This window comes from Lycium barbarum, chromosome 12 (genome assembly GCF_019175385.1).
Source record: "Lycium barbarum isolate Lr01 chromosome 12, ASM1917538v2, whole genome shotgun sequence".
In the NCBI taxonomy this organism is placed as follows: Eukaryota; Viridiplantae; Streptophyta; class Magnoliopsida; order Solanales; family Solanaceae; genus Lycium; species Lycium barbarum.
Genome location: NC_083348.1, coordinates 64621820 through 64691126, shown reverse-complemented (window position 1 = coordinate 64691126; position 69307 = coordinate 64621820). Strand labels below are relative to the sequence as shown.

General features: G+C 34.4%; 3 protein-coding genes and 1 long non-coding RNA gene across 7 annotated transcripts; 1 reads left to right on the top strand and 3 right to left on the bottom strand.

The window, feature by feature from the left end:
• Nucleotides 1-48366: 48366 nt before the first annotated feature.
• On the bottom strand, nucleotides 48367-48987 carry LOC132622151 (uncharacterized). The gene is made up of 2 exons (XR_009575830.1): nucleotides 48842-48987; nucleotides 48367-48761 (listed from the first exon to the last, which is right to left on the bottom strand). It is a non-coding gene; the product is annotated as an uncharacterized LOC132622151 (long non-coding RNA).
• A 3780-nt stretch (nucleotides 48988-52767) lies between these two features.
• On the bottom strand, nucleotides 52768-59989 carry LOC132622150 (stress-induced protein KIN2-like). Of its 4 annotated transcripts, XM_060336694.1 has the most exons (10): nucleotides 59851-59989; nucleotides 59175-59401; nucleotides 58014-58812; nucleotides 57432-57677; nucleotides 57108-57163; nucleotides 56870-57028; nucleotides 56436-56789; nucleotides 54002-54292; nucleotides 53258-53326; nucleotides 52768-53105 (listed from the first exon to the last, which is right to left on the bottom strand). In XM_060336694.1, exons 8-10 carry the CDS (start codon nucleotides 54056-54058, stop codon nucleotides 53031-53033), a joined length of 201 nt encoding a protein of 66 aa, XP_060192677.1. In that variant the 5' UTR covers nucleotides 54059-54292; nucleotides 56436-56789; nucleotides 56870-57028; nucleotides 57108-57163; nucleotides 57432-57677; nucleotides 58014-58812; nucleotides 59175-59401; nucleotides 59851-59989; the 3' UTR covers nucleotides 52768-53030. The 4 variants fall into 4 exon arrangements, 1 of the variants encoding a protein (XP_060192677.1); XR_009575827.1 differs by lacking the exon at nucleotides 54002-54292 and having other exon boundaries at nucleotides 53038-53105; XR_009575829.1 differs by lacking the exons at nucleotides 52768-53105; nucleotides 53258-53326; nucleotides 54002-54292 and having other exon boundaries at nucleotides 56394-56789; nucleotides 58014-58787.
• Nucleotides 59990-61409: 1420 nt separating this feature from the next.
• LOC132623283 (stress-induced protein KIN2-like) lies at nucleotides 61410-62864 on the bottom strand. The gene is made up of 3 exons (XM_060338018.1): nucleotides 62727-62864; nucleotides 61983-62051; nucleotides 61410-61830 (listed from the first exon to the last, which is right to left on the bottom strand). The coding sequence occupies exons 1-3, from the start codon at nucleotides 62781-62783 to the stop codon at nucleotides 61756-61758; spliced, it is 201 nt and encodes a 66-aa protein (XP_060194001.1). The 5' UTR covers nucleotides 62784-62864; the 3' UTR covers nucleotides 61410-61755.
• A 2241-nt stretch (nucleotides 62865-65105) lies between these two features.
• Nucleotides 65106-67465, top strand: LOC132624349 (uncharacterized). The gene is made up of 2 exons (XM_060339142.1): nucleotides 65106-65114; nucleotides 67025-67465. The coding sequence occupies exons 1-2, from the start codon at nucleotides 65106-65108 to the stop codon at nucleotides 67463-67465; spliced, it is 450 nt and encodes a 149-aa protein (XP_060195125.1).
• Nucleotides 67466-69307: the final 1842 nt, after the last annotated feature.

Here is a 69307-nt window from a genome sequence, read left to right as displayed (position 1 = left end):
AAGTCCTAAAGGCTTGAAATTGATAGTTGGTAATTGTGACCAAATGCAGATTTTGGAGAAAATTGAGATTGAGTTTGGAGAGGCGTAAGACGTGGAAAAGGTATGTAAAGCCGTCCTTTTCCTTCTCTTGGCATGTTCTAGGTGTACTAGGGTTGGAATTGAGCCTCGGAAAGCATTCTATTCATAGAAACTCGAGATTTAAAATGTCCTCTTTCCATTCAATAGAATTGAATCCTAATTGTATGTTTTGTTGAAAGAATTGTGTAAGCTTTTACAAATTGCCTAGAAAGTTAGGGAATGTCCCTAGGACCTCCATGGATGACCCTATAGACCTAAGATACGTAATTTGCACCCATCACTTCCTTTGACCCGAGGTGGGCCCACGATTCCCGACTTGTCCCTTATTGTACTAATGTCTTATTTTCAAGCCATGTAAAATGAAACATTTTATCTATCCTTCTAGATACTAAAGGACAATTGTTTTAATAGCTCCCGTGAGTCTTGTAAACTATTTTGGAATATGGAAGCGACCTCAGAAAGATTCTTTCTCCGTACTTATTATGACATCCGAAACACACTTACTATGATTCTGTCCGATTTCATTTTCCGATTTGTCATTCGTTATGTCTTATTGAGTCTTTGGAAATATATGGTATTTTATATTGCATTTAGTTTCTCACTACTCCACTCGTGGGTGCCTCAATGTCTCCTTCACTGAGCCCGGGCCAGGATATGTTGTCAAGCGTATTCCACTGCATTGTTCGTCGTGCCTCGATGTGAGGGGGCAGGTTTACTTGTACATGGTTTGTGGAGTATGCTGTGCCATGTACACACTTTCTGATATGATATGATATGATTTGATATGGCCATCTGATATGATATGTGATGTTACGGGGTTACTCCCTATTCCGGAGCATAATGTGTTGTGGCGCCAGTGTCGGGGTGGCGACCACGTTTCGTTCACCGTGTCCCTTGACGGGGGCCGGGTATGATATGACATATGTTTTTGCATACGTTCTTTATGGTTTGAAAATATGCATTTGATAATCTGGATACTACACTCATTTTCTGCAAGTTCTGTTTCGACTATGATTTTGTTTCTGTACTACAGGCTTTACATATTCAGTACATATTCCGTACTGACCCCCTTTTCTTCGGGGGCTGCGTTTTCATGCCGCGCAGGTACAGACGACAGATTTGCTGATCCGCCTGCTTAGGACTATATTCTGCTATCTGGGAGTGCTCTATTGTTCGGAGCCTACGTTTTGGTACAGTCTTTTGCTATTGTACATATGTATGCTATTCAGGGGTACGACGGGGCCCTGTCCCGTCTTATGATTCTGATGTGTCCTGTAGAGGTCTGTAGACATACATGTGGGTCCTGTATATGCTTTGGGTTGATATGATCCGTGATAGCCTCATCGGCTTCTACGTGCTATATTTGTTCATCTGTGATAGTTAGTGACGCCATTTGACTTTTATATGTATATATTCTGCTAATATGCCGGTTTGGGTTATGGGGCACGTCCGGGTGTCCAGCATGGACACTAGTCGCGGCCTACGGGGTTGGGTCGTGACAGACATGGTCCTTAATATATGGAAAAAATAATCACCTTCACTTGAATCATAATTACAAGAATCTAGATTTTAGTATCGTTTTAGTCCTCATATATACCACGTAACTGAAATAGTCCTTAATGTAAGAAAAAGTGATCATTATAGTCCTTCATGTATATCACGTAACTGGAGTATTCCTTAATGTATGAAAAATTGATCATTTTAGTCCTTCATATATACCGTGTAATCGAAATATTCCATAATATATGAAAAATGTGATCACTCTAGTCCTAAACCTTAAAAGTAACGGCGCAAGTCAAAAAATCTGTCAAGTTTAACATGCCACTTACGTGAGGGAAGCAAAACTATCCTTTTCCTCCTGTCATCACCGTGCGCACTTGCAACAATGAAGTGCACATTTTTCTTCTTTTCCTTATTATATAGTTTTCGTTCTTGCAACAAGAGACAACGTTGGATTATGATTTCAGTTAAAGGCAAAAACATACGTTGATTGTTGGTACAAGAATTTTCATTAAAGGTAGCAAAAGTTGACCTTTCTTCTCATCATATGAGATTTGGTTATGGCTGAAAGATTTCACTCCCATTAATTATTTTTTTTTTCATGTAAAGAAGCTAAATAATATAATAGTCCTTAATATATGAAAAGAGTGATCTATTATCTTAATTCTTTACATAAATCTGTCAATGAAACACAATCACCTGAAATACCAATTATGCAAGAATTTTCCAACTTATAATCCGTTATTACCCTTATATTGTGGTAGCTATAGTTTTCTTGGACTATGGAGAAAATGGCTTACGATTTATAAGCTTTAATCAAGTGAATAAAGTTTATACGAAATACAATTTTTTAGATAAATTTCATAGTTGTTTCTTTGAATAAATGAGTTTGGATTCATGGCTTTTTATTAAAAAATGAGCATCAGGAGTAAAGTTCATTAGTCTATTAGAGATAAGTAAGATTTTGATGAAAAAGTATACAAAGTATTTAAAATTATTTGTAAAAATTAATATATTATATATATACAATTATAAAAATTGTGTATATATGTCAGATTTGTTTGATTTTTTCTTCGATTTGTTTTAAATAAAATAAAATCAAACCAATATAATTTTTTAAAAAAAATATTTAATATCAAATTCAAATAAATATCAATTTTTTTAATCAATTTGGTTCGATTTAGATTTAAATCGATTTTTAACCAAACCGAGCATCCCTACGCATGAGAGAGGAAATAATGTATGCCCATTTCAAATTAAAATTGAAGAAAATGATACTATAAACATGTGAGATTTTATTTTTTGTAGTTTATTAAATATTAGTTTAATTAATTAATATTTTTATAACATTAATAAAAAATAATATAGTAGTTCTGTACAGCTAATAAAAGAAATCTTTACAAGAATATTTGTTCTATTCAAATTGTAACTAAGAACATATCATTTTTCCTACAAAGATCTGTTGTTTATACTATACTAATTTTACTATTTTTTTCAACATTTGTTTTTTTGCTGATTTCCTATTCATCATAAATTTGAAGTAGATTACAAAATCAAATCTCTTTTTGTGAGAACACGTGCTTTTTAATTGCAATTTTGAGTTTTCCCTTTTTCATTTTCTTTTCACTTCTCAAGAAAAATATAATGAATGGAAATTATATTAATTAATTGAAATAAAGACCCACAAAATTAAAGTATTACACCCTATAATCTAAAGTTTCTGCCGTTCTAGGTCCCAAGTCCTACATTAAAAAATAACATTACTTTTATTTTGCATTTGGCGTTCGGTACCCTCATAGGAGCCCTGACTAATCTCATTTCTCGCCGCGTACATCCCATTTAAGGGGTAAGCGCTTCTTAATGGGATTTTTTCCATACTCACGGCTCGAACTCGAAACCTCTGATTAAACATAGAAGAATCATATCCATCTCATCACTATCCTTGTTGGTCTGTAACAATTCTTCCCTTAAACATGAGCTCGATTGCAAGGATTCTTTATTACTTAAGGTAAAATTGAAACTAGAGGGTAATTATCCATTAAAATAAAATGAATAATAAAGGCTAAATCATAGTTGCATGCTTTTTTCATTAATCAACAAAACAGAAAAAAATACAAAAGTATGTAATGTGATGAATGAGATACCTCTACCTCTACTCAGATGTCTTGAATACGAGCATGAGAATGAAGAAATCTCTGATAGATGGCAGTGCCTGTGCCAATAAAGGAAAGTTATTGAAATATATGAAATTGATGTGATCAAAGACAAATATATCATTAAGATGGAGTAACTGTTGAGTTCTTAGTCATTTAACGAACAAATCTAACAGTTAAAAGTCAATAGCAGTTAAAGAAAACGACACTAATTAGATTTTCTTTTGTTTTAGATTCTCAAATCATTGACATAACGACATGAGTATCGTTTGACATAATAAAAACATAAAGCGATCACTAAATTATAATTGACATAAAATGATCGTTGACATAACAACACAAATAATCGTTGACATAATAACAACATAAAATGATCGTTGACGCTATAAAGACATAAAATGATCGTTGACGCTATAACGGAAAAAAATGACCGTTGACATAATTACTGTGCGTTCTTAATCATTTAACGAACAAATCTAACAGTTAAAAGTTGTCAGTAATTAAAGGAAACAATAACCACCAAATTTTCTTCCGATCCGAATTCTCAAATTGTTGACTTAACAACAATGATCGTTTACTATCTATATTAATTTACTACGGTCGTACTAACTACATCTCCAAAGTTTGAATTTTTAATGAATTTTTTCAAATAAAAAAAATTACACCATTATAATTGTTCGTAATATTGATCATCGTTTAAATAAAGAAAAAACCTATATGTATTTGATATTTACATCAAATTAACATATAAAAAAACTATAGCGATAATCAGCATGCTTTGCCATTATCCTATTAAAAACTTGTTTTGCTTTGGAAATTTTCTAGTCTGCCGATGTTTTGAACTTGAACTCGTCCATTGTTCCTAGGTAAAAAAACAAAAAGAATCAACAAATGAGAAAAAAACGTGTGTTTCTGAGTAGCTTTTGGAAGTTTTTCCCACCCCTGAAACCAGCTAATTTTGTCTTTTCAAGTAAAACTCACTTAACGCAACGTACGTGTGACTAATTGTACAAACCATGTGAGTTTAAATAGTCGTTATCTACTAATATAAAAGCTCCTTCTCTTTTCCTCATACGAATGATCAAAGACACTTTTTGATAAGTCTTTCAGTTCAGTTTTAACAATTCATTCATTCAAGGTTTATACAACCTTGCAAGCTGCATTTCTTCAATTTAATTTCTCACTTCAAGATTGTTTGTAATAAATATTCTTGCAGTGCTCATACATGTTCCCATGGTTCTACTTTTTTGACATCCAAATCTTTTTTTCGTGTTTTACTTGGTAATTTTCGACACCTATATTGATAAAAAAAATATAAATATTTAGTGAAATAATTCAGATGAGTGCAAGGTGACCTTGATGGTCAAAGAAAATGGTGATATTGATCATATAGCATCAACGATAGGATTTGATTAGTAATGATAAAGTTGAATTGGGTCCCAATTGAATCATGGTGGTGGTCTCAGAGATTTTTTCTTTTTTTTAAAAAAAAAAAAAAAAAAGTTTTTTTTTCAATCTATTCGTGGATACTTATGCGAAAGTTGATAAATATCCAATGAACTAATTTAGACCATGTTAGCTGGCCTTGGTGGTCTTAGAAGTAAAAAGTAGTGTGATTCCTCTTCATCTGTACCTAAATCTCAAAAGTTCATTGATATTTGTGCTAGTGAAAGATGACAAGTACCTAACTAAAAGTTGGACAGAGTGGCCTTAGAAATCGCAGTCCTTTATGTACATTTCTAATTTTCTAATTGTTTTTTCTTTTTTGTAAGTACTAGGTCTACAATTAACAAATGTTATAGGTCTCATATAATGGGACTAGTTAAGTGATCAAGGATTCACGGTTTAGAAACTTAGGAATTGGCTTGCTCTTTGTGAACTAACCTTGTAGTTAAAAAGAACTAGAAAAAGAAAAAGAAAACAAACATAAAAAGTCTATTTTTTTCGAACCCTCCAAGGATGTTATCGTACCCATACTGAGTTCTTTATTAATATTTAATTTTTGAAGAATGCGGCTCATAGCCGATCATATTTTTGAAGTATTCGAATAGCCTAACTTTTAAATTACATCGGTGGGGTATTGATTAATGGGTGGGAGAACAAAGATCATTTTATAGAACATGGAAGTAATGATTTTTAATATGGAGTACCCGTTGAGTTCTTAGTCATTTAACGACAATAATTAGATTTTCAGTAGCAAATAAAGAAAACAACAATAATTAGATTTTCTTTTGTTTCAGATCCTCAAATCATTGACATGACGACATAAAGGACCGTTAACATAACGACACAAATACCGTTTGACATAATAACGACATAAAGTGATCATTGACATGATGATGATACATAAAATGATCGTTACACAAATAATTTTTGACATAATAACAACATAAAGTGATCGTTGACACTATAATGACACAAAATGATCGTTGACACTATAACGACAAAATGATCGTTGACACTATAACGAAAAAATGACCATTGACATAATTACTGTGAGTTCTTAATCACTTAACGAACAAATCTAGCCGTTAAAAGTCGTAAGTAATTAAACAACAACAACAACATGCCCAATAGAAAATTAAAGGAAACAATAACAACCAGATTTCTTCCGCTCCGAATTCTCTAATTGTTGACATAACGATATAAAATGATCTTTGACTATCTATTTTTAATTGATGATGCTCATACTAACTACATCTCCAAAGTTTGAATTTTAATCAATTTTCCCAAAGAAAAACTTACACAATTATAATTGTCCGTAATAGTGATCATCATTTTAAATAAAGAAAAAAATGTACCTGATATTTACATCAAATTAATATGTAAAAAAAACTTTAGCATTAATCGGCATGCTTTACCATTACCCATTTAAAACATTTCTCTATTTTGGCGATTTTCTATCCACCTATTGAACTCGTTGATAGTTCCCAAGTAATAAAAAACAAAAAAGAATCAACAAATGAGGAAAAAGCGTGTGTTTCTGAGTAGCTTTTGGAATCTTTCCCACCCCCTGAAATCAACTAATTTTGTCTTTCTTAAGTAAAACTCACTTAATGCAACATATGTGTGACTAATTTCACAAATGATGTGAGTTTAAAATTTGTAGTTATTTAGTCGAAGTGAGTATAAAATAATCTGCTTCACCTTAACTTTTTTATTTGTTCTACTTTCTATGAGTATAATTATAACTCATAAGCGGATTTTGAATCTCTAACTTGTTGTTGCAAGTTTCAATTGAAGAAAAAAGTACATTCTGGTAAGCAATCTTGCTTATGAACCATCTATTTTAGTGTATGATTAATTATCTGAATTCTGAACCTTTGTGCAAAAACATTCTTCTTCCTGTCTTGGATTGATTTTGAGACCTCTTATTATTAGTTTCAACATTTATACATCTAACTACTTACTTATTTATAAAATCAGCTTCAACACATAATATTGTTTTTCGATACTTGTTGATTATCAGCTGCGTTTAATCAACGCCAAAGTTTTGAAAGGAAAAAAAAAAGAGATTCCATTTTTATTTGATTGACTTGATTGAAATTTTTGTTTTTCAGAGGATGGCTTCATCAAAAGAAGTAGCAAACAATTTGGATAGCCAAAAAGACAGTGAAGTAGCGACACCCATCAACAATGAAGAATTTCAAGAAGAAGACATTTTTGATTGTAATAATAACAATAGTAATAATAATATTGTTAATGAAAAAAATCAACTCAATTCTAAGTTCATCATCACAAGTATTAAAGATACAAGAAGGCTAATTCCTTCAGTAGCCAAGATGATCCCAAAGTCAAAAAATAAGAATCCAGTACAAGATTTGAAGATTGTTTATCACTCTGCCCCAGTAAAAATACTTGATTGGTCAAATATTTATGGGAATGTGATGATGAAGAAGAAGAAGTTGAAGAGAATGTGATGCCTCCACATGAATGGCTTGCTAAAAGGCTTAGCAGAAGGCAAATCTTTGCTTTTTCAATGTGTGAAGGTGTTGGAAAAACTTTTAAAAGGAGAGATTTATGCAGGATGAGAAATACTGTTTTAACTTTAACTGGATTTCTTGAATAACATTCAAGTTATCATCAATGATAATTGGAGGTTGTTTGAAAAATTCAAATGAGTGCAAGGTGATCTTGATGGTCGATGATGATGGTAATGATCATAAAGCATCAACAATAGGATTTGATTAGTAATGAAAAAGTTGAATTGGGTCCCAAGAGAATCATGGTAGTGGTCTCAGAGATTTTTTTTAAAAGTAAAAAGGTTTTTTTTTTCCTCATCGGTTCATGGATACTGATGTGCAAGATGACAAATATCCAATGAACTAATTCAACCATGTCAGCTGGCCTTAGTGGTCTTAGAAGTAAAAAGTAGTTCAATTCCTTTTCATCTATATCTAAATCTCTAAAGTTTATTGATATTTGTGTTGGTGAAAGATGACAAGTGCCTAACTAATTAGACAGAGTGGCCTTAGACATCGCAGTTTCTTTATGTACATTTCTAGTCTTCTAATTGTTTTTTTCTATTTTGTAAGTACTAGGTCTACAATTAACAAATGTTATAGGTCTCGTAAAATGGGACTAGTTAAGTAATCATGGATTTACGGTTTAGAAACTTTGGAATTGACTTGCTCTTTCGGAACTAATCTTGTAGTTAAAAAGAACTAGAAAAAGAAAACAGACATCAAAAAAGCCTATTTCGTTCGAACCCTCAAAGGATGTTATCATATCCATATTGAGTTCTCGAATAATAGTTAATTTTTGAAGAATGCGACTCATAGCCGATCATATTCGAACAACCTAACTTTTCAATTACATTGATGGCATATTGATTAATGGAAGGGAGAACAAAGATCATTTTATAGAACATGGAAGAAATGATTTTTAATATTGGAGTAACCGTTGAGTTCTTATCCATTTAATGAACAAATCTAACCGTTAAAAGTCATTAGCAGTTAAAAAAAAACAACAATAATTAGATTTTCTTCCATTTCAGATTCTCAAATCATTGACATAACCCCATAAAGGATCGTTAGCACAACGACATGAATAGCCGTTGACATAATAACAACATAATGTGATCACTAACATTATAATGACATTAAATGATCGTTGACATAACAACACAAATAGTTGTTGACATTGTAAAAAATGAAATGATCGTTGACATTATTATGACAAAAATATGACCGTTAACATAGTTACTGTGAATTATTAATCACTTAATGAATAAATCTAACAGTTAAAAGTCATTAGTAATTAAAGGAAACAATAACAACCAGATTTTCTCCTGCTTCGAATTCATAAATTATTGACATAATGACATAAAATGATCATTGACTAACTATTTTTAATTGATTACACCTGTACTAACTACATCTCTACTCTTTCAATTTTAAGTATATAAAAAACATACACAGTTATAATTATTGGTAATATTGATCATTATTATAAATAAATAAATAAATAAATAAAATATCTACATGTACTTGATATTTGCAACAAATTAATATATAAAATTACTGTAGCATTAATCAACATGCTTTACCATCACCCTTTTAGAAAACTGTTGTACTTTGGCGATTTTGTAGTCAGCCTATGTTTTGAACTTGAACTTTTTGATAGTTCCTAGTTAATGAAAAAAACAAAAAGGATCAACAAATGAGGAAAAAATATGTGTGTTGCTGAGTAACTTTTGGAAGCTTTCCCACCCCTGAAACTAACATATTTTGTCTTTTTAAGTAAAACTCACTTAATGCAACGTTCGTGTGGCTAATTGCACAAATCATGTTTACTTTAAAAAGTTATTTACATTTCCCCATTTCCCCAATTTTAACATATAGTGCATTTTGCGAATAGCTAATTAATTATATCCCAAGATGTTGTGAATGATAATTCTTGTGACTATTGCATCCTCAAACTAATTACAGTAATTAAGAGTTCATTTGGTTTGGTATTGGTTCGCTAATAAGTATTTAAGTGTTGAAACTGACTTTTTAAATGATTAAAAAAATGAGCGTGCCAAAGGGGAAAAAAAGAGAGGAAAATAATCATTTATTTTGATTCATTAATTTATATGCTTTCAAGAGTATGTCTTAGTAATTAATAACGATTACCCTCTACCCGCGGTATATAGGGTTATATGGGAAAATTTGTTGAAACATGTATTCTATAATTTTTTCCCTCTTCTTTTTCGTCTTTATTTTTGATATAGCTTCCAAAAGACAGGTGGGATTATATGAGTTTAAAATTAGTAGTTATCTGGTGTAGGTGAGTATTTTGTATTTATTAGAGGTGATATTCATGAGAGGAAAGTCACGTCGCCAAAGAACAAGAGTGCTACTCATTAAAAACTCTTTCTCTTTTCCACATATGATGATCAAAGACACTTTCTGGTACGTCTTTCAGTTCACTTCTAGCAATTCATTCATTCAAGTTTTATACAACCTTGCAAATTGCATTTCTTCAATTTGATTTCTCACTTGAAGAATATTTATAAGAAATATTTTTGCAGGGTTCATATGTACTCCCATGGTTCTACTTTTTTTACGTCCAAATCCTTTCAGGTTTACTCGGTAATTTTTAGACCCTTCTAAATCTGTAATCGTTTAATATATATATATATATATATATAATTTTTCTTTTTTTAATTTGAGTTGCATTTCATGAAACAACATTGTACTTGATAGGTGGATCAAATTTTCTTTTTAGTGCTAGCTTGATTTGCTTGATTCTCCCTCTCTCTCACACACACATGAAAACGAATGTTTTTCGTTTTATGTACCTGCACAATAAAAATTCTTTGCTAATAGTGAGGTATTATCAAAAGATTATGTTAGCTATGAGTTATTTAGCAACCAAATTCATAGCTAGTTATCATCAAATTCTTGAATATATAAAATAATGATGAAGAATAGATTCGAGAAAAAGACTTTCATTTTTATTCTTCTATTTATTTATGTATTTTTATTCATTTTTTTTATTTTCCTGCAAATGTTTGAGTAAGACCTAATTGAAAATGAAGTGAATTATTAATTGTCATACAAACCTTTATCTCCACGCCCTAATCGTCACCCGGATGAACATGTGCATCTAAAAGATCTTGCAATATAGTTGTTACACCTCGAAAAATGTCGCGTCGCTTACATCGTGAGCAAACTAACATAAGCTCAGAGAGGTCATGGAACCCTTATAAGGTTAAGGAATACTCTTAACAAGCGTTAAGCAAGTGTCTAAAGGTTTTGGGATCAACCAAATCGAAAAGATAAGTTTATCGAAAATTTGGAAGAATTTTGGACAGAAATTTTGGGTCAAATTTAGAGAAGTATATATTTTAGCATATGAAGAGTTTTGAAGTAAAGTAAAAGCGTAAAATGAAGTTCATGAAGTCTAGTTTCCAACGCAACAAACCGCTCGTCGATATGACATCGGAGTAGAGAGTTATGGACGTTACAAGTTAGGCCAGCAGAGCAGAAGCGCGCACAGCTACAGTGCGCGACACGCTGCTACAGTGCGCGAAATTTTAGGTCGGTGGTATAAAAGGACCCTTTTGGTCATTTTTTGGGTCATTTCCCAACTCTAACCCTTCCACAACATCCACATATATTCCTACAAGTCTATATGACAATTTTGGTCATGTTTATTTCATTTTTAACATAACCTCAAGTCCTAGAAAGCCCTAGAAACCTCTCCAAACATATTTCCAAGCCTAAACCAAAGTTCCAAGTGACGATTAAAGTGGTTAAGGTTTCCAAGTGAGGTCTACACTTGTCTCCTCTTCTTGAAGATGTTTGGGTGAGTATTTTTAAGGTGGAGTAACCATGGAATTGAAGTGTTCTTGAAATTTGAGGTGAGATTTCATCTTAGTTTTGATGTTTATGAGTTTGTTTGGTAATTATGTTAGGTAATTATGTTAAGATTTGAGGAGAAGAAAATTGGAGAAAAAGTTCAAATATGCATTTGATGATATTTTGAGTTGTGAATTAACTTGAGTTATAATTATTAGTATGTTTTGAGCATAATCTTGTTATGAGGGATAATAATGATGTTAAGGAATTGTCGTATACAAGTGTATAAGGGGTTGGATGAAGTTGTTACGAATTGATTATGAAAAGAAGTTTTGGGATTAAATTGAGCATAGTTTGAATGTAATCTTTTGATTATGAAAATGTGGATGTTTTATTGTACTGTGGGAGTTGTTTTGAAGATTGGAGGGAGTAGAAGATATAGCGGAGATGTTGCCCGAATTTTGGTAGATTCTAAAAAGGGCTTAATTTGAAGGCTTAAGATAAGCATGTGACGATGAGCCTAACAATAGTATGAATGGTTTTATATGTAGATTAAGAGACTACGAATGATCTTAAATAGATCGTGTTACACCTTGGAAAATTTCGCGCCACCAAGGTCGTAGCCAGCTTAGTATGGGCCGGAGGAAGAGCAAAGTTATGCGAGGATTAAGGAGAAAGGTTATAGTATAAGAGTGTAATAATGGCATACATATGACATTTGGGAGCCCATATGGGTTGAATTGGTTCATATGTCATTTGTCGAAAAGCCCTCATTGTTGTAAGCCAGGTGGGGCCCACACGTTAAAGTTTTATAAAGGACATATGAAGAGATATATGAGTAGTACATGGAAATTTGAGCAAGTCCTAAGAAGGACCCATAAGCCAAATATGGGCATAAGCCATCCAAAAGAACGATTTAAGGAAACATTTTCGGATGATCTGACTTGTGGGGGCCAAAACGCCATTATAAGTTTGGAATTTGGAAAAACACTAAGAATGAAAGTTGTAGATAATTGAAAGATCTTTCCAACCATAGGTCGTGGGCCCTCACACGATATCGGGATCAAAAGTTATGGCCATTCTACGCCGGACTGTCTGGGCAGGGAATTTCTATGGACCATTTGACGGTCCGTAGGAATTTTGACGGCCCGTCAAAATTTTGACGCTCCGTCAAATCGACACAGCCCAGCGTCAAATGGTCACAGTGACTCATATTCGACTGGGCAGTTCTACGGGCCATTTTGACGGTCCGTAGGAATTTTGACGGCCCGTCAAAATTGGCGTAGAATTGCCCGACAGACCAGATTTTAAGTCATTAAAAATGAGACCCAAGTTTATTTATTCATTTCATTTCCACACCACTTCTCTCTAGAAACCTCTAGAATATTCTCCACTCTTCATTCACAAGAAAACAAAGGAAATCAAATATCAATATCAAGAATTCAAGTGAATCAAATGTATGAAATTCATCAAAGTCCATCCAAGCCCAGAAACTTCAAAAGAAGTGAACTAGGGTTTTGGTGCAAAAAGAGTACTACCACTCAAGGCTTATTCCTGCACCATCTAAGGTACGTTTTATGGTATTTACATGTTATTTGAGGTATGGAAAAGTTGAAACATTTGGAGTGTAGAAAGATATAGGAAATGGGTCATGAAAGTGTGAATAGTAACATTGTTGAGTAAAGGTTTGGATTGAGTCATGATAATTGATGGATTGTGATTGTAGAAACGTTATAAATGACATTTAGAACATGGTATAGGTATTATATATTAGAAAACGCGATAGTGATCTATAATCATAATTGTGGAGAAATTGAAGAGAAATGGTGGATTGTGGTCAATGTATATAAATGATGATTGTTGATTGCAATATTGTGAATGTTGTTGTGAGTGTTTGGGAGTTGATATAGAATATGGAAAAGTTGTAGAAACAAAGGAAATGCTACCCAATTTTCCCTAGAAATAGTAACACGTTCTTATGGTCGATTAACTAACGCTAATGCGAATTCTCTTGAAGGTAGAGACGTGGGTATTGAAGGAGAGCAAGCAAGCGATAGAATAGTTAAACGTAAAAGGTATGTGAGGCTAGTCCTTTCTTTCTATGGCATGAATCCTATAGCATGATTTTCTTTCCTCTTCATGTGTTCCTATCTTTCGGAAAGCTAAAAGCCTATGCCCATAATTAGCTACACAAGACTATCGACGAGTGTTCCATAATGAGATCGGGGAATCACGACCTTACATCACCCCGATAAAGTATAGTTGTTCTTGAGCTATTATGCATGTACTGTTATAAACACATCATGACGAGCATATTATGATGATGATGATATTACACCGCGCCTATTTGGCCGGGCAGTCACCGTTAAGGCGGGCAGCTATACACACCATGGCCAAATGGCATGGGCAGACACCACTAGTGGGCGGCATGAGTTGATACCCCGGACGCGGGAGGCCTGGACGCAGGCTAATGTTATGATTATCACACCGATCCGATATGGACAGGCAGCTTATATATTACTACACCGTACCTATATGGGCGGGCAGCTTATACATTATCCATACATGATATGATGACGAGTATGAGTAAGACAGCATGACTTAATCATCTTATACTTGACAGTCAGATATAGATGTTCCATATTGATATTTCCTTTATGTCATAGTTCTATTTTATGGTTTATGCCTCTCATACTCAGTACAATGTTCGTACTGACGTCCGTTTTCTTTGGACGCTGTGTTCATGCCCACAGGTAGACAGGGAGGTGAGCTTGATCCAGATTCGTAGGAGCTGTCAGCTGATTGAAAGCACTCCTTTGTTCCGGAGGTGCTTATAATCATTCTTTTGTGTATATAGCTATGTACATATATTTTTGGGCATGACGGGGTCTTGTCCCGTCCCTATGTTTAGCACTCCAGTAGAGGCTCGTAGATGCGCAGTGTGGTTTAGATGGTCTCACGAGATTGCTACCGTGTATATATATATATATATATATATATATATATATATATATATATATATATATATATATATATATATATATATATATATATATATATATATATATATATTATTATATATTATTATTTTGATAGCCTAAGGGATTGTGTATATAAAAGTATTTTATGTCCTCAAATGAAAGATGATTTTCTCATGAGTTGAGTATAAAATTGATAAAAGTGCTTTAAATGAGCATGATGGGAAATAGAACGAGCGGTGCTCGGTGGTGAGCCCCGGGTATCCGTCGCGGCCCCTAGTTGGGTCGTGACAGATCGCAAGATAGGAAGTAGGTTGGAAAGTTGAGAAGTAAGCCTCCAAGTATGTTAAGGCTATTCCTTCTTTTCTTGGCATGATTTCATATATGGTAAGAGCATGATGAACCTTATGACTAGAGATTTGTCAAAATAGAGCTTGTCATATTGTTGCTTAGTTTCCGAGGGTTATGTTATTCTCTCTGAGGGGCCATATCCCTTTCCTATGTCCTTGAGTCCATAGAGAGACGGAAGAGACATGTACAACATCTGTATTTTTTTCGCATATGCATGATATACCGCATTATATACATATATATACATTTTCTTTAGCCTGGACACTTGGTCAGTGAGACAGATATGCCTGGCCTACGGGTCAGTGAAACAGATATGCCTGGCCTATGGGTCAGTGAGACAGATTGCCTGGCCGACGGGTCAGTGAGACTTTACAGTTGCCTGGCAACTTGGTCAGTGAGATATATAATAGTATTATATTGAATTTCATATGAGACAAGTCAGGTGAGATATTCCGGGTATTCTTTGGCCTCCAGATTGCATGGTTTTCAGTTCAGTTTCAGTTATCGTTTGCCTTACATACTCGGTACATTGTTTCGTACTGACGTCCCTTTTGCTTGGGGGTGCTGCGTCCATGCCCCCATGCCCGCAGGTTCAGGTAGCCAGACAGGTAATCCAGCTCAGTAGACCTTCTGCTCAGCTACAAACGGTGCGTTCCACTTGGCTCGGAGCTGCAATCCGTTTTGGTATGCCATTTTTGACATATATATATATATATATATATATATATATATATATATATATATATATATATATATATATATATATATATATATGTACATGTATATATGGGTATGACGGGGCCTTGTCCTGTTCTTTCTACAGCTAGTACTCCATAGAGGTCTGTAGACAGTTGTGTATAGTTAAGATGTTATGTAGCCTTGTCGGTTCTTATTTTGGTTGTATGACATATGTAGCAGCTTAGTCAGCTTGCACTGTTATCCTTAGCACGTATGTATATGTATATATATACTGGTTGCGATTTCTTTATGCATACAGGAGTTAGTATAGCTCAGTTATAAATTATATGGGTCACAATGTTGCTCAGCGAGATGCAAGTACGAGTTTAGGGGTGCTTGGTCAGTAATGGTCGGGCACTCATCATGGCTCATCGGCTCGGGTCATGACAATGGTGGAGTCAAATCACTCAATATAGACATATCTGAAATCTGATTCAAATCACATATAGTACTACTACCCTAAAATTTGCATGTAATGTTGACTATTGAATTGCCCTTTTGACAATCAACAAAAAGTGTATGTTACAGCTTATATACTTAACATCTTAATTAGGATTAATTACCAGTCAGTTTCAACATTTCTACACCTAACTACTTACTTATTTATAAAATCAACTTCAACACCTAATAATATTTTTCGATACTTGATGTTTATCATCTACTTTTAATCAAAGCCAAAATTGTGAAAAGGAAAAAAAAATCCATTTTTACTTGATTGAAAATTGTGTTTTTCGGAAAATGACTTCATCAAATAAAGTAACATACAATTTGGATAGCCAAAAATCCAGTGGATTGGTGACAATTGGGGTTGTAGTAATAATAATAGTAATAGTATTTTTAATGAAAAAATCAACTCAATTCCAAGTTCCCCATCACAAGTACTAAAGATCCAAGAAGGCTAATTCCTACAGCAACCAAGATGATCCCAAAGTCAAAAAACAAGAATTAAGTACAAGATTTCAAGATTATTCATCACGTTGCCCCAGTAAAAACACCTGACTGGTCAAAGATTTATGGAACAAGTTTAAAAAACGAAATTGGTAATTTTGGAAGTGATGATGAAGATGAAGATGAAGTTGAAGAGAATGTGATGCCTCCACATGAATGTCTTGCCAGGCTTAGGAGAATGCAAATTTTTGCTTTTTCAATGTGTGAAGGTGTTGGAAAAACTTTAAAAGGAGAGATCTATGCAGGTTGAGAAATGTTGTTTTAACTTTAACTAGATTTCTTGAATAACATTTCAGTTATCATCAATGATTATTGGAGGGTGTTTGAAAAAGGTTGAATTGGTCCCATATGAATCATGGTGGTGGTCTTGGGATTTTTTTAATTTTATTTTAAGCAAAAAAATTTGTGTACGTGAATAATGAAAGTTCGTTGATACCTATATTTATGAAAGATGGCAAGTATCAAGTGAAATAATTGAGGTTGTGCAAGCTGGTGTCGGAAGAGTATCATTAAGTTGGTGTTTGAGAAAAGTTGATTTGGGTCCCAATTGAATCATTGTAGTTGTTGAGATATCTTTTTTTTTTCTTTAGATAAGAAGCTATGCGATTTCTTTTCATCTGTACGTGAATCTTGAAAGTTCGTCGACACCTACATTGGTGAAAAATATTAATATTTAGTGAGATAATTCAGATGAGTGCAAGGTGACCTTGATGGTGATTGATGATGGTAGTGGTCTCAGAGATTATTATTTTTAAAGTAAAAAGTGTTTTTTTTTATCTGTTCGTGGATACTTATGTGAAAAATGAGAAATATCCAATGAACTAATTCAGACTGTGTCAGCTCGTATTGGTGGTTTTAGAAGTAAAAAGTAGTGTGATTCCTTTTCATCTGTACCTAAATCTTGAAAGTTCATTGATATTTGAGCTAGTGAAAGATACCTAACTAAAGTTAGATAGAGTGACCTTAGAAATCGCAGTTCCTTTATGTACATTTCTAATATTCTAATTGCTTTTTTTTTTAAGTACTAGGTGTACAATTAAAAAATGTTATAGGTCTCATATAATGGGACTAGTTAAGTGATCAAGGATTCACGGTTTAGAAACTTAGGAATTGACTCTTTGTGAACTAACCTTGTAGTTAAAAAGAACCAGAAAAAGAAAAAGAAAAAGAAAACAAACATAAAAAAATAAAAAATTGTTCGAACCCTCCAACAATGTTATTGTATCCATATTGAGTTCTTTATTAATATTTAATTTTGAAGAATGCGACTCATAGCCGACCATAGTTTTGAAGTATTCGAATAACAACAACAACATACCCGGTGGAATCCCACAATGTGGGGTCTGGGGAGGGTAGAGTGTACACAGACTGTCACGACCCAACCCCGTGGGCCGCGACTAGTGTCCGTGCTGGACACCCGTACGTACCCAATAACCAAAACTAGCATATAAACAGAATATACAGATATAAACGTCGAAAGGCATTACTAATTATCGCAGATAAACAGATATAGCGCGTGGAAGCCGATAAGGCTATCATAAGACATAGAAACCCAAAACATATACACAACCCACATGTATATCTACAGACCTCTACAGATAGCAACAGAAACATAAGACGGGACAGGGCCCCGTCATACCCCTGAATAATATATACATATGTACAACAGAAAGGTCTATACCAAAATATAGGCTCCGAACAAGAGAGCACTCCAAGATAGCAGAGTAGAAGCCTAAGCGGGCGGGTCAGCAAAACGGGCGTCAGTACCTGCGTGGCATGAAACGCAGCCCTCGTAGAAAGGGGGTCAGTACGGAATATGTACTGAACATGTAAAGCATAGGATACAGTAATGAAATCATAATCGGAATAAAATGTACAGAAAATGAGGATGATGTCCAATATGTCCAAAATGCGTATTTTCAAAACATGAACAGTGTATGCAAAGACATGTGCCATATCCGGCCCCGTTAAGGGACTCGGTGAACAGAACGTGGTCGCCACCCCGTCACTGGCACCACAACACAGCATAACTCCAGAGTAGGGAATAGCTCCGTAGCATATCATAACATGTCATAACATAACAATGGCCATATCATATCAGATCATCACATATCAGAATATAGGTACATGGCACAGTATAACTCCAGAACCCATGTACCGGTCATACCTGCCCCCTCACATCGGGGTGCGGCGAACAATGCAGAGAAATACGCATGACAACATATCCTGGCCCGAGCTCAGTGAAGGAAACATTGAGGCATCCACGAGTGGAGTAGTGAGAAACTAATGCAGTATAAAACATAGTACATTTCACAAGGACTCGATGAAGTGTCTCAAATAACAATCTTATTAATAAAACTGCACGATGGTCATAGTGCGTGTATTTCGGAGGTCAAAATAGATTATGCGATAATAACCTTCCTGGGTCATTTCCATATTCCAAAATAGTTTACAAGGCTCAATAGAATATTTAAAATAAGTGTCATTTAGTAGTTAGAAGAGTAGTTAAGACGTTTCCTTTAAAATCGCTCGACGACAAGTTAAAGATACAATAAGGGTGAAACCGGGAATAGTGGGCCCACCTCGGGTCAACTGAAGCGATGGGCTCAAATTACGTGCATTAAGCCTATAGAGTCATCCATGGAGGTCCTAGGGTAGTTCCTTAACTTTCTAGGCAATTTGTAGAAGCTTGCACAATTCTTTCAACAAAACATGCTTATAGGATTCAATTCTATTGAATGAAAAGGGGACATTTCCAGACTCGGATTTCTATGGACAGAATGTTCCCCGAGGCTCAAATCCAAACCTAGTACACCTAGGACATGCCAAGAGAATGAAAGGGACAGCTTTACATACCTTATTCGTTCCTTACGCTTCTCCAAACTCACTTCCCGTTTCGTCCAAAATCTATAATTGGTCACAATTACCAAATTTTAATTACAAACCTCTAAAAATTCAATCTTAACTCATACTTGTCTACAGAAATTTGAGCAGCATCTCCCCTATACATAAAGCATCCCCGAGATTTAACTCGGCTCCAAATGTCAACAACCATACCAACAACAATACCAACAATCAAGGTAAAACGCATGTTAACATAAATAGTCTTCTTTCCTATATAATGGGACAACTTCCAAGCTAACTTCGCATTTCCAACCAACATCAATGTTTTTCATATTCATTACTAATCAAGATCATTCCAATTCAATTCGAGGGCATTTCATCTCATTCTACACAATATTTACAAAATATACCAAAATTTTCACAAAACTATAATTCTTCCGAAACCTCAAATTTTCAACATAAATATTCCTAACACGTTTTCGTCTCCTCATTTCATTAACAATAACCATAGTTTACACCTTAACAATTCATTTTCATAATATCATAAAATCATACTAAAATGACATAATCTTCTCCAATCAATTTCAATGCCAACTTAACCCATTTACCTTCATTTACATGATAAGGATCACAATAACACAACTAACATCTTAAACAAAATTAATTCACCTCCATTATACCTCCCACACCACACGGCTCCTTGCTCCATTTTACAACTTCAACCAAATTCATTCAACTTTCATTTTCAATATCAAGTCCACAATAGCCACAACTAGAATACTACATAAAATTCAACTCATCTTGCCTATATAACAACATATACACACGACCACATACACACATATACACCCACCATGCAAACTTCCATATTTCCATAAATTCTACTCATTTCTACATACTACAACACAAACAAACCTTCATAACATAATAAAAAGGAATTAATTCTTACCTTTTCCTCCAATCTTCTTCACTTGACCAAGTTGTTAAATTGATGAAACAAGCGCCCTATCTTCCGAAATAACTACACCACGTCGTAGAGGGTCCTTAAATTAGTAAGAATACCACAAGAAAATAATTTTAGGAGCAAGATTTTAAGGGGGCAAAAATCATGGACATGGCCGAATATGGCCTTTTGTTTTGCTCTTCTTTCTTTTTCTTTCTTCTTTCTCTTTCTCTTTAACTCTTGAAGCTTCTATAAGGGGGGGCTAATATATGCACATGGGAAAATGAATTAAATCCCATGGGCTTTGCCATAAAATGGCCGGCCACCCCTTGGTTTGGGCCTCAATTTTTTTTTTGAGCCCAATTAATTAAGAATCTCGTTTTGCAATTCCCGAAATTAATTTCCAAAATTCCAATTTTTCCCTTGGCCTTCCTCCGTATTTCCACATCAATATTTTTCATGAACTACATATATATTAAATAAATTCAACATGTGACCTTATTTCTCACAAGTCAAAATTTTTTCAAATTTTCCGAATATACAAAAATACGGGGTATAACATCCTCTCCCCCTTTTTGAACATTCGTCCTCGAATGTTAAATTAATCTTATGGGGTCTTGTAAGTATTTTGGGAAAAGTTCTTTATATAGACAGCACATATAACTTTATTCATTAATCAGTATAGTCAGTTACGGAATTTAAATTACCTGCAGACACAGGAAATAGGTGAGGGTACTTCTTCTTCATTTCCTGTTCAGCTTCCCAGGTCATCTCCTCCCTATTTTTGTTTCGCCACAATACCTTAACGGAAGCTACATCTTTATTGCACAATCTCCTCACCTGACGATCCAGGATGGCTATAGGTTGCTCTTCGTAAGACAGTTCCTCCGTTACCTGAATATCATCTGCTGGGAATATTCTGGAAGGATCGCCAATGCACTTGCGAAGCATAGACACGTGGAACACCGGATGCACTGCTTCCAAGTCAGATGGTAGGTCTAATTCATAGGCAACTTTGCCTACCTTACGGATGATTTGATAAGGGCCGATATATCTCAGACTGAACTTCCATTTTCTGCCAAATCTCATGACGCCCTTCATAGGCGATACCTTCAGGAATACCCAATCACCAACCTGGAACTCCAAAGGTCGACATCGTTTATCAGAATATGATTTTTGTCGACTCTGAGCCGCTAGCAACCGCTCCCGGATAAGTTTTACCTTATCAACCGCCTGCTGGATCATATCTGGGCCAATTAATTCAGTTTCGCCAACATCGAACCAGCCGATCGGTGACCTGCATTTTCTGCCATATAGAGCCTCATACGGTGCCATCTGGATGCTGGAATGGTAGTTGTTGTTATAAGCAAACTCAATCAGTGGCAAGTGATCATCCCAGCTACCTCTAAAATCAATAACACAGGCCCGCAACATATCTTCTAGCGTCTGTATAGTGCGCTCGGCCTGCCCGTCGCTCTGAGGATGGAATGCTGTACTAAGACTTACTTGAGTCCCCAATCCTTCTTGAAACGATCTCCAGAAATTTGCTGTAAACTGGGCACCCCTGTCAGTGATAATAGATATAGGAACTCCGTGAAGTCTTACTATTTCTTTAATATATAACCTGGCATAATCCTCAGTTGAATAAGTAGTTTTGACTGGAAGAAAATGGGCTGATTTTGTCAGCCTATCAACAATAACCCATATGGAGTCATACTTCCGTGGAGTGCGAGGCAAACCTGTAATGAAGTCCATATTAATTATCTCCCACTTCCAGGTCAGAATTTCCATTTCTTGCAACAGTCCACCTGGCTTTTGATGTTCAATTTTAACCTGCTGACAATTTGGGCATTGGGCAACGAACTCTACGATGTCCCATTTCATGCCATCCCACCAGTACAGGCATCTGAGGTCGTGATACATCTTCGTCGAACCCGGATGAACAGAATAACTGGCATAGTGTGCTTCGCTCATAACCTGCTGTCGTAGCCCTGCAATATTAGCAACACACAATCTGCCTCGATATAGCAATATTCCGTCTGGTGTAACCTCGAACGGGTTCTTTTCCTTTTCATGGGCTGTGTCTCTGTACTGTGCTAAAACAAGATCTTCATATTGGTGCCGCTTTATATCTTCCCTAATAGATGATTCAGAAACCCCTCGGACAGAAATCCCCGTATCTCCAGAATCGGCCAGACGAACTCCAAGATTAGCCAGCTGGTGAATATCACGTACTATCTCTTTCCTCTGCGGTTGCAAATCTGCCAAGCTACCCATAGACTTGCGGCTGAGTGCATCTGCCACGACATTAGCTTTGCCCGGGTGATATAGGATATCAACATCATAGTCTTTCAACAGCTTCAACCATCTTCTCTGCCGCAAATTTAGCTCCTTCTGCTTAAATATATACTGAAGGCTCTTGTGATCTGTATAAATATCAACATGGACGCCAGATAAATAGTGTCTCCATATCTTCAGAGCATGGATCACCGCTGCAAGCTCTAGATCATGAGTAGGATAGTTTCTTTCATGCTTTTTGAGCTGCCGGGAGGCGTAGGCTATAACTCTGCCGTGCTGCATTAATGCACAGCCTAACCCAACTCCAGAAGCATCACAATAAATAACGTACCCATCTGGTCCTTCTGGAAGAGTCAGAACTGGAGCTGTAGTCAACTTCTCCTTCAGGAACTGGAAGCTTCGTTCACAGGCATCAGTCCACTGGAACTTGGCTCCCTTCTGAGCTAGCCTCGTTAAAGGCGCTGAAATCGAAGCAAACTTTTCCACAAATCTTCTGTAATAGCCTGCTAATCCCAAAAAACTACGTACCTCAGTGGGCGTCGTGGGTCTAGGCCAATTCTTCACAACTTCAATTTTCTGTGTGTCCACCCGGATACCATCAGCTGCGATAATGTGTCCCAAAAATGCCACTAATGTCAGCCAGAATTCACACTTGGAAAATTTTGCATATAATTTCTGATTCCGAAGGACCCCAAGTACCGTCCTCAGATGATCCGCGTGTTCCTCCTCTGACCGTGAGTAAACTAGAATATCATCAATAAATACAATTACGAACATATCCAGGAACGGTCTGAATACCCGATTCATCAGATCCATGAATACCGCTGGCGCATTAGTCAGCCCAAAAGACATCACTCTGAATTCATAATGCCCATATCGGGTCCGGAATGTTGTTTTAGGAATATCAGCCTCTCGTACCCGTACCTAGTGGTAGCCTGACCGCAGATCTATCTTCGAAAAACACTTAGCGCCCTGCAACTTATCAAACAAATCATCAATTCTGGGGAGGGGGTATTTATTCTTTATGGTTACCTTATTTAGCTGCCGATAGTCAATACACATACAAAGCGACCCGTCTTTCTTTCTTACAAATAATACCGGGGCTCCCCAAGGTGAGGTGTTGGGTCTGATGAAGCCTTTTTCTAGTAAATCCTTCAGCTGCTCTTTTAATTCTTTTAATTCAGCAGGTGCCATTCTGTACGGGGGAATAGATATAGGCTGGGTATCTGGTAACAAATCAATAGTGAACTCTATCTCCCGCTCTGGAGGAAGACCTGGAAGCTCGTCCGGGAATACATCTGGAAATTCATTAACCACCGGAACTGACTGAAGAGTTGGTGCTTCTGCTTTCAAATCTTGTACCCGAACCAGATGATAAATATACCCTTTTCTGATCATCTTCCTCGCCTTAAGGTATGAAATAAACTTACCTTTCGGCGTTGTTGTATTGCCTGCCCACTCTATAACTGGTTCTCCAGGAAATTGGAAGTGAACCACCTTTTTCTGACAATCAACATTAGCGTAACAAGAAGCTAGCCAGTCCATGCCCATAATAACATCAAATTCAACCATATCTAACTCCACCAAGTCTGCCTTAGTGCAACGATCACATATGATTACTGTACAATCTTTATATACCTGCCTCGCTATAATAAAATCCCCTACCGGGGTAGCTACTTCAAATGGCTCTATAGGCTCGGGCATTATATCAATTTGACTAGCGACGAGAGGAGAAATATATGACAGAGTAGAACCTGGATCAATCAATGCATATACAGATCGAGAGAAGACCAATAATGTACCTGTGACGACATTGGGCGACGCCTCCTGATCCTGGCGGCTGGCAAGAGCATAGATGCGGTTCAAAGGACCGCTAGAACTGGAAGTCCCACCACGGCCTCTGCCGCGACCTGCTGGTGCTGGTGTACCCTGCCCCGTGGGGCGCATAGCTACAGATTAAGATGAAGAACCAGCAGCTGACCCAGTAGGCTGAGCCATACCACCTGGACCGCTCCTCTGTGGACAGTCTCTCATAATGTGGCCTTGACGGCCACAAGAAAAACAGGCACCAGTGACACGATAACACTCTCCAGTATGGTGCCTACCACAATGAGAACACTGAGGCCTGGGTGGCCTCGTCTGACCGGAACTCCTGTCCCTCCGTGAACCTGAAGCCCTGGAGCTCTGGCCTGCTCCTGAATACCCTGGGCTGTCAAATCTCCTGCCTGAAGACTGCGGAGGTGTACTCTGTGCCGGCTGGGAGAGATGTCTGCCAGACTGCTGCTGCTGCTGAGGCTGCGTACTCCGAAACTCTCCCGAATACCCAGCTGATCTGGCCCTCTTGGGCCGGCTCCGGTCCTGACCCCTGTCGGGTCGATGCCCCCTATGCCGGTCCTCCATACCCTGGGCGTGCGCCTGTATACGGGCAATGTCCATCCCGGGCTGAGCAGCCAGCACCAGACAACTATCAACCAAGTAAGTGTCCAACCCCATTATGTACCGGTGCATCCTATCGCTCATAGTAGCCACCATAACAGGCGCATACCGGGCCAATGAGTCAAACTCTAGGCTATACTCCCGGACGCTCCTGCCTCTCTGCCTCAGTAATAAAAATCTGTCAGCTCTAGCCCGACGTAGCTCCGGAGGCAAAAAGTGGCCAAAAAAGGCCTCCGTGAACTCGTCCCACTCTGCTGGGGGAGCTCCGACACCCCTGGACAGCTCCCAGGACTCATACCAATTAGCAGCTACCTCGTACAACCGGTATGAATCTAGCTCAACTGACTCAGTCGCAGAAGCCTTAATCAACCGCAACGTGCGCTGCATCTTTCTAATAAACTCCTGGAGGTCTTCCTCGGGCTTCGTCCCTGAAAAATCTGGAGGATTACAAGTCAAGAACTCCCGAGCCCTTGAACTGTCATGTCTGTCTGCACGGTCACCTCTCAATCCGTGCCTCTGAACCTGTCCCGCCACCAATCTGGTCAGCAACTGGACCGCATCTCTCAGGGCCCTACCCTCCGCTCCTGGCTGTGGAGCTGGAGGCTCAGGCGCTGGAGTCTCTGGGGCTACTGGTGAAGCCGCCCCCTGATCCATAGTGGCCGCGGCTGCTGCTCCAGACTCCTCTGATGATGATGACGTAGCAGAGTCTGCTGGCCGGGGCGCAGTATCATGCATAATCTGAGCAAGGGTCCGAGTAACTTTCGGAGCCCGGCTAGTCTCTCCGGCCGCTACTGACTTGCCCTTCTGGCCAGCTGTCGCCTTTTTCGGAGGCATGGCTGAAAACAAAACAATTCGTTAGGGAGGAGTCATCCTGATAATATCGCTCTATCGCACGATCTAAGATAAGAAGGAAGGGTAGCATCCTAAATGTCCTGTAGCCTCCTGTTTATAGATGTGGTGCACGACACACCGATAAACACGAATCTACTAGACACGGCTGTAGACATTCCGAGGACGAACAGCTCTGATACCACTTTTGTCACGACCCAACCCCGTGGGCCGCGACTAGTGTCCGTGCTGGACACCCGTACGTACCCAATAACCCAAACTAGCATATAAACAGAATATACAGATATAAACGTCGAAAGGCATTACTAATTATCGCAGATAAACAGATATAGCGCGTGGAAGCCGATAAGGATATCATAAGACATAGAAACCCAAAACATATACACAACCCACATGTATATCTACAGACCTCTACAGATAGCAATAGAAACATAAGACGGGACAGGGCCCCGTCGTACCCCTGAATAATATATACATATGTACAACAGAAAGGTCTATACCAAAATGTAGGCTCCGAACAAGAGAGCACTCCAAGATAGCAGAGTAGAAGCCTAAGCGGGCGGGTCAGCAAAACGGGCGTCAGTACCTGCGTGGCATGAAACGCAGCCCTCGTAGAAAGGGGGTCAGTACGGAATATGTACTGAACATGTAAAGCATAGGATACAGTAATGAAATCATAATCGGAACAAAATATACAGAAAATGAGGATGATGTCCAATATGTCCAAAATGCGTATTTTCAAAACATGAACAGTGTATGCAAAGACATGTGCCATATCCGGCCCCGTTAAGGGACTCGGTGAACAGAACGTGGTCGCCACCCCGTCACTGGCACCACAACACAGCATAACTCCAGAGTAGGGAATAGCTCCGTAGCATATCATAACATGTCATAACATAACAATGGCCATATCATATCAGATCATCACATATCAGAATATAGGTACATGGCACAGTATAACTCCAGAACCCATGTACCGGTCATACCTGCCCCCTCACATCGGGGCGCGGCGAACAATGCAGAGAAATACGCATGACAACATATCCTGGCCCGGGCTCAGTGAAGGAAACATTGAGGCATCCACGAGTGGAGTAGTGAGAAACTAATGCAGTATAAAACATAGTACATTTCACAAGGACTCGATGAAGTGTCTCAAATAAAAATCTTATTAATAAAACTGCACGATGGTCATAGTGCGTGTATTTCGGAGGTCAAAATAGATTATGCGATAATAACCTTCCTGGGTCATTTCCATATTCCAAAATAGTTTACAAGGCTCAATAGAATATTTAAAATAAGTGTCATTTAGTAGTTAGAAGAGTAGTTAAGACGTTTCCTTTAAAATCGCTCGACGACAAGTTAAAGATACAATAAAGGTGAAACCGGGAATAGTGGGCCCACCTCGGGTCAACTGAAGCGATGGGCTCAAATTACGTGCATTAAGCCTATAGAGTCATCCATGGAGGTCCTAGGGTAGTTCCTTAACTTTCTAGGCAATTTGTAGAAGCTTGCACAATTCTTTCAACAAAACATGCTTATAGGATTCAATTCTATTGAATGAAAAAGGGACATTTCCAGACTCGGATTTGTATGGACAGAATGTTCCCCGAGGCTCAAATCCAAACCTAGTACACCTAGGACAAGCTAAGAGAAGGAAAGAGACAGCTTTACATACCTTATTCATTCCTTATGCTTCTCCAAACTCACTTCTCGTTTCGTCCAAAATCTATAATTGGTCACAATTACCAAATTTTAATTACAAACCTCTAAAAATTCAATCTTAACTCATACTTGTCTACAGAAATTTGGGCAGCATCTCCCCTATACATAAAGCATCCCCGAGATTTAACTCGGCTCCAATTGTCAACAACCATACCAACAACAATACCAACAATCAAGGTAAAACGCATGTTAACATAAATAGTCTTCTTTCCTATATAATGGGACAACTTCCAAGCTAACTTCGCATTTCCAACCAACATCAATGTTTTTCATATTCATTACTAATCAAGATCATTCCAATTCAATTCGAGAGCATTTCATCTCATTCTACACAATATTTACAAAATATACCAAAATTTCCACAAAACTATAATTCTTCCGAAACCTCAAATTTTCAACATAAATATTCCTAACGCGTTTTCGTCTCCTCATTTCATTAACAATAACCATAGTTTACACCTTAACAATTCATTTTCATAATATCATAAAATCATACTAAAATGACATAATCTTCTCCAATCAATTTCAATGGCAACTTAACCCATTTACCTTCATTTACATGATAAGGATCACAATAACACAACTAACATATTAAACAAAATTAATTCACCTCCATTATACCTCCCACACCACACGGCTCCTTGCTCCATTTTACAACTTCAACCAAATTCATTCAACTTTCATTTTCAATATCAAGTCTACAATAGCCACAACTAGAATACTACATAAAATTCAACTCATCTTGCCTATATAACAACATATACACACAACCACATACACACATATACACCCACCATGCAAACTTCCATATTTCCATAAATTCTACTCATTTCTACATACTACAACACAAACAAACCTTCATAACATAATAAAAAAGAATTAATTCTTACCTTTTCCTCCAATCTTCTTCACTTGACCAAGTTGTTAAATTGATGAAACAAGCGCCCTATCTTCCGAAATAACTACACCATGTCGTAGAGGGTCCTTAAATTAGTAAGAATACCACAAGAAAATAATTTTAGGAGCAAGATTTTAAGGGGGCAAAAATCATGGACATGGCCGAATATGGCCTTTTGTTTTGCTCTTCTTTCTTTTTCTTTCTTCTTTCTCTTTCTCTTTAACTCTTGAAGCTTCTATAAGGGGGGGCTAATATATGCACATGGGAAAATTAATTAAATCCCATGGGCTTTGCCATAAAATGGCCGGCCACCCCTTGGTTTGGGCCTCAATTTTTTTTTTGAGCCCAATTAATTAAGAATCTCGTTTTGCAATTCCCGAAATTAATTTCCAAAATTCCAATTTTTCCCTTGGCCTTCCTCCGTATTTCCACATCAATATTTTTCATGAACTACATATATATTAAATAAATTCAACATGTGACCTTATTTCTCACAAGTCAAAAAAATTTCAAATTTTCTGAATATACAAAAATACGAGGTATAACACAGACCTTACCCCCACCTTGAAAGATAGGGAGACTATTTTCGAAAGACCCTCGGCTCAAGAGAAAACAAAGGTCAGATAAGGACAAGCATATCAAAGCAATATGAAAATGAGAAATAACAAAAACGAGAAAGTCATGATAGAATAGTATGGAAAGAAATGAAGCGGTAGCTACTATAGACAAATGAGATAATCAAAGTACAAGCCCAACAAATATAAGCAGAAGTCAAAGGGCACTAAACGAATGAGCAAAACTACGACTACTAGTACGAAGGAATGAGCGAGACTACCTACTAGCCTTCTATCCTAATCTGAGTCCTCCACAACCTCCTTTCTAAGGTCATGTCCTCGGTAAGCTGAAACAGTGCCATGTCCTGTCTAATCACCTCTCCCCAATACTTCTTTGGCCTACCTTTACCTCTCCTGAAACCGTCCATAGCTAACCTCTCACACCTCCGCACTGGGGCATCTGTACCTCTCCTTTTCACATGCCCAAACCATCTTAGTCTCGCTTCCCCCATCTTATCCTCCACCGATGCCACTCCCACCTTGTCTCGGATATCTTCATTCCTAATCCTATCTCTCCTAGTGTGCCCACACATCCACTGCACCATTCTCATTTCCGCGACTTTCATCTTCTGAACGTGAGAGTTTTTGACTGGTCAACACTCCGCCCCGTACAACAAAGTCGGTCTAACCACAACTTTGTAGAACTTGCCTTTAAGTTTTGGCGGCACTTTCTTGTCACACAACACTCCGGAAGCGAGCCTCCATTTCATCCACCCTGCACCAATACGATATGTAACATCATCGTCGATATCCCAATTCCCTTGTATAATGGACCCAAGATACTTGAAACTTCCCTTCTTTTGGATGGCTTGGGTACCGAGCCTCACTTCCACGTCAGCCTCATATGGTACGCCACTGAACCTGCACTCCAAGTACTTTGTCTTGGTCCCACTCAACTTAAATCCTTTAGACTCTAACGTCTGTCTCCAACCCTCCAGCTTAGCGTTAACTCCACTGCGAATCTCGTCAATCAATGTCATCCGCGAACAACATACACCAAGGGTGGGGGAACCTAACTTTTAAATTACATTGGTGGCGTATTGATTAATGGGTGGGAGAACAAAGATCATTTTATAGAGCATGGAAGTAATGATTTTTAAGATGGAGTAAATGTTGAGTTCTTCGTCATTTAACGAACAAATCTAACCGTTAAAAGTAATTAGCAGTTAAAGAAAATAGATTTTCCTCCATTTCAGATCTCAAATCATTGACATAACGCCATAAAGGATCGTTAACATAACGAAACGAATAACCATTGACGTGATAAGCACATAATGTGAGTGATCACATTATAACGACATAAAATGATCGTTAGGAGATATCTTTTCAACCTTCGATCGACTGGCATTTGCAAAGCTACCTGTCAATTCCGAAAGACTAGGACTATGGTTTACATAAATGATTTCTACCTGCATATCTGCTGAACGGTTAGGCCTAAGGTAATAAAAGAATTACACTTGATTATCTAGTATAGTACAGTAATTTTCAAAGTTCATTACGACTTTATGGGTTTGCAATTTTTTGTGCTCTCTCTAACAACCTAAACGTGGAGATAATTGTTGATTTGTTGTCCTAGTCGGATAGCTTCTCGTTGGTCATGGCTCAGTCATTTTATGGGTGTATATTAGTGCACATAAATATTCTTCTATATATTTTGAGAAAGAGAGTTCATACTTTGACTTCCTCGAAGCTGTGTTAGTTCTGATAAGCATACTCATCATTGAGAATTCAGAACCTACATCTAGATATCTTTCTAACTACAACAATATATCCAGTGAAATCCCACAAAGTGGGGTTGATAACTTGATATCTTTATAACTTCAACTCAAATATTGTTTAATGTGCTCTTTGGATTCTTGTGAATAAGTTTTGAGAGTTGAGCTTTTTCGACATTGAGAGAAGCATGGTACTAGAGAATTGCGGAGGTGGAAGTTGGTTTTATGGTTAAATGCCGATCTGACGATAGACATAAATGATTTACTTATTTAATCCTAATCCAAGATTATGGAGTATTTAAGTTTTGTGTCTTAAGTCTCTTCCATATATGTTAGTAGATAATTCTCTCCATGTTAGCCTGCATCATAAGATTAAAAACACACATTATGCTCCGAAGAGAATATCGACAGAGAACCTTTTTGTAGCGCGCACAAATCTGAATTATTTTATGACTTGGTGAAATATAAGATGATTTTCTTGCTGATACTAAGTAGGCGTTTGGACATGCGATTCTTCTCATAATTTCATCTCATCAGATGAAATCCCAAATCATCCAAAGAGGCATGATTTGGGATTCCAAATCATGATTTCAAATTTTTTAAATGTAAAAGTTGACCCATTAGTTCATATTTTGTAAAAATAGATCCATAAGTTGGTATATGTATATATTTACCAATCATATATGTTTACCAACCATTTTTATCAAATATTAAAAAAAATTATAAGTTGATAGTATATTTATAACAAATTTACTCTTACCAACCATGTGAGAAGATTATATTAAAGAGTGGTTACACTACAACTCATGTTCAATTTTTCATTTTATTGAATTAAAGTTTGATCAATTAATGTTATATCTTTTAGAAAGGTTTTCTAGTAGAGTATTAATTTTAATATGAACTATGACTCGCTCATTTGATAAGATTATATAAGAATTGGGAAAGTTTTGATAGTTTTCATAACTTGCGAGGTTTTTATGTTTATAAGAAAAAATACAACTTAAGAATTCAAATTACATATCCAAACAAAACTTCAACTTCAAATCATCGTGATTTCATCTCATATTTTCAAATCATGTCCAAACGGCTCCTAAAAGTATTTCGGGGCTAGAATCTTCTGTTGAGCATTAACTTTCAGCGTGAAGTTTGTTTTTTTCCTAATGGCCCTTGATGAGTATAATCTTTTACAATGAATTGAGCATTGCAATTAACATGTTTTTATTTTATATGAACAAATCTCATGTGGTTTGGTCGTCTACCGGGAAATTTTGTTAAATATATAGACCTACGAATTCAAAGTATCCAATGGGGAATCTGCTGCATAAAGCATTCTTGATATTTTTGTTTTCTGAAGCAAACAGCATTTTAAAGTTACCAACCAAAAGCAGAAATTGTGTTATGTGGCTGCTACAGCAAAAGGAGAACTCATTATGTTCAAAAGTCTACTCCTACCTCCATTATTCACAGTATCAACACGAAATGATGCCTTTTTTGCCTTAAAAATGATATATTTGCCTGCTTTTCTTTTTTCCGATGTGTTGTTCTCTGTTTCTTTGTCATCATCTACTCATTCTTTCATTTATCTAATCATTCATCGAACATCTTCCTCTCCTTCTCGTGGACGGCTCGCCGCATCCCTTATCCACGTTTCATTATACTTCCTCCGTTTCAATTTATGTGAACTTATTTAACTAGGACAACGTTAAACAAAAAAAAAAAAAACTTTTAAAACTTATGATTTAAAGCTAGTCATAAATATTTGTGTGGTTATAAATTATTTCAAAAAGTAAATTTGTTTTCAAATTTAAAAAGGGGTCATTCTTAAAGCCACAACTTTAATAAGAGTATTTTGATATGTGACAGAAGTACTTTTTATTTCTCAAATCAATGCTCAATTAAATATCGTCATATAAAACAAAATGAAAGAAAGTATCTTTTTCTGACGTTTGGAATTGTAGTTGAATGATTTTAACTTCATTTTGCATTTATGGGTATAATAATATCATATCTTACCGAGGAATTTTCTTTTTTCACTTCTCTTCCCTTTTACTAAGAAGTTTGACCTCTCCCTACAGAAAAGGAAACTATACAACAATAAAAAAGAAAAAGAAAGCACTCCCCACCGTTGAAACCTCCCAGTAATGTTCCTCTTTGCTCATATATCCATGTCATAGATCGAAATTCTTGGCAAATAGGCATTTATTTACCTCATTCTAAATAAATAAGTTACTTTTTCCGATCAATTTATGCAATTACTTTTTTTTTTTAGGTTTGTTTTTTAAAAGAATATCACATTTTTACATTAAGTACATAAGTTCTTAATTTTACATTTTCATTTTATATTATGATACTTCCTTATAGGAATGACATGCATGACATATTTAATTAGAACACAAGATTCAAAAGTTCATTCAAACCTTTACCAACATCATCTCATGTTATATATATATATATATATATATATATATATATATTTAACTTATATATAATAACAATATTAACAATGTAAAGAACATTTACACGGACTAAAGAATTTGGACCCTGGTTAAAGGAAAATGATGATTCACTAGAAGTTGCAAAACATTGATTCTGCTATTAATTCATCAAAAACTGATCAAATATCAGCAAGCACACTTACTATTTCGTTTCTCAAAATTCTTTTACATTTCCCGAGCAAATACAAAGAAGAGTCCCCAAGCTTCTATTAGGAGGCAAAGAGCTAACAAAATTTTCTCAGAACCAAGTTAATGGATCCAACTAATGCACTACTATACTAAAATAAAAAATAAAAAGAGGAAAAATTTGAGTCACGTTGGACATACATAGTTACGTTTAGTTATTACACACATCTTCTTGACTCTCTTCGTGTGAATGGGGTTATGATCCATTCATTAATATTAGCAGTGTTGATCAGTCCAAATTTGATCCAACTCGCTCATTTGTAAATTTAAGAAGAAACGGGAATTGCGAGGTGGGTAGGTTTCTGATCACCGGCCATAATGACGACGATCTTTGAAGTCATCTCAACATGACTTGTCTTCTCATCAGAATTATATGCACATTTTTCCTCGTCGGTTGTCGTAGAAGAAGACGACCGTTTATGGAAAGAACAAACGAGGAAGATAAGTGCTATAGTAATGAGTGTTAAAGTGAATGCTAAACTTCCGAAAAGGTACGGAACTGGAGATTTCCAAAAAGTACTGCCATTTGAACCCATGGTACTACCATTGGAGATGGAAGTTGAGTTTCTGGCCATAGCCCTCGTTATAGTTTTCTCAGCTCTTTCTATGTTGATGTGTGTGTTTAAGCCTAAGCATATGACTGAAATGAAAATCTTTAAATTATGTTGGGGTTTTATAGAGGTAACTAAACAAGTTGTTACTGTACAAGCACTGTTGTGAAATTGCTAAAATGACAACACTAGACTCCAAATAGAGTCTGCTGTTGCTTTTTGCAAATGGCAATTTGTTTATCAAGTTATGATGTTTCCAGGAAATCAATTCTGGTGGATAGTGGTGACTGGTGATAACTGGCCCCTTCTGTTTTTCGCTTTTTTAGGAGAGGTGATGGATAAAGTTTTGACGGGCATTACTTTGTCTTTATCTAATACAACTTTTATTATCATTGTTAAGAAGAAAAAAGGTGTTTTATATATACAATAATAAGTCACCACTTTTCAATAGGGTAAAGAATTAATGCATGTAAAACTTGTGATAATCGCTTTTAATTTCAACAACAACGAAATCACTTTTTCACGCTTTCGTATCCTAAAGGATTAATACCGAACCCAATGGAAAGAACGGGATCACTTCTTATGAATTTGTTATGAGTGATTCTGATTTAGTAATTCATGACCTATTAAAAGTAGAAAGCGGTTTGATGGGATCTTCATGGACTCGACAAACAATTTTAGGTTTTTATTCTGTGTCCTGTTTTTTCTTATAGATTTCCAATTCTGGAAGGCGTAGATTAATTTCCTACTCTTTATTTGATCAGTCTTAAGACGGGCCGAAAGCCTCGACCTGAATGGAGGTGTGATGTCTGAAAATTACATCATCAAGTTATCATATTAAAGGAAGCATGCATGGAAGAGAAAAAAGGAAAATTAATCCTGGTAAGTGTAGAAAAGTTCCATAAAAGTAACTCCATATGGGTTGTTAATGGCATATCATTATCAAATAGAAATTTAAGGACTCAAAACTATAATATTTAATAGGAAGAAATCCTAAGAATATAATATAAATTATGGAGACGTCCAGACCCTTCATTAAGTTTAAATGTATTACATACTGGTCTTTCATCTTTAGCATATGACAAATGATGTCCTTTGCTGCTTTTTTTTTTTTTTTGGGCTAAAACGAAGATACTTGCAAAAATTAAAGGAAATTAAAAGTCCTTTGCTACTTAATTAGCTGCTACTGTTGTTAATGTTTATTTTTTAAAATCAGACAATGGTGGGAGGACCGGAGGAAAGCATTATTGACACAGTATGTTTGCCACTAATACGAGCACTCCCAAGGAGAAATGATAATGTGGCAACTTGTTGAATCTGTATGCCGTACCTCTGTACACCTTTCCCAAAAAGATCCAAAAAAAGTTCTTTGAAGAAAAAAGTTCCTGAAGAAGAAGAAAATGTCTTTTGTAGCTAAAGTTTTTTACTCGAAAGTTATAACTACTATTAAGTATTTGTTACCACATAAAAGTCGCAAAATGTATATATTCAATTAAAAAAATTGCATATTTCTTAAGTGGCATGCCCCACGATGAAATGAGATTTGTTGCTCTCTTTCAATTTGAATAGAAAAAATGGCATTTTTAGATCGCTTATTAGGGGTGTACATGGACCGGGTTGGTTCGGATTTTTTAAACACTAAACCAAACCAATTACGTCGGGTTTTAAAATTTATACATCAAGCCAAACCAATAAAATTCGGGTTTTTCAACCTCGGGTTTTCTCGGGTTGTTCAGTTTTCTCGGATTTTTCGGGTTTTTTTTTCGGAATAGTCTTGATACAAAACATATAACTTTTACTTTAAATATTTCTCTAGTCCTATTAAGATACAATTATATAATTAAGGTATTTCTTAAGAAAATAACACAAAATGTGAGAAGAGTGATGACATTGTATTAAAATATTCAACAAAAGCTAATATAATCGGTTAAAATAAATAATGCTAATTAACAAGCCATAAAAGAAAATGACCATAATCTAAAAATACTAAGTCATGCTAAAATAATTATTAATTATATGACAAAGAAAAAAAACTTAAGTTATGTATTTTTACTCTCTAAATCAATTATGCAAAACTAAAGAATAGATATCCAACATTATTGTCATTTCTAGTGGTAAATTGAATTTCTTTTGTTAGGATTAGTGTTGAGTTGGTTTTGGTTTGGACTTTATTTGAGTTACTAACATCCATAGGATATAAAACTTATTGACATTCAAAATTCTAAGTTCAAGCTTGAATAATATGATAATAGATAAAAAATTACGAAAAAATTTAAGAAATATTTATAAAATACTTTACAAATAAATATTTTTATGTATAAAATATTTTAAAAATTGAATACATGTAATGTCGGGTTGGTTTGGTTCGGTTTGACTTTTTTTAGTTAAAACCAAACCAAACCAATTATGGTCGGATATTTTTGTCCAACACCAAACCAAACCACTAGTCGGGTTTTTTTCTCGGTTTGACTCGGTTTATCGGTTTGGTGCGGTTTGTCGGTTTACTTTGTACACCCCTATCGCTTATGCATTTTGAAATGACATTTAAATTAATTGGTGAATAATTTAACGACTTTTATGCGATAAAAAAAGAATAGTGATTCTTCAACGGTAAACCAATATTTGGATGACTACGTATAAAAACGATTCCCTATAAAAAGCTTAATTATGCGCAAATAAACGTACATCTTGGTAAATATATCACTTGAAAATAAGATATGTTTCTGTATTAAATAAACCACTGGAATTTGGAAATACTATCTTCGTAAATGCAGATCTAGAACTTTAATATAAATGCATATCTAGAACTTTAATTCATAGATTCTGAACCCAATTTCACACTTCAAAAACGTTACGTTTCCGAGCCACCACGTCCCACCAACCCCATCATAGATGCTAATCCTAGATTTGGAGATTTGACTAGGACAAAAATACTCTTTTAAAACTCCCATCTACTAATATTGTTTATGTATAATTTGTTCAAGCATAAATCGTGTTATATATATATAGGCAGGACATGGGCCCGCTTACGTGGCGCTCTATAAAACCAGAATTTTTATTTATTTTTTATCCAAATTCTTTACCTTTTTCTCCCTTTTTTTAACTTTATTAATTTCATATTTCAAAAACCCAAAAGCCACCTTATTAGTTCTCAACATTACTGCACCTGCTCGTGCTATTAAAATCCTAAAAGTCACTTATAAATGTTACAAAACGTTTTGTATCATGACCCTTCTCTAAAATCCTTGTATGTTCCTTCTTTTGCGTCTGTTGCAAATCTCTTACTCCCTGTTCCAATCTCAATTCATATTTTCCTAAAATCCTTATACTTTCCTTCTTTTGGGTTTTGTTACAAATTTCTTCCTCTTCCAATTTGTAAGTATCAAATAGTGTTTTCAAATTAATTGTTTAGATTGTTACCCCTAAGATAAAAGGAGTAACGTTTTTTTCACTAAAGAGGCGCAAAAAGAGGTGACAATTTTCCTTTGGGGAAGTGACTGTTCAATTACCTTCAAACATAAAATGGTAAATTGCTTTTATCTTCTTTGTGTTTCATGTCATTTAATTAAACACCACTTTATTAATACTTTTGCTAATATAGTACTCCAGGAAGTGTTCCATTTTTTTTCGTTGATCGTAGTTTTGGAAAATTAGAAGATAAAATAATTTATTCTCTAGGATGCAGTTGTTTATTCTTTTTTTTCTTTTCTTTTTTGGTTATATAACAATTTATATTTTTGTTTCCTTTCCTTTTACTAACTCATGACATGTAGTAGCTCTTTCCTTCTCTTTTTTCCATTTTTTCTAACTTTCTGAATGTAACACTATAGGTTATTTATCTTCTATGCTTATTAAAATAATTTAGAAAGCTAATTTGAATTAAAAATTAACCATGAATGATTTTACTCTATAAAAAGAAACTGAAATCCCTCTTTGACGACAATAATAGAAATTACAGGACACAATGCCTTTGTAATTTTGCTTTCAAATCAAAGCGCAGTTTTGATAGTAAATATTGACAACTAAAGGTCTCAAAATGAATTTCTTTAGCAAGCATTTGAATATATTAAAAATTATATATTTGCACTTTTTTGCCTTCAATTTCATGTTTCTTCTTACAAAATTATTCCTAATATATTACTCACCTATTAATGAAACAAACAGTCCAATAAATGGGTGTAACTATTCCAGCCTTTTTAACAGTCCAACGAATGGGTATGACCGTTCATTAGTTCCTCTTATGTGCAGAGTATGAAACTAAAGAGTAATTTTTTGTTTTGGGTCACTTTAAATCTCTAGATTAGCGTCCTCTCTCCCTCTTATCTATCCCACGTGCAACATGATGCCAAGTGTCCAATTATTATGTGCAGAGTGTGTTTTAGGTGATTAGTTTTTTGGAGCATCAGAAGCTCATACTACTTTTAAAACTTTTTCTTTTTTTTGGTTGATACAAGTTCTCCGCCAAGAAGCAAAATTTTCTAGAGAGTCGCAACTGTAAGCCAGCAACATTGGAGGAAAAATTAGAATCCTAAACAGCAATGAATAAAGAACGAATAAAAAGTTTGAACTTTGTACTACTGTGATGAATGTTAATAAATTTTAGCATATTGAAAAACAGTTTGTTGTTGAAAATTGAATAACGGAGGTTTCATTTTCAAGTGATTTTTTTTTTTCGTTTTCTGTTCTTTTATGTTAGGAAAAGATGGTTCAAAAACTAACTAGGAATTCGCTGAGTGTGTGTTTTAGATATTCTTACCAACAAAAGATTAACAATAACCCTACTCATTATTAGGAGGAGAAGATGGTTTAGAACCAATACGTAAGTCGTGGGTGAAAAAGACTAAGGATTTCAGTAATTGTATTTCTGTACCTCCTTTTTCCTTTCTTTTTTTTTTTTTTTTTTTTTGGCTTTAATTCTATATTTAACATACTTTAGTTTTTCATGAATTGTTCCAAGTGCAGTTTCTTTTTTAATTTGTTAATGATTAGATCATTGCTGATTTAATATTTGGGAAAATTTCACTAATAAATGATTTATGAGTCAAAATTACATATTCATAGCCCATATTTTAAATTACAAACCTGCGGCCCAACAAATCATGGCTCAGCTATAAAAGAGGCTGAATATATTCAAATAAAGGCTTATTCTCTTTCAGCTCTGTTTGGAATCGGAAGGTAACTTCCTTTAACTTCTCCTCCAAATCCCTGCGAAGATTTTGTGGAAGATTTTCCATGATTTTCTCCAATATACAATCGTATATGGCAGTAAAATCGTGATTTCAGATTCTTCGATTTCTCCTTCCAATCTTGCGATGAGTATCTCCTTCAAATCTGGATATAGATTTTGCTCAACTTTTTCCTTGATTATTAATGATTTTCAGAGATTCTTCGATTAAAAGTAAGAGAAAACACTGAATTCGATTCAATTTTATTCGATGGAAGTTTATCCTATATACATTCAGCATAGTGGTGAATGGAATTCTGAAAATAATTTTGTCAATTTCGTTGGGGGTTGTGTAGTTATAGAATCTAGTTTCAATTTTGAGAACTTAGTTGCAGTAATTTCAAAACAGATCGAGGTTTTTTCTGAATTGAATATCATAGAGATCAATTTCATTCCTAAGGATGGTTTATCGCCTATGCTAATTCACGATGACACTGGTGTACGTGCATTTTTAGAATTGAAGAAAAAAAATCAGAATTCGCTGTCTATCCATTGTGTATAACAGTGAAGAAGGCGTCAATTGGTGCTGGTTGTTCGGGTAGTAATTTGGCTGCTACAGCTTCAGTGGGCTTAGGTAGAGGTGGATTTATACAAGAGATTGATGATGCATATACAATAATTATGATTGAGTTTGAGCATGATGAAGGAATTAGTGAAACTGAAAACAATGATTGTGGTATAATAGAAAACGTGTTACACAAAAATGTTCCGGAGGATCAAATTTACATAAACGAGACACTTGCTAGTGTAATGAAAAACTATGCCCCATGCAAGAAGGTTCCAGTTTAAGGTGAAGATATCGAAGTGCAATAAGGTATGGTATAAAAATTGTATATTCTGTTATATATTTGTACTAGATAAGAAAGCACGGGCCCAACACACACCATGCATGTAATTTAAGGTGATCATATAAAAGCTTTTAAATCTTTCTTATTTAAAGTTTAACTCTTAATTAGTTTTTTTTTTTTAACATGATGCATGTAAATTAAGGTGAACTACATATGGGGGTCTTAATTAGTAGCTCAGTTGATTGGCTACCTAAACTTTCACTTTGTTGGCGAGAGTTCGATTCCCCACCTTGTAATCCCCTCCCCCTTGGGCAATTTGCATGATTGCCCTATTCGGGGGTGGTTTTTAATTTTTGCCATTCACCTAAAAATTCGTGGGTTCCGGATTCGAACCCCCCCCCCCCCCCCCTTCAATCAAAATTTAAAAAAAAAATCGCAAGACAGAGTTTTGTAGCAAAGTAGGCCTATTCGGGCAAAAGAAAAAAAAAATTGCCATAAACCCAGTGTGATTTACACTTCGTATCCCAAATCCAACCAAAACGAACACATGCATGGATTTAGTTGTACAAATATGGAAACGAAGAACCCCGACAACATACCATTTTCACAACATCAACGACCATCAATAGAAAAAACTCATACTTTGAAAGAGTGTGGAATATGGAGAAGCAACTCAGTAAAACATATATATATATATATATATATATATATATATATATATCCGACACTGAAAGACGAAGAAGAAAAAAGCACAGAAAAAAGTTTTAAAAACTCACCCGAAGAGATAGATGGAACTTCAAAATAGGGAAGGAGTAGCGATTAGCAATGGAGAATTGTGAAGAGACCTGCAATTGGCCAGCGAAATTATCAATTCATCCAATATTTAGAATTGAAAAAACACGACATTACCATGAATTGAAAATTTGAAAAGCATATCTATGAAGAGAGTTAAAGAGTTCATTGATGAACACTGGAATAAGGAAATCTTGCATTGGAATGCTAAAGACCAAGACGGATGGTTCTAATTAGGTTTGCCTATGCATAGCACGGGCCCAATAATTTTGATAATTATATATTTTTCTTAATTTCTCATTCGATGTTTGATATTTATTTTGAGGCCGGAAATTTAGACTCATTCCAGGACGTCCTACTTTGGAGTAACACGCGTCCTACTAAAAGTCTTTTTATATCTAAGACTTGAATTCAAAATCTGTAATTAAGATGAAAAGTACTTATTACTCCACCAGAATCTATAATGATTTTTGATAGATATTATTCTTTCATTTTTTTTTCTTTTATTGTTCTATTAGTACAAGTGAATTTTCAAGTACACATAGTCGATTATCAATCGATACACTATAAACGAATTCCTCATGGTGAAGTAATTATAAGAATTTTTTGGTTTGCAAATAAGTTAAACATAACATAAAATTAAGAATAAGTTTATTAATAATTTACATCAATGTATTTTTATTAGCGTTTTGTTTGGTCTAAGTAAAAAGATTTATCGATTATATTATTAGTTGTATAATCATGTGTGATTAACAAAATTAGCATTAGATAATTAAAAATCAATTTATAGATACTAATTTTATTTTTCTCTAATAAAAACAATTTTAATTAATAAATTTTGAGCATAAGCTATATCAACTATACTTTTATATATTGTATCAGATTTTGATGTTTTGTTCTAATATTATGTGTATTTTGTATTTATTAGGTTTTTGTTTGGTCTAAATAAAAAGTTTTATCGATTATAGTATTAGTTGTAATGATATGTGATTAACATAATTAGCATTAAATAGTTAAAATCAATCTATAGTTATTAATTTTATTTTTCTCGAATAAAAATAATTTTAATTAATAAATTTTGAGCATAAACTATATCAACTATGGATACGTTATTTTATTATATCGTATTTTGATGTTTTGTTCTAATATTGTGCATATTTCATAAGTTAGATTAGTTTTTCTTAATACATAATCAAAATATCTTGCAAAAGAAACACATAGAACGTTTGATTTAGTTCATACAAATAGTGAAATTAATTACTAAAAGGTTAAACCTTCATTTGGATTTCAAAAATGTTATGCCACAATATATTTTATAAAATACACCACAAAACATAAAAATAAAAATTATTCAACCTTCCACAATATTGTATATAGTCAAATTGTGGAAGTACAAAGAATACATAGATGAAATCAAGAAGACTTAAAATTATGTGGAGCATAAAGAACATAGTGAAAAATAAAAGTGAAAAAAGTGACATGTGGTTAGAGGCATAATTACATGCTACTTGAAAAATGTTATTTATAATGAAGACAAATAATTTGGGGAAAATATTGTTTAAGTTAAATCAATAAATAAGAAGGGTGGGAAGGAGTGCATTGAAGAAGAGAGTGGTGCAAAATGGGGTCCACAGAAGATCTAATAAAAATGTCATAAATATTGGATGTGAAATTCCAATATTACCCTTGGTCGTCCGCCTTTCGTTCTTCTATATAGTAGAAATATATGAATAGTACATATGTTGATAGAGTGATCCGTGTACTGTATGTATGTGCTTTGTGGATATGTTTACGGATATTTGTGTATAAATTTGTATTAAGAAGTTTCAATTAATTACTACTAGGTATCACCTCTCTTGTGTGGATGATAACTGTGATTGGAGTTTCAAATCTTCTGCCGTGTACATGGGAAAAATATTCAAAGTGAGGCATTTCAAATATTCGTACATGTTCGTTTTCTGAAAGATACTTAACGCAATGTCAAGCTACTTCGGTTGTAGTTGCTAGTTTTGTTGTGGATAAACTTTCTGATCCGAAAAGAAATTACACTCCAAAAGATATAATAAGCAACGGGAGCACGGGGTTAAATTGAAATATATGAAAGCGCGGAGAGCTAAAGAAAAGGCAATGGAAATAGTAAGAGGGAAACCTAGTGTATCTTATAGGCAGTTGTCGTCATACCTACATATGTTGGAGTACACAAATCCAGAAACGGTTACAAGGCTGCATAAGTCGGATGAGGGACGCTTCATTTACGCATTTGTTTCCCTGTATTCATCTATCAAGGGTTGGGAATATTGTAGGCCAATAATGGTGGTTGATGGGAGCTTTCTTAAAGCAGCATATAGGGGGACTATATTGACTGCTTGCAGTGGCGGAGCCAGGATTTTAACTAAGGGGGTTCAAAAATATAAAGAAGCAGAGAAACGACGAAGTCAAGGGGGTTCAACATCTACTATATATACATAAAAAATAATTTTCGCCTTGTATATTCAGTGTAATTTTTCGCCGAAGGGGGTTTGGATGAGCCTCCTTGGCCCTTACTGGCTCCGCCCCTGACACTAGACGCAGCTGGTGAGTACACTGTATCAAGATTCCTTTCTCTTAATGGTAGTTGCAGTTTGTATATACTTGTATAAAACATGTATAAGTGTTTATATTTTTCTATATTGACTGTATAAGTGTGTATATTGTTTCTATACAGTCTATATAAGTGTGTATATTTTTCTATACTGATTGTATAATTGTGTACATTTTTCTATAATGTCTATATAATTGTGTACATTTTTCTATACTGTCTGTATAAGTGTGTATATTTTCCTATACTGATTGTATAATTGTGTATATTTTTCTATACTTAGTGTATAATTGTGTATATTTTTCTATACTAATTGTGTATATTTTATCTAAACAGGGAATATCCTACCGCTAGCCTATGCACTCGTCAACTCAGAAAATGATGCAGCTCGGGGATGGTTCTTCATGCAATTGAAGAATACTTTGGGGGTTCGGTAAGGAATGTGTATTATTTCGGATAGACATGATAGCATCCAGAATGCCACATCAATTGTTTACCCGGAAGTGCTTCATTGTTTCTGCATCTAGCATTTGTGGAACAACGTCAAGGATCTATTTAGGAAAAATAAGGAAAAAGTGAGACCGAACTTTTTTTCTTTGGCTAAGGCTTACACCACTGAAAGGTTTGAACGCTACATGAATGAATTGAATAAAATTGATCTGTGAGTGCAACCTTACTTGTTCAATGTTGGGTATGAACGGTGGTCTAGAGTATTCTGTAGAGTCAAAAGTACAATTTTCATGACCTCCAATATAGTTGAGTCAATGAATTCAACAAACAAATTTGCCTGAGAGCTTCCAGTAAGATGTTTGCTGGAGTTTTTGACAAAGTTGATGACACAATGGAGCTACGAGAATAGAAAATGTGTAACGAAGTCTACAGAGCTTGGAAAAATGTACAACAAGAAGTTGAACAAAAATATGATTGCATCACAGAACATGACGGTAAAAACTTTTGAAAAAAGAATTTCATTAACCTTTAGATCTGACCCATATTAATTCAATTTCATGAATATTTTTGAGTAATTTTATTCTTTTCCTCATTCGAAAAGAACAGACGAGGAAGAATTAAGTCATGGAGATTTTAAGATCTCCTCATCATCAACTCCTTATATTATTTGTCATTTGTATGTGACCCATTGTAGTTTGTTGTCACTGCTAACATGAAACATCATAATCAATAATTTAGCTGTTAAATCCTTTAACCGTAAGCAATTAGATAGTTTGTTACTTCAGTTTATAGCAGTGACTGTGGCTGCAACGATTGTGGAGGAAGACGGCGAGAACAATGAGGAAAAAATTGGTGTTACAGTTTTGGAGGGAGGAAGAAATTGGGGGAAGTTGAGTACATGACGGTAAAAATATGATTGCATCACAGAACATGACGGTAAAAACTTGAGTAAAATATTTCATTGTATTATTGAATTGCATCCATAATAAATGTCTTATGTTTTCTTGAAAAAACTGTAGGCGATACCTTCTATAGACCAATTGTACACAGTGGTTGAAGGCAAAAAGATAAACATAGTGTACCTCAGATAGGGAACATGCAGTTGTAAGAGATTTCAAATGAACGAATTGACATGCTCGCACACTTGGGCAGTTATAAAGCACAATGGAATGGACCCAATCGAATTCTGCTCTTTCTACTACAAGAAGGATTATCTCATGAAAACATGGAAAATTCTTGTGAATCCTATTCCAGATGAGACTGCATGGGTTGTCCCTAGAGAGGTCACGGAGAATGTGGTCTTACCACGAGAAGGGAAGAAAAGTGTTGGAAGACCAAAAATGAAGAGATACAAACCGGCTTCGGAGACGGATAATAATAATAATAAGAGGGCTAAGCTTTCATGTGGGCGGTGTGGACAAGCTAGTCACAATAGGAAAACATGAAAAAATATACCAAAGAACTTAGTTTGAAACACTAGACTTTATGTTTACGTTTCTTGTCATTGGAACCATGTTGAGTACTTAAATTTCATAGAAACAGTTGAGTTGTGCTTTTGAAGCCCGAATAAGCATTTCAAGTTAGACCATGCCACAACGTTGAAAATATATTTCACTTTAGCTGCTTATTTTCTTGTTAATTCCTAGAATCTTATTGGTTGCATGCGATTACTCTAGCTGCTCTAACTGCCCATGTATAGTATTTTAACTATCCATGTATAGTATTTGTTGGGATTGAGTGTCTGGTCAAATAAAGCTTCATTTTTGTTTCTTTCCAAGTTACTGGGTGTATAATCACCAATATGCAGCCTCGAGACTGTATAATCTATATATAATTTTGTATAAAGTTTGTATACAAGTGAAGTATAATAATGTATAACCCTGTATATGTGTGTATAACAATGTATAAACCTACATATGCAATTCCTGTGACAAATTCCTTTGTATCCAAGTGAAGTATAATAATGTATAACCCTGTATATGTGTGTATAACAATGTATAAATCTGCATATGCAATTCCCGTGACAAATTCCTTTGTATACAAGTGAAATATAATAACATATAACCCTATACATGTGTGTATAAACAATGTATAAATCTGCATATGAAATTCCTATGACAACTTTCTTTGTATACAAGTGAAGTATAATAATGTATAACCCTGTATATGTGTGTATAACAATGTATAAACCTGCATACGTAATTCCCGTGACAAATTCCTTACAGTACTATCAGTGACTAAATCATACCACCGACATGTCAAACAACCTCTGACTAACAATCATTCGGTAAGAGCAAACAAATACAAAATCATAATTCCATAATTGGTTCATGCCTTCAGATTTTTACAAGAGTCAATTACACAAAATATCCATAACAAACTAACTAGTCACAGTAGTTTTTTGCTTTCGCGAATAGCAAAAAGGTATTATGATTCATCAAAAGCGGTACTTTAACAAAACATAACATCAAATACTCCTAATAAGTACACTAAAACTACAAATGAACTACGTTTCTCGGCTTTTTTGGCCGCCCCCTCTTCTTCTTCTTCTTCTTGTCGATCCTGCCCTTGACCTCATCATCGCTCACGACACCAAGCTCTTGTTTCTTCAATCCATATTGCCACAACTGGGATCCAATTCTTGCGTAATATGTGTCGATGTTGAAATTCTTCTTGTCTATTTTTTCCCCATGATGAAATACTCAGCGAAGGCAGCAATAAAAGCGCCACAATCCCCGTAAGCACCAAAATTTCACATAAGCTACTGTACGTACACAAAATATCATGATTAAAATGGTTTAAAAAAAAAAACTTATGCATTGAACTGATGTGGCAGATCAGTGACCAAATTGACCAACAACGGGTCAGATAGTGCTCTATCGACATATGCATCATTTTTTAAATCAATGTCTCGCTCCTCTTGCCATAGAATCTGATACTTGTCAAGAATTGGGGTAAGTGCTTTTGTAAGAAAAGAATCATTCAAAGCACCATGGTTAGATTCATATACGTGGATGCACCTATCCTTGAACGTAAGCACACTCAAGACCCAGTGACCTGTATCTTTTTTTCCACGCTTGACATGAATCTGGATTAACACATGATCAACTGTGTCCCATGGTACATTTGCGTCACACTAAAAGCCTTGAATATACTGAGATATCTCATTAACTTCAGGAATAATAGCAGCGGCATGGTTAGCCTTGACATACTTTTCATAGAATTCAGCAATCTTACCACCAAAAAACCAGCCAGTTGTCGTGAACCGTACATCAACAGTAGGATCATATTTACCTTTTTTTCTCAAATAGTAAAATATGACATCAATGTGCCGAGATCGAAAAATAGAAGTAAAGTAATAATTATTAGTGAATCAACCCAAAGAAACTATAGAACTTGCTAAACAGCAACTAAACTCCACCCTGAACAACCCGCAGCAAGAGAAACATTCATCAACACTTTCCAACTTCTCTATCACCTCTAATTTAAAGTATTCAGTTGAATTCAAAAAACAAATATAGCTTACATAAATTTAAGATCACAAATATGCTCAATTGACATCAATTTAACTAATTTCAAGAGCAACAAATATACTAAAAAAGGTATAAACCCCAAAAGACTCACCATTGAAATACCAAGCTAAAACAAGCGCAACAATGAACAAGTTTGGGTTGGCAATATAAATCCTTAGTATCTATTTCACTCCATTTTGAACCCTTTAAAGTAACTAATGTAAGTACACAAAATTCAACATACATTAACTTGGGGCAAAACCACATATTTCAAAACACTAGCATGCAACAAATTCAAACCCAACAATCCACAATAAACCCAAAAAAAATAAAATCCTAACATCAAGACTAGAGTAATATCATACGAACAGTAACAGATAAATTAAAAGAACCTTCTAGATGACTCAGGCACTTGTCCCTTCTTCAAACACCATATTTCATCTTCTTTCAAGTTTCAAACATCAAAAAATCTATTACTATAACACAAATAAAAGCATAGAAATTGAAACTACATGAGTAAAATAATATTATAGCAGCAGTAGCAGATAAAAGAACCTTCTACATGATTCAGGCGCTTGTGTCCTTTATTCTGCAAAAGTTTTATTTTAGCTGACGAGTTATTCGGCGTATAGGACAATGATACATTAGCTGGAAACAAAGAGACCTTCTAATTCACGATTCATATGCAGATTTATACACTGTTTCATAACCCTCTAATTCACAATTCATCTGGTATAGAAACATTGAAAATTATAAGAAAATCACATACCTCGTCAGATAAAAGTTGACCACTGTATGAAATCGTGTGGAAACAATCCCTCTTTGTCACATAAATTGATCCAAATATAAAAGGCACGGAAAGATTATTTTTTTCCTCGGGATAAATCTCTTTGGCGCTTTAAAATCATGAAAATGAAAAATAATCAACACATACGGATCATTGTAAAAGAAAAGAAAAATCTTAAAACAATGAAGCTACCTTTGTGTTGAAATCATCCCATCATCAACAAACTCAGCAAATGCTCTACCCTCAGGTGAATAGGGATCAAACTCATCAACATTGTTCACAAAAGGACACTTCTCCTCAAAAATGCACTTGGGCGCTGACTTTGACGTGCAACTTATATTAGAACCAAAATCTACCACAAATGGAGAAGAAACACATTTTGCTGGAAACTTTTTCCGAGCCAATTCTTCAGGTGCCATGTCTTGTTTTTGGCATGTTGCTAATGAAGCACAATTTGGAAAATATTTAACTTGGTCAAAACTTCATCAGTGAGTTCATTGTCATGCCACATGTTTGAATCATTCACAACTGGTGTTTCCGCTGCCCCTAACACAGAGAAAAGGTATATTATAAGTTATATAAATAAAAGATAATTATGTAATTCAGAAGGCGAGGGAATAATATACCAGAAACACCACCAGTACTCCCTCATTTTTCTTGACACTTGACTTAGTTTGCTCAGCAGGCATATTTCCTTCAGGAGCATCCGCGGCAAAGTCATGATCATCGAAATGCTGATACTCGTCGTGGTCATATGTATCATCATCATCATCATCATCAACATTCTGATGTTTCTAATAAAAACAACATAGAATTGAGGTTACATATTATTATTTTTAAAACAGAAGGAAATAAAATCTGGAAAAAGCGTACCTCAGAAACAGGAACGCCATCCTCCTTTTCTTGGTAGAGGAATCTTTACATTTAAACTTCAGGAAAAAAAAAGGAATGAAATGAAGGATAAACGTATATACATACGTATTGAATACTCTATCAAATGATTAATTGTTGCCTTGGAATCAAACTAATTGAAGAGTTTTTCAAAGGAAGAAACCACGTATTGTTGAGTACCGCAAATATTTAGGTAAGCTAGAGAACAAAAACAAAATGACAATAGTAAAACCAACAAAGCATATGTATACAACAAACTGGAAAAGGGACAAGTTAATACATTACCTTTCCGACGTCAAGCCTCAACTCATTAATTTCAGCCTTCAAATCATCAGGGCTCGCAAAACTATTGCATCTTGGACGAGGATGTTACTTCTGTGCATAAACTGGGGATGCAACGTTAGAATGATTATTGTCAAAGTTACGCACATCTTCTTCCAATGGAAGATCAAAATTGACATCTTAAAAAAATGCCGCAAGATTCAGCCTTGATATCTCTTCACTGTTAGGGGTAATGTTCTGGTACTCCAACTATAACAATAATAAAAAAAATTGATATAAACACAAATTAAAGAAGAAAAAATGTTTAAAGTAAGAAAAAATGTAGCATGTACATGATTATAAATGACTTATACAAAATAAAATGGAATCTGCCTATCTTGTATACATGATTATACATAGTCAGATCTCAATTTTTTTGTATAAGCCATGTATAATCATGTATACATGTCACAATCTCATTTCTGACTATGATGTATACATGATTATACATGACATATACAGATCATACATTTCACTTAAATAACAACAAGCTAGCACATTCAGAAATACTTTTCTCAAACCACAATCATAAACATATATCAAATAGCAAACAAGAACTTTACCTGATAAATACTAGTCATGAGTTTCCCACTAGTTAGGTCCACAAACGTCGGAGCTTATTTGACTTTCCAGTTAAGGATGTGTTGCACACTATTCCCAACACAAGAAGCTAGAGTATTGTCACCGTGGAGCAACACTCATAAAACCATACTTGGAATGCAAGTGGCAAACCCCCGAGCCTGTACATCGTCAACTTGGTACGCAGTTTATCCCTCATTGTTCTGAACATGTCTTCAAATACTTTTATGCCTCATGCATACCTCTAATACCGACCACTCTCAACTATATCAAAATCTTTTTTTAATATGCTTTGCTTATTAGCATCAGAGAAAAGGAAATGGTGGACGAATACTAGTATGGCCATTTTGAGCGCATCCTCATCTGAGTTCCAACCCTTTTGCTTGAAGCGATCAAGCATACTCTCCCTCGTTACTGATTTTTTTCCATCTCCAGGAAAATACTCTTTTAGTAACCTGTTAACTTTTGGCTCATCATACACAGTGTTATCATCTTCGTAACACTTCAACCCAGTAACCAAAGCAAATTCTCTGATGCCAAATCGCAAGGTATTGCCATTGAGCTTAATCCATATCTCTTTTTCACAACCAAGGGCAATTTCCTTCAAGTAACAAAGCATATATGAGTTGATTCTGATTGTTGAAGGGAGGCAAGTCAAGGAAGTAGCCAAAACAACTATCCCGAAACATTGTTGTTGTGTTTCAGTCAAGTGTATTGCTTCAAAATGCTGACAATCTCTGTGTTTGTATGACAACTAATCCTGGTTTGGAAATGTTCATCAGCTTCTAGATAGTACTCACCAACATAAACATGAAAAGAAAAAAGAACAGTGAGAATTAAACGGAAGAAAGAATGATATACCAAATTTCAGTTTAGATATACATATTTATATTAGTTTATACAAGTATAAGTCCTCTCTAGAACAAAGGGAACTCATTCAAAATAGCCCCAAGTGCAGATATACATACTTATACCAGTTTATACGAGTATAAGTCCCCGACTAGAAAACAAGAAAATCATTCAAAAATAGGCACCAAGGTCCAGATATACATAGTTATACCAGTTTATACAAAGCTAAATATGTGAACAAAATAAAGCTAGAACAAAATATGTGAATCAAAAAACTTACTTCGCTGGGAGAGATTTTAGCAAGATGGGAGTTGCTTCACTAAGAAGTGTAGAGAAAGGAAGAGTGTTGTTCGCGTGAGGAGAGAGTGTTTTATCTTATTTCATATTGTCCGAAATTGGGCCATTTCCGGTAAGAACCCCAAATATAGGCCATTTCGGATAAATAATAGGCCCAATGAATCACACAATGTTATTTTCCCAAATTTTATTGCTCTATAAATTAAAAATAAAACATAGTTGAAGAGTACATAGTTCATGTTTCAAGCTTCGGAAGAAATATTTTGGAACAACCAATTTTTGTATTTTTTTTTGGAAACAAGTCTTCAAACTTCTTGAATCGGTAATCTCATTCTAATGTTAAAGTATTGTTTTTTATTTTATATTTGTCATTTTTGTTATTTGACTTTGTAGATAGTTTTTAAAATATTTGTTAGAATTTTAATACGTCAATTAGAAAATATGATTCCAGTTATTCAAAAACTCCAAAAAATATATAGTAAAAATATGACAAAATCTTAGGAGCTCTTGGTAAATATTTGATAAACAATACAAAGCTAAATTAAAAAATGTAGGATAATGTTCTTTAGATGAACAAGTCACTAACTTAGTTGAGCTAGATGATAATAAAATTCAAATAAGAAGAAGTGATAAATCTGATGTAAGATATCAAGAAAAGGGAGATCATTAGACAACGAGAGCTTAAGTTATTAAGACTCACTTGTCTTCCGGAGCTTGGGCCTACTACCAGAGATCCCATCAATATGGTAGGCCTTGATGATCTCCGAGATTTCTTCTTATGATAAACCAATATTCTTGTTATTGTTTCGACTCATATTCCCCAAAAATGAATACTGCTCTAATAGCTCCAATAAATTAAATACGTGCATTAAGATACTTTTAAAAATGTTGCCTTAACTTTGAGTGTTCCTTAAAAGATACAGTTTTTACTGTTAATGCCATCCCTTTACTTCATATAAACATTATGGAGTATAGCGATTTGAGATACACATACATCGCACATGTTTAGAAACTAATTATGTATAATACATACACTATGAAATTTATAAATTGTATTGTAACAAAAATATTTTTTATGTATAACATATTTTTTAAAATTGTAACATGTATGTTCGTTTGATTTTGGTTTGAATTTTTTAGTTAATACCATATTATACCAATTATGTTCGGGTTTTTTTTCTTCAATACCAAATCAAATCATTCTCAATTTTATTTTATTTTTGTTTGCTTGGGATTGTCAGTTTAATGCGATTTGTCAATTATTTTTGTACACTTCTAGGTACCGAGAGTATCCATCGATTATGTTTACTAAAAAGATATTTTCCTAGATTTCCTATACCAACGAACTTCGTATAGGTAAAGAATGATTATCGAGGGATATCCCTCGACAATCCTCATCAGTAAAACAATCTTTTATTAAGTGAACCTACATTACGTTTACACTGGAGCTCTATTTTAGGGGTTAAGGACTAAAACGAGCTTTTATCGTAACGGCGAGGTAATTTTAGACCATCTTAAATTCCCTAGGAGGCAGGGACATTATTCTTTCAGGTCTCTTTATATGAAGTTCCATGGACAGAAATCGTAATGCAATTGCGATAAATAAGCTGGGTGATTAAGGAGAATCAAGCATTATTATTAGATAAAACCAAAAAGAAATTAGCCAGGCATGACATTATTGCACTGGCACAGCTTCCTCCTCTTCTTCAATTCAGAAACATAAAACTTCTTAATTATGCTTAAACCTAAGTAACTGATTCTCCCCCCATTTCTGAATTAAAAGGTTCAAAATAAAAAAAATAAAAAGATAAAAAAGGTAGAGCGGATAGCTAGCCTAAATGTTGAACAAAGTTGTCCATGATGTGAGATCCATGTTTATTACTTGTTCATGCCAGTAGCATTTTTAACTGCATCTGCTGCCCCTTGAGCCGTGGCCTTCATTTGCTGCCCCGCCTATAAAAATGACATAAGAACAAACAAATTACACGATGTTGGTGTATACAAGTTAAATTCAACCCAGAGGAGTTACTCAGTAAATTAGAGAAACGTGAGAGTTCAATTATTTGATTGATGTGTAAAACAACAAATAATGAAAAATACAAAACCTGCTGCATTGTTTCTTGGGCAGACTGCGCAACATTGCCAGCCTTTTCCATTATCTGATTACCCTTTTCCTGATAGATATATAGCAAGAGTTTAAGTTCTATGTATTTACGTGTAAGTGCACAAATAGATCAGTTAAATGGTAACACAATTTAATAACACTAAACGGTATTCTAAAATAAATGATAAGTAGCATGTCATCACAGGTTAAATTAGACTAATGATGTAAAAAAAATTTACACCATCCGTGTATATCTTAAATCCATATAACAAGAGTTTAAGTTTTGCGCATTCTGCGCACTAACAATATATACAACAGATATTTACACAATCAGGTCACTTAAATGTTGTAACTCATTCTACAATACTAAAGAATGTTATACATCCTAAAATAAATGATAAGAAACATGTCATAAGAAGTAAAATACATAACTCCTATTTCTTAAACTAAAAGGTCTTTTGGCCACACTATTTTGGCCACAATGACCCAAATGAGGTAAATTCATATGATTATTTAGGACAAATTTAATAATTTATGCTTACTTAATGTCATTTCTATCTTTTTTTTCTCAAAGTTTATCTTAATTTAAAATTGTACAATAGAGGTTATGGTGATTTTTACATAAGTGTGGCCAAATTTTGGTCAAATTGGTGTGGCCATTTAGCAACTCTCGTTGTTAAAAATTCATTACAGCAGTGACATGATATATAAGGGGAGGAGAAGCATGAAGAGCAATAATGCTGACCTGAGCTTGGCCCTTGGCCTGGCCAGCTTGGTAACCAATGTTTTGAGAATTATCCATATTTGCTTTGCTTTTGAAATTAACAACAAATTAAACTGAAACTATGAATTTGTAGTGTAGTATTGGAGATTCCTATTGGTGATGGATACGTTTTTGCTTTGTATTTATAGCTGGTGAAACCCATTCGATGCTTGACACCTATAAATGTGTATAGGTTGAAAAAGCTTGGCCACATTCGAGTCTGATCCAACGGGAGCCTCAAGACTTGGAGGAAGATCTGTTATTACGCTGTTCCTGGCCAATCAAATCGGTATATGTAGTGATTATCTTTATGGTCGTTTAGTAATGGTATTGGAGCAATTAATCCCAACATAAAATCTACAATAGTATTTGATCGGCTGCATTAGAAAAAATCATCTCATAATTAATAGGAGTACAACGTTTGGTGGTTAGTATTAAGTAACACCAATATTGATTAATTATTCAAGAATGTAATATATTATTTTACACAAGATAGAATACGAAGTAAGAATACGTGTATTAATTAGCATTATGGGAATTATGGACACTACAAATAAACGCTGGATTTGCGGGGGTTATTATAACCGCCGCAAAATTATACTAATTGTGGAGGTTAGTGTAGGCCCCGCTATTTTTCATTGGATTTGCGGGGGTTTTAACCTCGGCTAGACCTATTAAAAAAAAAGGCTCCACAAATATATACCCAAAACCTCGTTTTTTTAATTTTGCCCCTCATTTTTTGCCAAACCCAGAACACTCTCTCTCAAATTTCTCAACTCTCACACTCTCTCTCTCTAAAATTTCCCCAAATCGCTCATATTTTCAGATTTCTTAGAAAATCTAAGGTTGAAGATCCAAAATCAATGTTGAAAATATAAGATTTCTTCAAGTTTCTACTGATTTTCAGGTATTCTTCTTCCTTTTTTTTTTTTTTCTCTACAAATTGTTATTTAGTTTATTTTCATCTTGCATGTGGATTTTCTATGCATCAATGCTGGATTTTTGTATTTTTCCACAATTAAAATTGACAGTTTGAAGGCATTGAACTATGGAATTTACAGTTTGAAGGCATACATAGTTGTTGTGATTTGGATAATAACTAGGAATAACAACAGTAAATAGCATTTGTTTGATCCTTCGATTTGGATTTTGGAACTTATGAGCTTGTTATTTTGAATCGGAAATCGGTGAATTAGTTTAACTCTTATTTACTGGTGTTGTTTCAAGTTGTTATTCAAATTAGCAGTTGCTTTGGTTTCTATGTAAGCTAGAATCTGTATGAGTTTTTTGCTCTCTTTCATTAGTTTTTGCTTAATTGAATCTGTATCATGTTTTTTGTTAATTAGACTCTATAGTCTTGAGATAATGAGAAGAACTCTTCATGTTTGGGAATTGAAAAAATTGGGAATTAAACTGGTTCCGCTACCAGAAATTGAGGCTATAAGTGTCATTATCTATCTAGAGAATTGAACCACTGTGTTAAACTGCGTTTGCCTGGTAATAAATTGGTGCATATTATGGAATAAATTGATGTCAAAGCTTTTATAACGTCTTTTGCTGCTTTACTCTTGGAAGCATTATAAACCTAACAAGAAAAGCAACAATAATCATGTGCCTGCTAAAAAGAAGAAGCAAAAGAAAATGCCTGCAAAAATATTACGTTACTTTCCGCTAAAACCAAGATTGCAAAGGTTGTTCATGTGCTCGAAGATTGCAGAGCATATGCGATGGCATGCAAAGAATAGTAATAGAGATGCAATCATGAGGCATCCTAGAGACGGTGAAGCTTGGAAGAGGTTTGATACTACTTTTCTTGAATTTTCTTTTGATCCCCGAAATGTTCGTTTAGGCCTAGCTAGTGATGGTTTCAATCCTTTTGGGACGATGAGTACTACTTATAGCATTTGGCCAGTGATTTTGATTCCATATAACCTTCCACCTTGGTTGTGTACGAAGCAACCAAATTTGATCCTATCAATGATCATTCCAGGTCCACGTACGGCGGGAAATAATATAGATGTATACCTACAACCCCTTATTAAGGAGTTGAATGAGTTATGGTGTGAAGGTGTGGAAACTTTTGATTCATCGAATGAAATGTTTAGAATGCGTGCTGCTCTTATGTGCCATATTATGGGAAGGTTGAAGATATTATTGAGCTTAATTGTTATGGTCGATTCAGGGTTGTTCTCTTCAAATGTCAATGGGCTGACACTACTCGGGATAGAGGGTTCAAAAGAGATGCTTGGAATTTTAACTGTGTCAATTTTTCTAGATTGATTCACACTGGCACGGGAAGATTATTTTTTTCCCCGGGATAAATCTCTTTGGCGCTTTAAAATCATGAAAATGAAAAATAATCAACACATACGGATCATTGTAAAAGAAAAGAAAAATCTTAAAACAATGAAGCTACCTTTGTGTTGAAATCATCCCATCATCAACAAACTCAGCAAATGCTCTACCCTCAGGTGAATAGGGATCAAACTCATCAACGTTGTTCACAAAAGGACACTTCTCCTCAAAAATGCACTTGGGCACTGACTTTGATGTGCAACTTACATTAGAACCAAAATCTACCACAAATGGAGAAGAAACACATTTTGCTGGAAACTTTTTCCGATCCAATTCTTCAGGTGCCATGTCTTGTTTTTGGCATGTTGCTAATGAAGCACAATTTGGAAAATATTTAACTTGGTCAAAACTTCATCAGTGAGTTCATTGTCATGCCACATGTTTGAATCATTCACAACTATTGTTTCCGCTGCCCCTAACACAGAGAAAAGGTATATTATAAGTTATATAAATAAAAGATAATTATGTAATTCAGAAGGCGAGGGAATAATATACCAGAAACACCACCAGTACTCCCTTATTTTCCTTGACACTTGACTTAGTTTGCTTAGCAGGCATATTTCCTTCAAGAGCATCCGCGGCAAAGTCATGATCATCGAAATGCTGATACTCGTCGTGGTCATGTGTATCATCATCATCAACATTTTGATGTTTCTAATAAAAACAACATAGAATTGAGGTTACATATTATTATTTTTAAAACAAAAGGAAATAAAATCTGGAAAAAGCGTACCTCAGAAACAGGAACGTCATCCTCCTTTTCTTGGTAGAGGAATCTTTACATTGAAACTTCAAGAAAAAAAAAGGAATGAAGTGAAGGATAAACGTATATACATACGTATTGAATACTCTATCAAATGATTAATTGTTGCCTTGGAATCAAACAAATTGAAGAGTTTTTCAAAGGAAGAAGCCACGTATTGCTGAGTACCGCAAATTTTTAGGTAAGCTAGAGAACAAAAAAAAAATGACAATAGTAAAACCAACAAAGCATATGTATACAACAAACTGGAAAAAGGATACAACAAACTGGAAAAGGGACAAGTTAATACATTACCTTTCCGACGTCAAGCCTCAACTCATTAATTTCAGCCTTCAAATCATCAGGGCTCGCAAAACTATTGCATCTCGGACGAGGCTGTTGCTTCTGTGCATAAACTGGGGATGCAACGTTAGAATGATTGTTGTCAAAGTTACGCACATCTTCTTCCAATGGAAGATCAAAATTGACATCTTAAAAAAATGCCGCAAGATTCAACCTTGATATCTCTTCACTAGTAGGGGTAATGTTCCGGTACTCCAACTACAACAATAATAAAAAAAAGTTGATATAAACACAAATTAAAGTAAGAAAAAATGTAACATGTACATGATTATAAATGACTTATACAAAATAAAATGGAATCTGCCTATCTTGTATACATGATTATACATAGTCAGATCTCAATTTTTTTGTATAAGCCATGTATAATCATGTATACATGTCACAATCTCATTTCTGACTATGATGCATACATGATTATACACGACATATACAGATCATACATTTCACTTAAATAACAACAAGCTAGCACATTCAGAAATACTTTTCTCAAACCACAATCATAAACATATATCAAATAGCAAACAAGAACTTTACCTGATAAATACTAATCATGAGTTTCCCACTAGTTAGGTCCACAAACGTCGGAGCTTATTTGACTTTCCAGTTAAGGATGTGTTGCACACTATTCCCAACACAAGAAGCTAGAGTTTTGTCACCGTGGAGCAACACTCATAAAACCATACTTGGAATGCAAGTGGCAAACCCCCGAGCCTGTACATCGTCAACTTGGTACGCAGTTTATCCCTCATTGTTCTGAACATGTCTTCAAATACTTTTATGCCTCATGCATACCTCTAATACCGACCACTCTCAACTATATCAAAATCTTTTTTTAATATGCTTTGCTTATTAGCATCAGAGAAAAGGAAATGGTGGACGAATACTAGTATGGCCATTTTGAGCGCATCCTCATCTGAGTTCCAACCCTTTTGCTTGAAGCGATCAAGCATACTCTCCCTCGTTACTGATTTTTTTCCATCTCCAGGAAAATACTCTTTCAGTAACCTGTTGACTTTTGGCTCATCATACACAGTGTTAGCATCTTCGTAACACTTCAACCCAGTAACCAAAGCAAATTCTCTGATGCCAAATCGCAACGTATTACCATTGAGCTTAATCCATATCTCTTTTTCACAACCAGGGGAAATTTCCTTGAAGTAACAAAGCATATATGAGTTGATTTTGATTGTTGAAGGGAGGCAAGTCAAGGAAGTAGCCAAAACAACTATCCCGAAACATTGTTGTTGTGTTTCAGTCAAGTATTTCTTCAAAATGCTGACAATCTCTGTGTTTGTATGACAACTAATCCTGGTTTGGAAATGTTCATCAGCTTCTAGATAGTACTCACCAACATAAACATGAAAAGAAAAAAGAACAGTGAGAATTAAACGGAAGAAAGAATGATATACCAAATTTCAGTTTAGATATACATATTTATATTAGTTTATACAAGTATAAGTCCTCTCTAGAACAAAGGGAACTCATTCAAAATAGCCCCAAGTGCAGATATACATACTTATACCAGTTTATACGAGTATAAGTCCCCGACTAGAAAACAAGAAAATCATTCAAAAATAGGCACCAAGGTCCAGATATACATAGTTATACCGGTTTATACAAAGCTAAATATGTGAACAAAATAAAGCTAGAACAAAATATGTGAATCAAAGACTCATCACACAAAAGCCAGAATACCTTCTTTTTGGCTAGAGCTGGAACCTTCTTCTTTTTCTTTTTACTAGTTGCATTGTCACTCTCGGCCTTTATCTTGCCGGCCTTAATAGATTTAACAGTTTGCTTCGCCTGCGAGTGGGTACTTCTAATGCTTCCCTGTTTAGGAGGAGCAACAGGGTCTCAAAATCATCGTCTTCATTATCATTATTACCACGACGATTACTTGAACACATTTTCACGCACACCTACTGAAAAGACAAATAAAAGATGTAGATGAGGATCATAAAGCAATCTGCAATCTCACGGAATAAGGATCATAAAAAATGAAGATGCATAAAAAAGCTCACAGGAACAATCACCATATGAAATCAACACAAAAAAACAACTAAAACAGTGCATACAAGTAAAGTATACTCCTATTAGCTTCGAAAATCAAAACGAACATACCCTAATTAACACCAAAATTAAACCCTAAACCAAACTAAAAACACTTTAAAAAGCAAAATCGGGTACCTTAACGCAAAATCAAATAGAAATTGGCTACTATTGAAGACCCTAATAAAAGGGAAGAAGAAGCTTATTCAATTGTAAAAGACAAATGCTACTGCGAAGGCACTGATAAAAGAGAAAACGAAAATGAAGCACAAAATTAGAACAACAATGGCGGAAAGAAATTGAGAAGAAGAAGAAAACTTACTTCGCTGGGAGAGATTTTAGCAAGATGGGAGTTGCTTCACTAAGAAGTGTAGAGAAAGGAAAGCGTTGTTCGCGTGAGGAGAGAGTGTTTTATCTTATTTCATATTGTCCGAAATTGGGCCATTTCCGGTAAGAACCCCAAATATAGGCCATTTCGGATAAATAATAGGCCCAATGAGTCACACAATGTTATTTTCCCAAATTTTATTGCTCTATAAATTAAAAATAAAACATAGTTGAAGAGTACATAGTTCATGTTTCAAGCTTCGGAAGAAATATTTTGGAACAACCAATTTTTTTATTTTTTTTTGGAAACAAGTCTTCAAACTTCTTGAATCGGTAATCTCATTCTAATGTTAAAGTATTATTTTTTATTTTTTATTTGTCATTTTTGTTATTTGACTTTGTAGATAGTTTTTAAAATATTTGTTAGAATTTTAATACGTCAATTAGAAAATATGATTCTAGTTATTCAAAAACTCCAAAAAATATATAGTAAAAATATGACAAAATCTTAGGAGCTCTTGGTAAATATTTGATAAACAATACAAAGCTAAATTAAAAAATGTAGGATAATGTTCTTTAGATGAACAAGTCACTAACTTAGTTGAGCTAGATGATAATAAAATTCAAATAAGAAGAAGTGATATATCTGATGTAAGATATCAAGAAAAGGGAGATCATTAGACAACGAGAGCTTATGTTATTAAGACTCACTTGTCTTCCGGGGCTTGGGCCTACTACCAGAGATCCCATCAATATGGTAGGCCTTGATGATCTCCGAGATTTCTTCTTATGATAAACCAATATTCTTGTTATTGTTTCGACTCATATTCCCCAAAAAATGAATACTGCTCTAATAGCTCCAATAAATTAAATATGTGCATTAAGATACTTTTAAAAATGTTGCCTTAACTTTGAGTGTTCCTTAAAAGATACAATTTTTACTGTTAATGCCATCCCTTTATTTCGTATAAACATTATGGAGTATAGCGATTTGAGATACACATACATCGCACATGTTTAGAAACTAATTATGTATAATACATACACTATGAAATTTATAAATTGTATTGTAACAAAAATATTTTTTATGTATAACATATTTTTAAAAATTGTAACATGTATGTTCATTTGATTTCGGTTTGAATTTTTTAGTTAATACCATATTATACCAATTATGTTCGGGTTTTTTTTCTTCAATACCAAATCAAATCATTCTCAATTTTATTTTATTTTTGTTTGCTTGGGATTGTCAGTTTGATGCGATTTGTCAATTATTTTTGTACACTCCTAGGTACCGAGAGTATCCATCGATTATGTTTACCAAAAAGATATTTTCCTGGATTTCCTATACCAACGAACTTCGTATAGGTAAAGAATGATTATCGAGGGATATCCTCGACAATCCTCATCAGTAAAACAATCTTTTATTAAGTGAACCTACATTACGTTTACACTGGAGCTCTATTTTAGGGGTTAAGGACTAAAATGAGCTTTTATCATAACGGCGAGGTAATTTTAGACCATCTTAAATTCCCTAGGAGGCATGGACATTATTCTTTCAGTTCTCTTTACATGAAGTTCCATGGACAGAAATCATAATGCAATTGCGATAAATAAGCTGGGTGATTAAGGAGAATCAAGCTTTATTACTAGATAAAACCAAAAATAAATTAGCCAGGCATGACATTATTGCACTGGCACAGCTTCCTCCTCTTCTTCAATTCAGAAACATAAAACTTCTTAATTATGCTTAAACCTAAGTAACTGATTCTCCCCCCATTTCTGAATTAAAAGGTTCAAAATTAAAAAAAAAAAAAAAAAAAAAAAAGATAAAAAAGGTAGAGCGGATAGCTAGCCTAAATGTTGAACAAAGTTGTCCATGATGTGAGATCCATGTTTATTACTTGTTCATGCCAGTAGCATTTTTAACTGCATCTGCTGCCCCTTGAGCCGTGGCCTTCATTTGCTGCCCCGCCTATAAAAATGACATAAGAACAAACAAATTACACGATGTTGGTGTATACAAGTTAAATTCAAACCAAAGGAGTTACTCAGTAAATTAGAGAAACGTGAGAGTTCAATTATTTGATTGATGTGTAAAACAACAAATAATGAAAAATACAAAACCTGCTGCATTGTTTCTTGGGCAGACTGCGCAACATTGCCAGCCTTTTCCATCATCTGATTACCCTTTTCCTGATAGATATATAGCAAGAGTTTAAGTTCTATGTATTTACGTGTAAGTGCACAAATAGATCAGTTAAATGGTAACACAATTTAATAACACTAAATGGTATTCTAAAATAAATGATAAGTAGCATGTCATTACAGGTTAAATTAGACTAATGATGTAAAAATTTATTACACCATCAGTGTATATCTTAAATCCATATAACAAGAGTTTAAGTTCTGCGCATTCTGCGCACTAAAAATATATACAACAGATATTTACACAATCAGGTCACTTAAATGTTGTAACTCAATCTACAATAATAAAGAATGCTATACATCCTAAAATAAATGATAAGAAACATGTCATAAGAAGTAAAATACATAACTCCTATTTCTTAAATGAAAAGGTCTTTTGGCCACACTATTTTGGTCACAATGACCCAAATGAGGTAAATTCATATGATTATTTAGGACAAATTTAATAATTTATGTTTACTTAATGTCATTTCTATCTTTTTTTTCTCAAAGTTTATCTTAATTTAAAATTGTACAATAGAGGTTATGGTGATTTTTACATAAGTGTGGCCAAATTTGGGTCAAATTGGTGTGGTCATTTAGCAACTCTCGTTGTTAAAAATTCATTACAGCAGTGACAAGATATATAAGGGGGGGAGAAGCATGAAGAGCAATAATGCTGACCTGAGCTTGGCCCTTGGCCTGGCCAGCTTGGTAACCAATGTTCTGAGAATTATCCATATTTGGTTTGCTTTTGAAGTTAACAACAAATTAAACTGAAACTATGAATTTTTAGTGTAGTATTGGAGATTCCTATTGGGGATGGATACGTTTTTGCTTTGTATTTATAGCTGGTGAAACCCATTCGATGCTTGACACCTATAAATGTGTATAGGTTGAAAAAGCTTGGCCACATTCGAGTCTGATCCAACGGGAGCCTCAAGACTTGGAGGAAGATCTGTTATTACGCTGTTCCTGGCCAATCAAATCAGTATATGTAGTGATTATCTTTATGGTCGTTTAGTAATGGTATTGGAGCAATTAATCCCAACATAAAATTTCACATAAAATCTACAACAGTATTTGATCGGCTGCATTAGAAAAAATCATCTCATAATTAGTAGGAGTACAACGTTTGGTGGTTAGTATTAAGTAACACCAATATTGATTAATTATTCAAGAATGTAATATATTATTTTACACAAGATAGAATACGAAGTAAGAATACGTGTATTAATTAGCATTGTGGGAATTATGGATAGCTAGCTCTTATCTTTTTATCGATGCTTAGTTTGTGATTTGGCTCATCTCCGTTACATCTTCCCTCCATTTCCTCAAGTACATATTTAAATTAGTGACATTTAAAGGTCTGGATTAAATTAATTTGCTAAGTATATTTAACCATATAATGAAAAGGATAAGTTTTGGAAAAACATTGTTAACTTTGGTAAGAAGCTCTCTCTACACAAATTTTGTACCCATAAATAATACTATTAATAATTCTATTTTATTATTTTTTACCTCCAAACAGCAACTACGTTAATGTATTATTTTTTGATTTTCTTTAAATCATTTCCGTGATTACTTTGTACTCCCTCCACTCCTTAATCTTCGGACTGATCTCCCTGCTATTCTCGTTCCCTCTCCCTTGAGCTTTTCATCTCAGTCCCAAAAAAGTAATTACTGTACCATCTCTTTCCCAGAATTTCTAACAGTTATTTTATACAAATATAAAGATAATACCCAACAAAAAAAGTCATTCAATTAGAGAGCTGGGAATTGCCAGTCTACTCTCCTAATCATCTTTTAGCTTTTAATTTGGAAGATGAATCAAATGTATTTTTGGTGTTAAAAGAATTTTAAAAAAAATATATAGAATGATGATGGTAATTGCTTTAAAGGTTTATTCTGTTGATTGCTTTGAAGGTTGATGCCGTCAATGGTGTTGAGTAACATAGAGTAAAAATTGACGATCAATGGAAACAAGAACACCGGAAATCCTTTAACAAGGTCATAATTAAAAAAAAAAAAAAAAAAAAAAAAAAAAAAAAAAAACTGGTAGAGTAAATATAGAGTCCAAGTTGCCTTCTATGAGCCTGTTTGTTTGGATGGGCTTAAAAAAAGCAGCTTATAAGCTGTTAAAAAAAAATAAGTTGAGGTAGGCCAACTTATTTTTTTGGGCTTATAAGCTGTAAGTTGTTTTCAGCTTATAAGCTGCTTTAGATAAGCTAAGTCAAACGGGCTCAATTAATTTTTTGGGCTTATTTCAAGCACAAAATGGTTTTAAGCTGGCCAGCCAAATACTCAAAAAAACTGAAAAACAGCTTATAGGCAACTTATAAGCCAATCCAAACGGGCTCTATAACTATTTTTCTTATTTATAATTTAAATATTTAAAAGTAAAAATAATTGAAACTTGCCTATAATAGGTTGCTCGTGTAAAAAAAATGTTTCCACCGACAGTGGATGCTAGTTAAACTCGTATCAAAATTACCGTTGAACATCAACATTCAACATTAGTAATTCTTCACCACCCCACCCCGAACTGAAGTTCGTAGGACATTTGTTCCTATTTTTATGTTACTATTATTAATAATTGGATGTTGCTTTTGTTTAGTTTGTGATCTTTTCTTTTCTGAGCATTGCTAAACATGTCCAACAATTGCAAGACAAATTTCTAGTGAAGATGATGGCAAAGTCTATTCCTTTTTAGGGCAAAACAGCAATGCGCCTCCATGTCGGGCTAGATCATTGTGATTGTTTTGCTCATTTGAATATTATTAATTATGTCTAAATCTGATTGATTTTGACTTAGTAGTTTAAAATTTTCTATGTAAAGATATCTAAATTTATACAGACAAATAAATGTAACGCCGATGAACACTTTTTTCAAATGGAAAATGAAGATTTAATAATGCTGAACGGAAGAATTTGATTAGTAATAAGAATGAGATTCAGTTTTTTTTTTTCTTCTAAAGAAGTTTCAGTTTTATAGGGACGATCGGTGAGGTTTTACTAATGTTGATGTTCCACAATTTTGGGAGTAGCTCTGCTCCAGTGAAAATGGCTTCAGTAATTATTAATGGTAGCTTAAAATGATGACACGTGTTCATATCTTCTATATCTAATAGGAGAGGCAAAACAATATTAGCATGGCAAGTGTCATCACCACAAAATTCTAATTTTAAAATACAAAAACATAAAAAAAAAAAAAATGCAAATTCAGAGAAAAGGAAAATAACTGCCAATATCCAACTTATAAAAAAATTCAAACGTCACCCTCTTATTTAGACAGTTCCTCTCACGTCTCTTAATTAGCCAATAGGGCAATTTGTAACCTCCCTCTCTTACTCTTTCTGAAAACTTTTAAATGAAGCACAGTTACAGATCTTGCACGATCAATTAATATCTAAGTTTGGTTGAAATATGGACAAGAGGAAGTCAAAATCAAAAGATAAAGATCCAAACTTTCTGCAATAGTTTTGAGTTTTGAGGTTTCTTGCACGGTCGCGCATCGCGCTGATACAAATACTAGTTAGTTTTGGTTTAGTTTCAAATTCTATTTCTTTCGAAAAGAAAAAGGTAAAATTAACAAAATAGCTACCTATTAGAACTTTCCTACCAATTATAGCTTTATTTACCAACCGTAGCTACCTTTCCAGCTTTAAGTGTATGTTTTCGGGTTTATGTTTAACTCACAAATACACAGTCAAACAGTAAAAAAAAAAAACGCCTAAAATTATGCCTAATCAACTGTGTACCATTAAAGCTGTAATTAATCCTATATTTGGTAAATTCAAATTTTAGTTCCACAAAATCAGCACAAAACAATTTTCCTTCATCAATCAAATATTCAAAATCAAACGTAACCAAATTCAAATTTCAAAATCTACTGAACCTTCAATTACTCTGTTTTTTCAAAAAACAAAAAAAGATCACCAAGAAGATTATCGTTTGAGGTAATTCAATCAATACGTATTTGTTATATCAAAAATTTTGTTCATAAAGTTATGTCAATCTACTGTTTAGATTTTTTACCGTAAGAATCATGTATTTTCAACAATCTGTTGAAATTTGTTTTTTTACGAAAATTAAAAAGCTATAGATCATCGTTTCAGGTTGATCGATCAAATATATTATAGTGAATTTGAATAGGTGTATGTCAATCATCAAGTATTGTTTATCTGTTTTCAAATTTACAATCAAAATCACTAGTTTTGAAATTTATGAAAAAATTATTTGAAAAATACTTATCTTAAGGTGAATATGTTCTTAAATTGGTATAATTTCAAACAAAAACATCAATTATAAATCTCTTTAACATTACAGTTATAAATTTCATCTAGTATTTCTGTTATGTATTTGTCAAATACTACCGAGTATATTTTATGCAAACTGCAAATAAATTCAGTTTTTGGAAATTTTGATTGACATATTTAATGTTCTTAATGGTTTAAGTTGTTGAAACGAATTATGTATGTGTCGACTGTAAATTGAATAATTTGATGTTGTATTTTTGGTTTATATGTTACCTGTCAAAATTATACGTATTTACAGATACAATAACATAATTGAGTGTATGTTGTATTTGTAATGTTAATACTAACTTTTTTCAGATATGTATTTTTCAATTTAACAATATGATGTATGTTGTATTTGTCAATATTTACGTGTGATGTATGTTAAACCTGGCAGAATCTGATTTTTATTATAAATGTTGTTTTTTAATAAGGAACTCTGTTTTTTTTTTAATTGAAATGTATTTTTGATCTTAAAACAGTTTATATTGAAAAACCTTCAAATACATGGAGTTTTTTTTTTTTTTTGACAGATTGAAAAAAAAACATTTTAGTTTTTTTCTTAATCTGAAGACTGATTTTACGTAATGAAATCTTTTTTTTTTTATTGAATGTATTTTTGTTCTTAAAACAGTTTATATTGAAAGAAATTCAAATACATAATGTTTTTTTTTTGTTTGACAGATTGAACCATCAACAGAATTTGTGTACACGGTACATGATGGACGAAGGCGTTTCATTATTAATCTGAGTAACAAAACATGCAGTTGGCGTATGCTTCAATTAGATGAAATCCCATATCCGCACGCATGGGCTGTTATAAAACAGAAACATTTGGTTATTGATGATTATTGCTCTGATTTATTCAAGCTGGAGACAGTTGTAAAGACATACGATATTGCTGTGGATCCTCTACCAGACGAGCATGAATGGAAATTTTCAAAAGACATCTTGGATGAAGTGGTGTTGCCGCTGAGATACAAAAGACCACCTGGTAGGCCAAAAAAGAGGCGTGACAAACCTTTACATGAATTAATGGCTGGAAAAAAGAGACATGCTTGCAGTACTTGTGGACAAATTGGACACAACAGGCGTTCGTGTGGTTTTGAGCCCAGGAGGAAATGATCTGGTTTCAATTATGTTTTTATAGTCATACCCTTACTTAGGGAAATACTCCGAGTTTTTTTAAGAATAAGGACAAATGTGTCAATAATTTCTATTGACACTTATTATTTGTATTTCTATAATTCTTGTTTTGTATAAAATTTTGTCATAAAATTCATTGATTGCTGTCAACATATGTACAGATACATCTAGTTTACAGTATAAAAATCATCAATAATTCATGAATAGAGGTTAAACATGTTATACCCCATTTAAACCGGGTCCAAATTGAGTACAACATATTGGAGATTCCTATTTATTTATTTTTAAGGAGTCGCCACCTAATTGATTTTAAGGTGAATTAGGGCACCTAATTATTAACTAAGGTAAAGCTAACTAAACCTCTGTTAATGGTCTGCTCAATTTTAATTCTAGGTAAGGGTTCTAATTATCCTAAAGGGAAGGGGTTAGGCATCCTCTAGGATCTGTTAACTACGGTTATCCGGCCAAACTTAGGTTAATTAATTTAGATTAAATATAATGCTTAAATCTTAAGAAAATAGGTTGTAAATGTTATTAAGGTTTTAAAGGAAAATATAATAATGCTATTTAAACTAACTTGTAGAAATACATAGTAGTCCACTTAAAAATAAAACTTATAAATGTTGTTAAGCTTTAAATAATAATGTTATTTTAAAAATGAGATTTGCAAAATATAATTATTTGCATATGAATAGAAGCTTTTTAATAGAAAACCTAGCCAATTTAAACTTGGGATAAAATGACATTATATGAGTATAGTGGTGTAGGAAATCTAGACTTGTTATAAATAGAATGCAAAAAGGTTTAAAATAATGTAAATGAAGCTTTAAAATTCAATTGGTTAGATATGCTTACTTAATCTAAACTATTTTATAAATAGAATGCAAAAGGTGATGTATTTTCTTTCTCTTTCTTATTAACTTTATTTAACTATGTTTGGCTAAATATATATATCATCGGATTAATCTAAAACGTTCATGAAATGCACTGGGATTAATATTTGCATATTAGGGCATTTTGAAATTTTAAGGTAGTAAGTATAAATCATGATTCCCTTTAGCTTAAATATATAATTATGCTATTTTGTAAATCAATTATTCTAAGAAAGATAAATATTATAGGTATTATAAATAATTTTAACGTAGAATAAAAGAGAATGAAACTTGGAGAATTAATTGTTAGTCTTCCTAACTACCCATCACTAAAACTAAACCTACTAATTCATCTAAATTAAGAAAATAAAACAAAATAAAGAGTTAGTCATGCAATACAAATTAAATGCACAAAAAATAAAATAGAAGGGCCAATAAGCTAAATGGGCTCAGCCCATTTTTAAGGACTGCTGCTGCTGTTTTTTTTTTATTGGGCTTTGACCCAGAACTTCATTTTTCTATTCCCTTGGCTGCGGACAGAACTGGACAGAGGAGGAATAATATTTTCGTTGGGCCTTGGCCCAACACCGAATGCGGAAGACGAGTCCTCCGGACTCGTATGCGAAGGTCATGCATAAAAATGAAAGGAAACGGATTAGTATATAATAAAGACTATGGCCTAAATAAAGAAACCAAGTATACGGATTGAATCGGCATATAACCCAATAATAGGACACTTAGAGAAAAATGTTCAACCCAAATAAGGTAATGATAAGGAAACAAACTAAAGCCCATGCAATCACTGAATAAACGTAGGCCAAGTAGGGTCATATTCAATATTTTTTGAACAGAGGCTTAGCGAATAAAGAAAGGAATTCTCCAAAATTATCAACACTTAATAGTAGAATTAACTGTCTAGAATGATATGTTCAATATACATTAGATATAC

Bases quoted from the DNA above. Each gene is read 5' to 3' on its own strand.
- LOC132622150 (XM_060336694.1), bottom strand. From the start codon at position 54,058: ATGGATAATTCTCAAAACATTGGTTACCAAGCTGGCCAGGCCAAGGGC. The intron at 53,327-54,001 runs GTCAGCATTATT...TATATCTATCAG, and splicing joins AGGCCAAGGGCCAAGCTCAG to GAAAAGGGTAATCAGATAAT. The intron at 53,106-53,257 runs GTTTTGTATTTT...TCATTTTTATAG, and splicing joins CCCAAGAAACAATGCAGCAG to GCGGGGCAGCAAATGAAGGC.
- LOC132623283 (XM_060338018.1), bottom strand. From the start codon at position 62,783: ATGGATAATTCTCAGAACATTGGTTACCAAGCTGGCCAGGCCAAGGGC. The intron at 62,052-62,726 runs GTCAGCATTATT...TATATCTATCAG, and splicing joins AGGCCAAGGGCCAAGCTCAG to GAAAAGGGTAATCAGATGAT. The intron at 61,831-61,982 runs GTTTTGTATTTT...TCATTTTTATAG, and splicing joins CCCAAGAAACAATGCAGCAG to GCGGGGCAGCAAATGAAGGC.